At 37.3% G+C, this 72,089-nt stretch overlaps 2 long non-coding RNA genes across 2 annotated transcripts; both read left to right on the top strand.

The window, feature by feature from the left end:
* The first annotated feature begins 21,235 nt into the window (after positions 1-21,235).
* LOC131402375 (uncharacterized) lies at positions 21,236-41,132 on the top strand. The gene is made up of 4 exons (XR_009218604.1): positions 21,236-21,352; positions 30,557-30,620; positions 39,619-39,714; positions 40,952-41,132. It is a non-coding gene; the product is annotated as an uncharacterized LOC131402375 (long non-coding RNA).
* LOC131402383 (uncharacterized) lies at positions 41,131-45,195 on the top strand. Its single transcript, XR_009218613.1, has 3 exons — positions 41,131-41,149; positions 44,558-44,615; positions 45,179-45,195. It is a non-coding gene; the product is annotated as an uncharacterized LOC131402383 (long non-coding RNA).
* The last annotated feature ends 26,894 nt before the right edge of the window (positions 45,196-72,089 follow it).

The following is a 72,089-nucleotide window of genomic DNA, read 5'->3' as shown; positions in this document are numbered from 1 at the left end:
GATTTCTTACAGCATACAGGAATAGCCTCTTGGAATGGTCATTGTTTTCATGTTGAGTGGCTTGCCTGAGAATTTTTATATTCGGTTAGGCACCTGAAGTCGTATACTTCTCTTACTCACAAATAATATTTCAATATGTGGTCTAAAAGACTCCATCTTGTATCAACTTAGTAAACTGGAGCCAACTGAAAACAAGCAATTACTAAAAATAGCTTCCAGTTTCTTAACTAGAAAATCTTCCATTGAAATAAGGGCTGTCCTTTCACACACCTGGCTGATTTATAACTGAAGATGCTGTACCCACTTGAGATCTCCAGAAAGGGAGAGTGGACATCAGTGATGGCTCTGACATGTCGATAATCTGCTAACAAAGAAAACTTTGAATGTTTTCTTTATGTCCATATTTCTTACACATCACTGTTGCCCTAGGAAGCAACACCGCCTTCTCTGCCTGCTGTGCTCCATCACACTCCATCTCCCCGTCTCTGTCTGTCATCTTGGTATTTACCTTCCGTTCATACTTTCTGTTCTTTTATTCTTGCTTCCTCCTTTCCTGCTGTACTTTGGTTAACTAAGTATTTCTTTACATTGCATTTTATCTTCTCTATTGGTTTTTTTTGCTGTAACTCTTCATGTTATATTTTATTGTTACTATAGGGTTTATAAATACACATCCTTAATTTAATACAATCTACCTTGAATTAATATGACACCACTTTGTATATAATGTAAAATCCTTACAACAGTATAATTCCATTTAACTTCTCCTATCCTTTGTGCTTTGTAGGTTACGTATTTCGATTCAACGTATATTGTAGGTTCTACAGTGCATTATTATATTACTCTAAAGAATCAATTAACTTTTAAAGATTATTAGTTAAAAAAAATATTTTATACCTACTCACATTTTTACAATTTCTAACACTCTTATAAATACAAATTTCCATTTTCCTTTAGCCTGAAAGACTTTCTTTAGCAATTATGGTGTGAACCTGCTGGCAATACATTCTTTCAGCTTTTGATCATCTGAAAATATCTTTATTCTGCTTTCGCTTCTGAGAGATATTTTAATTGGACATAGAAGTCTAGATTGATGCTTTTCATCTTTATCACTTTAAAGAGGTAACCATTTCTTGAGGCCTACATTGTTTCTGATGGAACGGACTCATTCTTATCATTATTCCTCTCTATAAAATGTGTTTTTTAATCTGCTTGAAGAATTCCTTTTTTAAATAAACGTTTTATTTTAGAACAGTTTTAGATTTGCAGTAAAATTACAAGGATAATACAGGGAGTTCCCATAGCCCCCACACCCCAGGTTACCCTATTACTAACATTTTACTATAGGATATTCCATTTGTCACAACTAATGAACCAATATTGATATATCGTTATTAACTGAAGTCTGTATGTTATTCAGATTTTCCTGTTTTTTACCTAACATCCTAATTCAGTTCACGGATCCCATCCAGGACACAACATTACATGTAGCCATGTCTCCTCAGCCTCCTTTGGGCTACGGTAGTTTCTCAGACTTTCCCTGTTTTGGTGACCTTGACAGTTTGGAGGATTCCTGACAGATTGGTCAGGAATCTTGTAGAATGTGTCTCAGTTTGGATTTGTCTGTTGTTTTCCTAATGATGGGACTGGGGTTATGTGTTCTTGAGAGGAGAGACACAGAGGCAGGGTGCCTTTTCCATCACACTGTATCTAAGGTACATCTCAACATGGCTTATCACTGTTGATGTTGACCCCAATCACCTGGCTGAGGTGGGGTTGTCAAGTGTCTCCACTGTAAAGGGACTCTCATCCCCTTTCCATGCTGTGCTCTGTGGGAGGAATTTACTGTGTGCAGCCCACACCTAAGGAGTGAAGAGTTATGCTCCACCACTTACAGGGCAGAATATCTGCGTGAATTATTTGAAGTTCTGAACATGGGAGACATCCATTCTCCCCCATTTTTAATTCATTCTATCATTTGTTTATATAAGTACGGGCTCAAAGATATCTATTTATACTTTGAGTTATGACCAAATAACTCTATTTTGTTCCTCCAGTTGGTCCAGTTTTGGCCATTGGGAGCTCTTTAGGATGGCTCCTGTGTCCCTTTGACAGACTGCATCTTTGTGCATTTTAATAATTGCTTCCTTACTTCTGTCATTACAAGATGCACCAGCCTCATCTTGTATATTTCCTACTCCATGCCTAGAAACAGCCATCTCTCCAAGAAGCCTTTAGGATTTTCTTTTTATCTTTAACTTGATGGAATTGACCATGATGTGCCCAGGTTTGGGTTTCTTTGTGTTTCTCCTCTTGTTGTAACATTACATATTGTACATTTGTTTAATATACACATCACGCTTGCAGTGTCTGGCACATAACACGTGCTCAACACATATTAGCTATTACAATTATTAGTGTAAAAAGATCTCATTTGCATTACATCTGAGGTCCTAAGTGACCTGGGAACCAATCTCCTTTTTGACCAAAATTTCACTAACTTTATCTCTTTTATGTGGGTTCTTCTCACCCTAATCACATTTCATTTTTGCACACATAGCTGCTGTAGTAACATCTTCCCAGAAGGCATCGTGAGTCCTCCCAGAAGCCGTATTCTGCCATCCATGTGGCTCCATTATGGTGCTTTCTCCTGTTGACCAAATGTGCTTACAAGTCAGAAGGGTGGTCATCCAGGGTCTTCCTGTTCCCCCTTCCTCTTTGAGGGTGGCTTTCGGTGGAATATCAATAAAATCCTACCTAACTGTTTATGATATTTATTTTCTAATGCTTTTATTCCTCTACCTTTACCCACATTTCCAGCCTTAGGTTGTTATAAATACCTTTATAATGTCTTTGACGGCTCTTGAACCCGACGAAAATGCTAGTAATGTTGATTGGGGTAACAGTAAGATTATCTTACAATGGAATTTGTGAGTAGGCTTTTGAATTTCTGAATCCTGATTTAACTGAGCCACTTCTTCTCCTCTAAGAAGACTTAGAGGGAGTTAAAACAAACCAAGAGGGAAAATGAATCAAAATATCCCTTTATTTTTAATGGGGTTGGGCAAGAGATCCCAATGGCCTCAGAACCCAATGTTTAGTGAATGTGCTGGACCATGTAGAGGGCACTACTTTTTTTTTTCCTACTCCAGGAAGGTCTGAATATTCTCAATTCAAAGAAAGCACAAATATCACTCCTATATATTTCCCTTTAACGTCTAAGCCTTAGTGTCAGCCATCATCAATATAACTAGAAGAAAGACTGATTAAAAAGAATCCAGGGCTGCCAAAAGCCAGGACAGACACAGAGAGAAGCCTAGAGCTGTCTTAGTTCACCTTGGCCCGATTTCCTGGGGTCACCACTTTGCACCAAATCTTAGGGCCGCAGCCTTGGCCTTCTCCATTCTGTCCACTTCCACTGTGTCATCATGTGGAAGAAGAGAAAGAAAGAGCAAGTCAGAGTCTCAGAGGGCCGTCCTGTCCAGAGTGTATTTTTACAATTTTTGAAGGAAAGTGGTGGGGGGAGATCTTCTGTTTTATGTATACAAGAAAAACGTAAAAATTCTGGATTCCCAGGAAAGGTAATAAGACAATAGGGCATGGTCTTGTGCAGTCTCTTTTGTTGTTCTTCTCACATTGCGGGGTCAAGAAAAGAAGATGGTGATGGGCATGCATTATAGCTCCTGCTCCCACAGGTCCACAGCCAAGAACTCCACCCTATCCCACCTAACATTATAAATCATATCTGGGTGCGTTGCCCACAAAACTATCAAGACAGTGGTATAAACATACAAATCATAATTTAAAAAAAAAGATCAGTTACTTAAATACCCCAAATTCACGGCCACTTTATAAAATTTAGTAGGTATCTCTTTCCATTATGGAATTACTTATCTCCACAGATAAGTAAAAATTTCATCGAAGTGTATCTTCCCTTATTTTGTTACCCAGAGAAAATCCCACTATATGGCCCCTTCCCCACTTATTCTGCTCATCTCTGAGTCAAAAGCTGAAAGAACAGTCTTTATTTGGAGCCTAATTTGCTTAAGTTTCAACTGCAGCCTGTGGAATCATTCACGGGAGCTGACGCAGCCACCTCAGTACCCCCGGAGCCGGGTTTTCTCAAACCCAATGCTTTCACATTCCTCATCTTTGCATGGCTCTAAGAACAGTTAGTAGAGATAAGAATAGCACAGCAATGACCCTACACCCATAAAATTGAGAAAACATAAATAACAGAATGAAACGTGAAGACTGCAGCAACTTTAAATCTACGTACCAAGTCTAGACTGACACCGCTATCAGTACAGTCAGCAACCTCATCTGGACCCTCCCTTCTGCCTACCGTGTCATTACACTTTGTGAGTCGTCTCTTTCTCCTCCTCCGCCGTTTTATGTAACAGTTCTTTCAAGTATGCCCTAGCATCCTCAAACCTCCAGGGATTTCCATTTCTCAGACATCACAAAGAACACAGAAGTAAGAGACAAATTTCTCTTAAAATTTACCTTCAAGGCTACACATTTATCTGCATCTTTATATATCGTGTTTTCTGTGTTTCCTCCTTTCTGTAGGCTAATTTCCCTGTGTGTTCTCTGGATCTCATCTCCTCTTGCCTCCTCAGACTATTTGATTTATTCAGTTATTCTCTCTCGCTTCTCTCTCTCAACTTCTTTGTTTCCTAACATGTAAATCCATATCTGTATGTTAAAACACCTCCCCTGATCCCACATCCTTTTTTAATTATCACTCTTCTGCATGCCACATATTAAGCTTTTAAATGGGTTTCAATGCGTTAATTTTTTCCTCACTTTCCACTTTTTTGCTTGTTTTTGTTGTTGTTGTTTTTCATTGTAGTAAAATACACACATATAAGATTGACCATCTTAACTATTTTTAAGAGTACAGTTCAGTGGCATTAAGTACATTCACATTGTTGTGCAGCCATCACCACCATCCATCTCCAGAATACTTTTCACCTTGTAAAACTGAAGTTCTATACCCATTAAACAGTAACTCTCCACCTCCCTCCCCCAGCCCCTGGCAGCCTCCGTTCTACTTTCTGTCTCGGTGAATTTGACTATATAAGGTCTAGAGACCTTATATAACTGAATCATACGGTATTTATCCTTTTGTGACTGGCTTATTTCACTCAGCATAATGTTCTTAAGGTTTATCCATGTTGTAGCATGTGTCAGAATTTCCTTCCTTTTTAAGGCTGAATAATATTCCACTGTATGAATACGCCACATTCTGTTTATCCATTCATCTGTCAATGGAAGCTTGACTTGCTTCCACATTTTAGCTATTGTGAATAATGCTGCTATGGAAATGGGTGTACACATATCTCTTCAAGACCCCACTTTCAATTCCTTTGGATGTATACTCAGAAGTGAAATTGCTGGATCATATGTTATATTTTTAAATTTTTTGAGAAACCACCATACTGTTTTCCACAGAGATTGTACCATTTTATATTCCCACCAACAGTGCACAAGGGTTTCTTCCACTTTTTTAGCCACTATGATCTTGTTTTATACCAGCTATTTAATTGAAACTATTCTTGACAGGATCGCTACTTATTTCCCTACCACTAAATCCAATAGTTCTTATTCCATCTCTATTTATCATAATTTCTCACGAGTTTTCATTCATTACTAAATATTTATTGAGTGCTTACTCTGTGCCAGCCACTGTTGTACTTACTGGGGATGTGGTAACAAATGAGACAGATGAAAAACCCTGACCTTGTTAAGATGTGTTAAAAATAAAAAAGCAAATGGTAAGTGGCAAATGTAAAGCAAAGACAATATCTGGGAGTTATTGATGAAAAGGTATTGACAAGTTAAGTAACTGGTTAGAGAGAAATCACTGAGAAGATGACCTTTGTGTAAAGACAAAAAGGAAATGTATGCCGAATGGTACACTTAAATTGGGTGAATTTGTGCTTTGCAGTTAATATCTCAAAAAAGCTGTTAAAAAAAATAAGTGGTAGAGAAGTTTACAATTCGGTTATCAGCAGGAAAATAAAGAGAAGAAGAAAGAGAAAAACCAGTTTGAGAACAGGGGAAACTTTGCATTAATTAGACAAATTAGTTTTGAGGTTATGGCAAGGAGATTAAGTGTGAGGTGCGCAGTTGGGTGACAGAAATGAGAGATGAGGCCTCAGAAGAGATATCCAGATATAAGTGATACTGAGGGGCTGCGTGGAGCCAGTAGACGGTACCCAATATGTTCTCAGAGCATCACTTAATTGCTGCTCTACTCCTGATACTCAAGATGAAGTTAAACCTCTTTGAAAATCTTATTGACTCCTTAAAATCACCAGTTCTGGTTTTTCTATTCATATTTTACACTTGAGAGACTATAACATGTTATGAGATTACAATTGTGTAAACCTATTGCTAAATTTAATTTACTTTTTGTGAGACATATAGTCATAGTTACTCACTTAAATTAAATGCCATTTAGTAATGGTAGGATGCTGTTTTGAAACTAATGAGAATATTCTAAAACATAACACATTCAATATGTATAATTTATGTTGCTTATTGTGTTTTCAGTCTTTTTTACATTTAGTCAAATATAGAGTGCCAATTGTAGACTTAAATTCAATGCATTGATTTCAAGTTTCATTTCATTTCAACAAAATGGTAAGATTTGGTCCAAAAACAAAGATTTCCAAGGATTTCTGTCCATTAAACATTTCTTCTAAAGAGCTTTTTCAAAGAGTTAATGGTAACTTAATCAAATACACATGGTTTAACATTTCTTTGCAAATCCAGTGATTGAGGAGAAAAACAAATTTGTGCAAAATGTGTTTGCCAGAACCTTTCAAAAATAGGTTAAGATGTATTTTGTTGAAAATGAAAGGCTGCTGGTTTCTCCCATCTCTATCAGCAGATACCGTTGTTGAAAAAAGGAGAGCCAAACCCAAAAATGATGGGACACTAGAACCAGATGTGAGTTCTCACACAGGAAAGTGTTTCATGATGTTCCAGACAACTAACACTACCAGCTTTGGTTACCATCAAATGGAGGCTTTGCAGCTGACAGAGTTCCAGCCCTTTGGTAAGTGGTCTTGGGGTTGGCTCCAGAAGGATTGTCTCCTGCACCTGGTCTCCAAGCCTTTCTGTTATTCCTTTCTAGACTATAGCCTTCAATATTAGTCTAAATCTTTCATCCATGATAAAAACACATATTACCTTTTTTGAATTAAACAAAACTCCACTCTATTGCATAAACTTATTACATAAACTTATGTAAGCTTAGGTTTCATTAGTAAAATGGGGATAACGTTGCCTTCTTCCAATTCATTGAGACAATTGGAGGTGTTACATGCCCAGTTTAGAAGAGCGACCAGAATGAGGACTCCTCATTGTGAGTGGCCAGGACTCAAGGGTCTTTGCTCCCCAGACCCACTTCTCTCACTTCAGCACAGCTATATTTTGGAGTATTTCCCTGTGACACCACGCTTGAGTCTAATTTCTGTGGCACTGCATATTTTTTAGGTTGTAACAGAAATCCAATTTGAACTAAAGTAATGAAAATAGGATTTATTGGAAGAGTACAAAAGTAGAAGACAAAATTAGTGAAAAATGTAAAGGAAGTAAGGCATCTCCTAGCATCACTGTCAGCAATCTCTCTCCCAGTACCCACCCCTCTTCCTCTCTCTCTATCTCTCTTTCTTTCGATCTCTTTGTATTTTGTCTTTGCTTTTTGTTTTTCTTTCTGTCTCAGCTTCATGCTCTTGTATGTCTGATGGCTTTCTTCACACAGCTGAGCACACAGCTGCTGGGAGCTCAGGAGTCACATCCTTAAAGAGTTGGGAGAATGTGAAGGAGATTTGTTCCCCAGAGAGTTGGACAGGAAACTCCTGGAGGGTGCCGACTGGCCTGGAGAGTCAGGTGTGTCTTCCTGGACCAACCATTGTTCTGGGGGATGGAGTATGCTGACTCACCCAGGGTCAGGGCCCACCTGGAGCCAGAGAGTGTGGAGACTATGAGGGCAGCACTCCTCTTTTTCAAGAACCAGATGGTCAGACAGGAGATTTACCAAGGGAAGAAGGGTTACAGTTTCAGGCAAACTAATTTTTGTTTACTGTAGAAGTAGTAAAAAATACTAAGCTGCAATTAATAGCATTGTGCGTGTATGATTCAGATAGCCATTCCGGTCTTCAAATAGGCTTTCTAGACACATCAAAATATGAAAACAGTTGAACACAAGTTTCTCAAATTATTAAAGTATTTTAAGAAATTAGGATAAAAAATCCTTGCCCAAATGATGATGACAGTCTATTCACAGCTGTAAATGAGCCAAGAGAGAACCTAAGTCTGCATAGATTACTCAGAATTTTCTCCAATAAAGAGGTCAATCTGGAGTGCTCTTGTCCTCAACGCTAACCCTTGATTCTCCCCTTAGAGTGCTGAGAGCACTGGATTTCACTCCTCGCTCTCATATGTTAGAAATGAGATCTCCTCCTCCTTGCTCTATCCTCTGCTCTCCTTCACTTATGGATTAAAAGTATTTATTAAGCACACAGTAGGTGCCAGCAGGAGTCCAGGAACTGGTTTATAGTGAATAATATTACACATGGAGTTGATTCCTTATGCAGTGAGGCTAATGGAATGCCTTCTACATCCTGGACATTCTGACTAAATTGTGTTGTCCTACACACACTGTTAATACGTCCTTCATTATTTTTCTTTCAGGCATTTTTATACAAGAGTAGTGAATTGTTTGAACATTGTCTTCCGTTCTCAACATATTTTCAAAAGATTCTATTTCCTTTTAGATAAATATAGTTGTGTTCAATAGTGTTTGAATCGTGCACTTCATTGGATGCTGGGGGCAATCTCAGCCACCCTTCTCTGCTTCTTCTCCATAGCACTCTTCACTGTCAGATACACGATACAACTGACTATTTATTACACTGAATGTCCATCTGCTCCACGAGAAGGCAAGTGCCACGTGGTGGGGGTTTCTCTTCTCTGTTTGCTCCGCTATCCCAGTGCCAAGAAAAGTGTCTGGTGTCTAGCAGGCTCTCAAATTATATTTGTTAATTGGGCAAAAATAAGACACAATGTCTGTCTTTGAAGAGATTTCATCTAGTTGGGACAGCAGAAATCTAAACTGTGACAGCAGATGCAGACATGGCCAGTGGAGGGTTCTCCATTCAAACTGGAACAGGAGAGGTCAAGAGACAATCTTAGCTGTTTTCTACGTAAATCAATGGGAGTAAGATTGTAGATCTGGGTGCCTCATGTTGAAAGTTATGTTTTCCTAATAACCACACTGTCTTTGAAAAGTAAATTGTAAACTAGATTTTGTGATTTAACAGAAAGCTGTCTTTCAATATGAACTTAGAAGAAAATAATAGAAAAACAGCCAAATGGGATACTTAAAAAACTCAATCTGCATTGAACAAAAACTGCAAGGATTAATAATTAAAATGCCTTTTGCTCTGAGGAAGTCTTAGCCTTTTCCCCTCTGCAAGTACAGGAATTTAGGTCAGGCAGCTGAGGGTAATCGAGAAGGCCTCCCCATTTGAAAGAATACTGAGATTGGGCCCCCATGCTCGGGTCTGATAAGACAGACAGTTAGAATAACTTAGTAGGAACCTTCTCTAAAAGCTGCATCATCTGGTGGGCCATAGCGAGACTGAGAGCAGGGCTGTTTTCCAACAACCACCAGAAGATGCTAGGGGAGCCACATGAGGAATCTTAATCAGGTAAATATTAAGACTAAACTGAAAAATTGGAGGGCAAGAAGTTTACCTTACGCCCCATGACCAGCACTTGGAAAGTGGTCAAGGATGCTTTTCCCTTGAGTTGAGGTCACCTGCCAGCATCTACAGGTGTCCTGGCTGCTCAGTTTCTATGAACAAGTCTTATCTTTAAAAGTGTATCTTGGGATCAGTCTTTCTCACCCAGAGAGTTACTAAATTCATATTGTTTGACATTATTCTGCCCGCGTAGGAGAGAACATGGGGAAACTACAAACTAGATGGTGAGTTTGAAGATCTCAGGTATCTGTTGCTAGGAAAGTTACCATCACTTCCACTTAGTAGAAAACACCTAATTACTCACCAAATGTAATTCATAGAATCTCAAATGAAATAACCAATATTTAATAGTGGTTATCAAATGTGAATGTGCCAAAAGAATACAAAACAACATTTTAAAAATGCATGTTTTCAAGAATTGTTCTAAACATGCACAAATTAACATACATGCACACGTGTACACACATTAATTTACACTCACACACATACACATACATGCAAATACATACAAATGTACGCACACAGATATATACATGCATACATCTATAATTTGTTTTCCTAGGTTTAAAGTGGAAAGATTTACATTTTTATGAACATCCCGAGGCATCCACAAGTGGGCAGTCTTAGCAGGCCTGCACCATGAGAAATCCTGCTGTGGGAGGTGACCCCTGCCAATTCATTTGATTTCTGTGACTGCAAACACAGAAGAATGTAGCAAAATTATTGAATGCCTAGAGCAAGCCTGTGGCCACCTTGCTACAGGTCTATTTCTACTACCCCCAACCTAGTTTCCTCATTGTGGTGGGAGAAGGGAACTAGCAATGATATGTCAGATGCAGAGAAAGTGATTTTCGTGCACAGTCTCATGTAATTCACACAGTGACATTGACACTGGTCACATCATCTTTGTTGTACAGCCAGGAGAATGAAAGTTCAGAGTGATTAATAATATGCTGGAGGCCACACAGCCTGTTGGCGGTTGAGCCTGAGGCTCTGAGCACTTGTCTGTTGACTGCCCCACACTGTGTGCAGGGTCTGATCTCAGGAGTTGATTCTGAGACGTGGTGCCATCTGAAGACTAGTGGGGTTTTGGGAGGTTTGTACTCTAAGCCTGGTGGTCATTGGACAAGGACATGTGTTTATTTATCAAGCTGTGAATTTGAGATTTGTGTGTACTTTGCTGCATGTATGTATAGCTCAATTAACAGAACAACAAACATTTGTCCTTGGAATTAGACACGGGGGTTAGAACAAACCTGTTCATGCGTGACAACAAGGTTCCTGGACTTCAGCCCAGTTTTAGAGCAGTGGTGGCTGTGCAAGTGCTGTAGAAATGAATGCAGCCTGCAAAGACTTGATGACTTCACACTTTTGAAATGTTTAGAACATGTAAGCATAATATATCTTTATAAAAACTACATCAAAGTGATAACTTTGCCAGTTGATGGAGAAGACCATTGCTGGTGATGAATTAAAAATGAGATAAATTGAGGAACAGGTGTTATTGAACCAAGTGAGCTCGCCTCCTGGTGAGTTAAATAAGACTCGACACCAGTAGAAGTTGTCTCACAAAGTAAAGTGTATTTGCAGCAAATAGGAGGCCACGAGGAATCATTTCTGAAGTCATGGCGTCCCTGAACAAGGGGAAGCAGCAACTTTTATTTCCTTGGGTAATGAATATTCAAAAGGGAGAGGTGAGTATTGACTTGCACAGGCTCAGTTGGAGAACATGCTTCCACATAATGAGGCCTAAGCTCCTCCTGGAGAGATCTTTGCTTTAAAAATAAGGCAAAGGTCGTGGGCACAGCTCCTGTGGTGAGGCTTGGTCAGTTTCAGGATGGCTGGTGGTTACATCTCCCTTGAGTGCCTCATTTGGTCAGTTTCAGGATGGCTGGTGGTTACATCTCCTTAACATACAAAAGGAAAAGAAACAGCTTGGAAAAACAGTTAATTGTTTCCAAACCCACCTTGGAGTTTCTGAGGAACCTAGTCAGTGACACAGGCACACAGTACAAAATGAATTTTCAAAGAAAACTGACAAGAAATGAGAATTGATGGGGAAATGAAATTGGTGGGTTCTTTTAAAAGCACATAAAACATAGAGTCAAAAACTGCTGTTCAAAACATTTTTGAACCAAAACCTCACCCTATGTAATTCTGTGGTGATCACATAATCAGGGAATCCCATAGAATTGTGAGTTCATATTGTCTGAAGGGTGGATACCAGACAAGTTCTTAAGGGAGATGACATCGTGTTTTTTCCAAGTAGGATCGTCTGGATATACCAAAGTTTATTTATCCACTTACCTGCTGAAGGACATCTTGGTTGCTTCCATGTTTTGGCATTTGTGAATAAAGCTGATATAAACATCTGAATGCAGGTTTTTATGTGTACCTAAGTTTTCAACTCTTTTGGGTCCATAGCAAAGAGTGCAATTGCCAGATCGTTTGTTAAGAGTATGTTTAGTTTTGTAAGAAACCTCCAAACTATAGTCCAAAGTGTCTGTACCATTTTGCATACCCACCAGCAATATATGAGATTCCCTGTAGCTCCACATCCTTGCCAGCGTTTGGTCAATATTCCACATTTTGGGCATCCTGATAGGTGTGTAGTGGTATCTTAATGTTGTTTTAATTTGCATTTCTCTGATGCCATGACTTGGAGCATCCTTTGGCACGTGCTTATTTGTCATCTGTGTATCTTCTTTTGTTAGGTGTCTGTTAAGATCTTTGGCCCATTTTATAATTGGGTTGATTGTTTTCTTATTGAGTTTTAAAAGTTCTTTGTATATTTTGGATAACAGTGCTTTATCAGATGTATCTTTTGTGTAAATATTTTCTTCCAATCTGTGACTTGTTTTCTCATTCTCTTGACGTTGTCTTTTACAGAGCAGAAGTTTTTAATTTTATTGAAGTCCAGCTTATCAATTATTTCTTTCATGAATTGTCTCTTTGGTGTTGTATCTAAAAAGGCATCATCAAACCCAGGGTCATCTAGGTTTTCTCCTATGTTATCTTTTAGGAGTTTTATAGTTTTGCTTTTAGATTTAGGTCTATGATCCATTTTGAGTTAATTTTTAAAGGGTATAAGGTCTTTCTCTAGATTCATTTTTTTGTATGTGGATGTCCAGTTGTTCCAGCACCGTTTATTGCAGAGATTGTCTTTACTCCATTGTATTGCCTTTGCTCTTTTGTCAAAGATCCATTGACTATATTTATGGGGGTCTATTTCTGGGCTCTCTATTCTCTTCCATTGATTTGTCTGTCTGTCCTTTTGCCAATACCACACTGTCTTGATTAGCATAGCTTTATAGTAGTTGTTGAAGTTGGGTAGTGTGAGTCCTCCAACTTTGTTCTTTTTCTTCAATATTTAGTTGGCTATTCGAGTCTTTTGCCTCTCCATAAACACTTTAAAATCAGTTTGTAGATACCTATAAAATAACTCACTGGTATTTTGATTGGGATTGTATTGAATCTACAGATAAAGTTGGGAAGAATTGACATCTTGACAATATTGAGTCTGCCTATCCATGAACATGAAATATCTCTGCATTTATTTAGTTCTTCTTAGAGTTCATTCATCAGAGTTTTGTAGTTTTCCTTATATAGATCTTATATATATTTTGTTAGATTTATACCTAAGTATTTGATTTTGAGGGGTGCTGTTTTTAATTTCAAATTGTTCATTTTGGGTATATAGGAAAGTGAATGACTTTTGTATATTAAACATATATCGTGCAACTTGCTATATTCACTTATTAGTTCCAGTTATTTTGTAGATTTTTTTTGGATTTTCTATAGAGATGATCATGTAATCTGTGAACAAAAATAGTTTTATGTCTTCCTTCCCAATCTGTATACCTTTTATTTCTTTTTCTTGCCTTTTTTGATTAGCAAGGACTTCCAGTACCATGTTGAAAAGGAGTGGTGAGGGGGTCATGCTTGCCTTGTACCAACTTAGTGGGAAAGCATTGAATTTCTCACCATAAGTATGATTTTAGCTATAGGTTTTATGTAGATAGTCTTTTTCAAGTTGAGAAAGTTCCCCTCTATTCTTAGTTTACTGAGAGTTTTTATCATGAATAGGTGTTGGATTTTGTCAAATGCTTTTCTGCATCTGTTAATATCATCATGTGATTTTTCTTTTTTTTCTGTTGATCTGATGGATTACGTTAATTGATTTTCTAATGTTGAACTAGCCTTGCATGCCTGGGATCAGTTCCACTTAGTTGTGGTGTGTAATTCTTTTTATACTTTTTCAGATTCATTCTGCTAATATTTTGTTGAGGATTTTTTTTTTTTTTTTTTTGCTGAGGAAGATTCACCCTGAGCTAACATCTGTGCCAGTCTTCTTCCATTTTGTATGTGAGTTGCCGCCACAGCATGGCTGACGAGTGGTATAGGTCCACGCCCAGGAGCCAGACCTGTGAACCTGGGCTGCTGAAGCAGAAGGTGCCGAAATTAACCACTATGGCACGGGGCCAGCCCCTGTTGAGCATTTTTGCATCAATGTTCATGAGAGATATTGGTCTGTAGTTTTCTTTTCTTACAATGTCTTTGTCTGGTTTTGATATTAGGGTAATGCTGGCCTCGTAGAATGAGTTAAGAAATATTCCTTCTGCTTCTGTCCTCTGAAGGAGATTGTAGGGAATTGATATAATTTCTTCCTTAAATGTTTGTTAGAATTCACCAGTGAACCCATCTGGACCTGGTGTTTTCTGTTTTGGAATTTCATTAATTATCGATTCAATTTCTTTAATAGATACAGGTTTATTCAGATTGTCTGTTGGTTCTTGTGTGAGTTTTGGCAGATGGTGTCTTTCAAGGAATTGTTCCTTGAAATTGCTCCATTTTATCTAGCCTATCAAATCTGTGGGCATAGAGTTGTTCATTATATTTCTTTATTTACTTTTAATTTCCGTGGGATCTGTAGTGATGTTCTCTCTTTTATTTCTGGTATTAGTAATTTGTGTCCTCTTTTTTTTTTCCTTAGCCTGGCTAGAGGCTTATAAATTTTATTGATCTTTTCAAAGAACCAGCTTTTGGTTGCGTTGATTTTTCTCTATTGATTTTCTGTTTTCAATTTCATTGATTTCTGCTCTAATTCTTATTTCTTTTCTTCTATTTATTTTGGATTTAATTTGCTCTTCTTTTTGTAGTTGCCCAGGGTGGAAACTTAGATTGTTGATTTTAGATCTCTCTTCTTCTTTTTTTTTTTTTGGTGAGGAGATCAGCCCTGTGCTAACATCTGCCGGTCTTCCTCTTTTTTTTTTTTTGTTGCTCAGGAAGGCTGGCCCTGGGCTAACATCCATGCCCATCTTCCTCCACTTTATGTGGGACACCACCACAGCATGGCTTGACAAGTGGTGCGTCGGTGTGTGCCCGGGATCCGAACCGGTGAACCCCGGGCCACCGCAGCGGAGTGCGCGCACTTAACCGCTTGCACCACCGGGCCCACCCCTCTTCTTTTTTAATATATGCATTCAGTGCTATAAATTTCTTGCTATGCACTGCTTTTGCTGTATCTCACAAATTTTGAATAGTTGTATTTTCATTTATCTCAAAATATGTTTTTTTGTGTGTGAGGAAGACCAGCCCTGAGCTAACATCCGATGCCAGTCCTCCTCTTTTTTGCTGAGGAAGACTGGCCCTGGGCTAACATGCGTGCCCATCTTCCTCTACTTTATATGGGACGCTGCCACAGCATGGCCTAACAAGCGGTGCGTTGGTGCGCACCCGGGATCCAAACTGGCGAACCCTGGGCCGCTGCAGCAAACCACACGTACTTAACCGCTTGCGCTACTTGGCCGGCCCCTCAAAATATGTTCTAATTTCTCTTGAGGTTTTTTTTGTTTGACCCATGTGTTATTTAAAAGCATGTTGTTTAATCTCCACATATTTTGGGATTTTCCAGTTATCTTTCTTTTATTGATTTCTACTTTAATTCTATTGTGGTCTGAGAGCAGACATTGTATGATTTTTATTCTTTTAAATTCATTAAGGTATGTTTTATGGCCCAGAATGTGATCTGTCTTGGTGAATGTTTCATGTAAGCTTGAGAATAATGTGTATTCTGCTGTTGCTACGTGAAATCATCTGTAGAAGTCAGTAATATCCAGTTGATGGATGGTGTTGTTGAATTCAACTATGTTCTTACTGATTTCCTGCCTGCTGGATCTGCTTATTTTTGATGGAGGGGAGTTGAAGTCTCCAATCCTGATAGTATATTCATCTATTTCTCTTCCCAATTCTATTGGTTTTTGCCTCACTTAGTTTGATGCTCTGTTGTTAGTTTCATACACGTTAAGGATTGTTATGTCTTCTTGGAGAATTAACTCCTTTATCGTTATGTAATGCCCTTCTTTACCCCGGATAACTTTTCCTTACTTTGAATTCTTCTCTCTCCGAAATTAAATAGCTACTCCAGCTTTCTTTTGATTAGTGTCAGCATGGTGTGTTTTTCTCCATTCATTTACTTGTGATCTATGTATCTTTATATATAAAGTGGGTTTCTTATAGACAACATATAATTAGGCCATGTTTTTTGATAATCTTTATCTTTTACTTGGTACATTTAGACCATTGACATTCAAAGTGATTATTGATACAGGTGGATTACTATCTACTATATTTTTTACTGTTTTCTATTTGTTGCCCTTATTGTTTGTCTATTTTTGTCTTCCATTCTTTTTCTGCCTTTTGTCTTTTTAATTGAGTATTTTATATGATTTCATTTTCCCTTTTTTCTTAGCATATCAGTTACACTTCTTTTTTTTTTTTTAGCTTTTTTACTTGTTGCCCTGGAGTTTGCAATATACATTTATAACTAACCTAGTTCACTTTCAAATAACACTATACTGCTTCACATATAGTGTCAATACCTTATAATAACAAAATAACCCTAGTTCCTTCTTTCCTTCCCTTTTATCTTTGCTGTTATTCATTTCACGTATATATAAGCATACATAGGGTATATTCATAAACATAATCAATTACATTGTTGCTGTTCTTATTTTGAACAAACTGTTATATATTAGATCCACTAAGAATAAGAAAAATAGAGCCAGCCCTGATGACCTACAGTTAAAGTTTGGTGTGCTCTACTTTGGCGACCTGAGTTCAGTTCCAGGTGCAGAAACACACCACCTGTCTGTCAGTAGCCATATTATGGCGGCTCATGTAGAACTAGAAGGACTTAACAACCAGAATATACAGCTATGTACTAGGGCTTTAGGGAGAAATAAAAAAGAGAGAGAGGAAGATAGGCAACAGATGTTAGTTCAGAGCAAATCTTTCCCAGCAAAAAAAAAATAAGAAAAATAAATTTTTTATTTTACCTTCACTTATTTCTTCTTTGGTGCTCTTCATTTCTTTATGTAGATCTGAGTTTCTGTCTTATATTATTTTCCTTCCCTCTAAAGGACTTTTAGCATTTCTTGCAGGGCACGTCTACTGGCAACAAATTCTGTCAATTTTTATGGGCCTGAGAAAGTGTTTATTTCTCCTTCACTCTTATAGGATAATTTTACAGAGTACAGAATTCTAGGTTGATGGTTTTTTTTTTTTTTTTTTTGTGAGGAGATCAGCCCTGTGCTAACATCCGCCAATCCTCCTCTTTTTTTTTTTTTTTTTTTGCTGAGGAAGACGGCCCTGGGCTAACATCTGTGCCCATCTTCCTCCATTTTATATGGGACGCCGCCACAGCATGGCTTGCCAAGCAGTGCGTCGGTGCGCGCCCGGGATCCGAACCAGTGAACCCCGGGCCGCCGCAGCGGAGCGTGCGCACTTAACCGCTTGCGCCACCGGGCCGGCCCCGGTTGATGGTTTTTTTATCTCAACACTTTAAATATTTTACTCCACTCTCACTTGCATGGCTTCTGAGAAGTTGGAAGTTGGATGTAATTCTTATCTTTGTTCCTTTATAGGTAAGGTGTTTTTTTCCTCTGACTTCTTTCTGGTTTTTTTCTTTATGTTTGATTTTCTGTATTTTGAAAACGATATGCTGAGGTGTAGTTTTTTTGGCATTTATCATATGGTTTGGTGGTTTGGTGTGAGACATTAATTTGGGGAACTTCTCAGACGTCATTGTTTTAAATATTTCTTCTCTTTTCTTCCTTCCTTCCTCCCTCCCTCCCTCCCTTCTTTCCTTCCTTCCTTTCTTCCTCCCTCCCTCTCTCTGTCCCTCCATCTTCCCATTACATATATGTTTCACCTTCTTTAGTTGTCTCACAGTCCTTGAACATTCTGTTCTGTGTTTTTGTCTTCATTCTCTTTGCTTTTTAGTTTTCAAGGATTCTGTTGGCGTATCCTCTAGCTCAGAGATTCTTCAGTCTAGTCTACTAATAAGCCCATCAAAGCCATTTTAAATTTCTGTTACAATTTTTTGTCTCTAGCGTTTCTTTTGGTTCTTCCTTAGGATTTCCCTCTCTCTGATTACACTGGCCATGTGTTCTTACATGATGTCTACTTTACCCAGGAGAGTCCTTATCATATTAATCATAGTTTTTTAAAATTCAGTCTGATAATTCCAACATCCTGCCATGTACTTGCTTTGTTTCTTCAAATTGTGTTTTTTTGTCTTTTGGTATGCCTTGATAGCCAGACATGATGTGCCAACTAAAAGGATCTGCTGTAAGTAGGCCTTTAGTGTTCTGGTGGTGAGGTGTGAGGGGGAGGGAAGCAAAGCACTCTGTAGTCCTATGATTAGGTCTCAGTCTTTTAGTTGCCTTATGCTTCTGGACTGTGGACTTCACAAGTGTTTCTTAGTTTTTTCTCTCCCCTCAGAGAGGACAGAATGGCTATGGTGGGCTTCCTTTTGTGGAAGGCTAGAGCTGGCTGGAGGTGGGTATTCCCCTTCCCCAGGTGAGTTAGGCTCTGATAATAGCCCAGCAGGTCAAGCTCTGCTTGACTGGTTGCCCCACAATGGCAGGCCTTGTTAAGAAAAACTGAGTGCTTTGGTGTATCTCAAAATGGTTTCTTTTCCCCTCCCCCTGTTGGAAGCCAGAGGGGATTTTTCTCTGATATTTAGTATGGAAATCTAGTTGGACTCTTGGAGGTAAATCTCACAATATTGTGGGAACCCCCTTATGACTGGGTCCTCCTGGAGTTTTTAACTCTCAGTTTTTAACTGAGCAGTTTGTCAGTTACAGTTAAGGTTTTACTACCCCAGTGCTAGTTCCCAAGTTGGTTTCCCCCGTGAGTCTCTGCTCCAGGAAGCCGTGACTGCCTGTATTCACCTGTTGTCTTTCCAGTCATAGAGCAGCAGTTTGCTCTGTGTCCTCTTTTCTCTTATGGATCCAAGAAGAGTTGTGGATTTTTCAGTCTGTTCAGCTTTTTACTTGTTAAGACGGAGTGGAATGGCAGTTTCCAAACTGCTTACTTGCAGAACTGGAATGTAAGTGTTATTTTAGTTTTCCCCACAGGGCTTGTTAGCCAAAAATGCCTTTCTAGCCACCTGTTATACCAATTACACAGCCTGACCAGACTGCCTTACTTGGGCTTAACCCTGTTCCTAAAGTTCTTCTAAGAGGATTAAGAAAGAGGTATATGGACTATCACTTGAGAAGTTTATCGTGAAAGGAAGAAGGTTTGGATGGTTTCAAAGCTTTAAACATGGAGACCTGACAAAGTATAGCATATTTCCTGTATGTGTTATAGAATCTAAATAACTTGAAAGACCCTGGAAGAGGCAAAGACACCAGGTTTTGTGAAAATGGACCAGAGTTTTTATACGGGCAGGTTTTCCTTAGGGTATGTAGACACGGTAGCAAGAGGTTGGGAAAGCTAGGGAGACCCTCACCAATAATCAAAGTAAAAAAAAGTTTACTGTAGGTATGTACTGCTCCACTCTTGGGTAGAGAAGTTGTGAGATAGATGCATGTTTTGTGGAAACCCAGAATTATCTTATGTTCAGTTCTCTTTCTGTGAGGCCCCAACATCCTAGGTCCTTTTTGTCCACTGAAATGTGTGAGCTGTTCTTGGCCCTGAGGGCAAATATCTCTCTGTTGGGATGGAGAATGGAAAAGGCAGGTGTCAAGTGCCCCAGCTGTCTATCATTTGTAAGAGAATCTGGGTAGACTGCTCCCTGCTCAACTCTTGATCAATGTGTATGTTGACTCTGGCCTTAGAGACTTTCCAGAGACGCTAGATTACAATGAAGAACCATTTTGAGGGGCTATGGTTTCCTCTGCTCTGATTTCTTTTTTTTGTGTGTGAGGAAGATTAGCCCTGACCTAACATCTGTCGCCAATCCTCCTCTTTTGGCTGAGGAAGACTGGCCCTGGGCTAACATCTGTGCCCATCTTCCTCTACTTCACATGGGACGCCGCCACAGCATGGCTTGACAAGCGGTGCGTCGGTGCGCGCCTGGGATCCAAACCCGCAAACCCCAGGGCCGCCGCAGCGGAGCGCGCGCACTTAACCACTACGCCACCAGGCCGGCTCCTGTTCTGATTTCTTGATCAATTCCTTCCTACTGCTTTCTGTCTTCCTGTAATTTCTCAAAGTTTCTGGTCTACTGGTGGGACCTTACCTTGGTTTTCAGTGTTATTATTCTGTCATTCTGAAGGTATATACATTATATTAATTATGTGTGTGTAGGGTGGCAGTTGGGAATATATATTGCCACTTGAGAGGGATCTTGAGATGAAGGCTAGGCTCGATGCACATATTCAGTTTGTCTTATTGAACCAAACATGATGACTAAATTAAAAACCCTATAATCAGGACCATAGCCCACTTAAGATATTGCCTTTATTAAAATGACTAAAGTTTTATTAAATAAGAACTGACCGTAATCTTTGCTTTCCGTAGTTACTTCTGAGAGTGTAAACTTCATCAAATATTTGACATCCTTACATGGAAGCTGTGACTCCTGACCTGTTGGTTGGAGCCTACCTCCAAGTGCAAGCTTTGAGTTTATAAGAATGGGTACCTACAGCTGTCGAAAAGGCAGGAGGAAAATTAGATTCCAGGAGTAATAGACCCAAGACTCCTGGTTTATTCAACATGGGACTGGCTCGTTGCAGAACTGAGAAATACCTTTTTATCTCTCAAGTTTTAGGCTTATTTAACATTTCATATGGCTATTTTAGATTCCAAATATTATTATCTAGTATAAAAGAGTGCTTTATGTTTTTCTTAATTCTTAAGATGCACAGTAGTCATGAACAGTAATAAGTGTATCATTGAAGAATTATCGTTGGAGCATTGACAGGATTTAAATTCTGTATCTGTACGGTATAATATTAAGTTCTCATTTTAAGCTTTATATTTGAAAAGCCAGGTATAGCAGAATATTAATAGTAATGTAATAATCACAAGAGTTTCAACATGGTAATAAAGTGCTAGTAGGCAAGTATGTATTTGGTTTTCAAACGGTATCTAATTGTTCTTATCAGTATCGAAAGATCCTGTTACTGCATGTGTCCTTATGTTTTATTTCGTTTCTTTTAGGTCTCTTTTATTCAAAACCTTGTATTTTGTGTAGAAAGAGTTTACCGTGTGCCTGATTTTGGTGTCTGGGAAAGAGGAAGCAAATATAATAATGGCAGCACAGAGCTACATTCGAGGTAATTTGTTTATTTCTAAGGGTTTTTTTTTTTAAATTTAAATGTGTGGAATTTGAATATGAATAAAAATCAAAAGTATTAGATGGGAACTGTGGTTTCTATGTTAATTTCATCTCTTTTTTTTTTCCTATGTGATGCAGATGAAATTCACTTAAAATTAAACCAGAAGAGTCTGCTCTCAGTGCCCATAAACAGATGCAGGAAAGGAGCAGGGTGTCTTTCCCAGCCTCCCGTGGTGTTAGTACATGCATATCAGCCTCCAGTCCACGGCTTGGCCTTGCTGCTCAGCCAAGTCATTTTCTTTTTCCTCTTTACAATGACACTCTTTGAAAGATCAAGGAAATTAAAATTGCCAAACACCTATGTATATACATTGCATGTAAAATTCCCTTCCATGTTATAGAGCTGATTTTTGTCCTAATCAGAGATACTTATACCCTTCATATAAAACTTAACATTCATTGGTTTCTCTGAGAGGTGTGGTCACCATCTTGAGCTGTGGTTTAGGGGGTTTGAATAAACAAGAATAGTTGATAACTTATGTTAGTAGTTTATGAGTTTCCTTTACTCCTTAGGGTGAGGGAAATAGTTTTAATGACTGATTGCACCTTTCAGATGTTGTAAATTTTTGCCCAGGAGGTCATCTTTTAACTAAAAAGTGTAGCTCAGTGAGTCCTATCCATTTCACACTAAAAGATTTAAGAATTTAAAGGTGATTAACTATAGGTCAGTTTAGATCATTGAAACTTGAAGTAGAGAAACAGTTTAAGAAACACTGGTTAAGAGGAATCCACAGCTGTATACTTTTTTGGGTAGAAGAACTAATCACACAGAAAACTAAGCCAATATAAGATATAAACTAAGATGTAGAAACTGGCTCCAGATCTCTAGCTGTGTATCATCTCCATGCCTCAGTTTCTTCATCTATAAAATGAAGATAATAATAGTTTCTACTTTATAAAGTTGTTATAATGATTGAGTTAATATATATGTAAAGCATTTGAATACCTGGCATAAGTGAGCACTAGAATACAAGTGTACTCACACATTTAAGAATATTTTAATAACAAAGATTGAAACAAAAAGGACTTCAGTTAACTCTGGTTAACTAAAATACAAACATTTTTCTGTAAGTTTTATGATTCATATGAGGCATTTTTATAGTACACAGCAGAATAGTAACAATCAGTGAAGAAGTCAGTGAAGTGGAGAAATAATTTGTGGGAAAGTTCAGTTCAGACATTAAACAAATTCTGGCAAATATTAAAAATAGGAAGATAATGTTATATTTCAGCCATAATCCAAATGAAGTTCTCAACATTTTCCAGATTATCAAATTACAAGAAAGAAAGTGGATTTGATTAGAAAAGGTGATTTTTAAAAATTTACCTTTCTAGCATTTATGATTTATCAGACCTTTTATCTGCGTTTTAATAACCGTTTGATACATGCCAATGTTATCCCACTGACATTATTTTCAGTATAAAATATTTGGAGTAGGGTTTTTTCTGTTTATAAAAAGTGTAGTAAACTCAGAAAGAACCTTGGGTGAAAGATACCATCCTAGAAAGTGAAGGTGTTGGAAGGTTTCTAGTGAAAAAACAGGCTCCAACTTGTTTTCTTGTAACTAAGGTGCTAATCTTTAATTGAACCATTAAGGATTGTATTTCAAGGCTTGGAAGATCATTATATGATGTTCTTTGCTACCTTTTGCATGCAAAATTAATCTTAATTGTAGCAGGCCAATTATATTCAAATGGATGGGTAATGAAGTTTGCCATTAGGTTTGGATGATGGGTTTTATACATTTAACATTGATCTTTTAATTTTCTATGGTATACTACTTTACAATTCTCCATAAGAATTTTAAACATTTTTTTCAAATGTGTCTGACCTCAGATCTCCACAAGCCTTCTTGGATGTGTCACCTCTGGTGCCAAAAGGGTCTATTTTGACACTGCAGGCGGACTTGGCGCTGATGGACGCATTGATAGCGGTAGTGGTGGGAGACCAGTATCTTTCTGTGCTCAGGCCTGGGTAGTGGAATGTGGAGCTGCTGCTTAGCCTGTTGCTGCTGTAAGACATCCCAGAACTGTCTGTGCCTGGTTGGATCTGATCTTTACTGCTTAGTGCAATACCCTGTTATATCCTTAAGCTGTCCTCCTCATTTCAGACAGCCTGAAGTAGTATACAGTAACTCTTGCTGTAAGTACCCATACCACCCTTTTTGCCTTCTGGCTTTCTTTGCCTCTAGCTGTGTACTATACGGTCCTCCTTAGCAGGAGTCAGAGAAGAGACAGAGCACAATCTGACTGTTGCCTTGGTGCTCACTAGGGCCTTGGCCAAAGCGACTGGCTTGGTGAATGTTCCTTTCTTCCCTTATCACACTGGGCACATCCCTTCTAAGCTGCAACTTGATCAAAGAAGGTTACCACCCCTAGGCCCCCAAAAGGCACACATAGTATTCTGAGGTCAGAGGCTCCCTTTTCAGCATCCATTCTCAGTGGTCCTTTAATAATTGCAATCTGTGGCACTGTACAGTTACAGAATATATTTTATTTAGGTCGGGCAGGGAACATTATTGCCTTTTCTACGGGAAGAAACTAAAGTTTAGAAGGTTTAGCGATCTCCCCCCGACCCTGCCTTTAAATGATACAACCCAGTAGGTAGTAGAACCAGAACTGGATTCCAGGTGATTGGCCTCCAAGTCCAAAGTTGTTTCTGCTCTTTCACGTTGTATTTTCAAGTCTTAAAAAGTTTTTCTAAAGTTTGAAAGAACAGTAGAGTATATGCTCTTGGTGAAACTGTTATAAGTTTCAAGTATATCTTTGTTTAGTAATCAGTACAGCTTGATTCAGCTTAATGCTTTGATCAGACCCTTCCTGATCTGCCCTTTTCAGCCCCAGGTTTGCTGGTATCCCTTTTAGTCCAAGTTTTTGAATTATTTAGTATTTCTTAGATAAACCCTAGAATTTTTTTCTGAAAGGTGATCTCTTTACATTTATTTGAACCCCATTCTAGCAGCTGCCTCACCCTTTTCAGGGCTTTAGGAAAAGGATCCATTGCTCTAGGCTCACTATGATTTTCTTGAAATGTTTCCTAAGCAAGTGTTCCCTGCTTTCCTGGTTTTTCTGTTGACTTGACTTTCCTCAAGTGACATGCTCCTTTCAGTTTCTCCCAGGGTGTCTGGAACTGTGTCAGCTAATTCTCCTCTTTTCTCTTGTTCAGTCTCTAAGTCTTTAACAAATGCCTGTGTATTTTAAAATCCTATATTATTTGATTTAATTACATTTTCCTCCATATATCTTTTTGGTACCTATTTATTGTAGCACTAATTCTTAACCCCCAGAATTACGTATCCAAGTAGTCTTCTCAGCTGCTCCAAGTTGAATTAAAGTATTTTAATCTTTATATTGCCCCTTCCTCATTTATGTGAGGATATTCCTACACCTTGGGACTACCTTTAAACCAAAATTCTTTGTTTTGGAGAAGAGATGAGTCATCTATAAGATGTGAATTGAATCTTCACCAAGACTAACTTTGAATTTTTTGGCTGTTGGAAAGAAAAAGGAAAATTGTGCTTAATAACTTAGTAATGTGGATATCTGCCCAAATAGAAAGAAAAGTTTTTGAAACATTAACTCCTAAATAGAACTTTCTATTTAATAGCATAATTTCCTTTTTTACTTTGTTAAATCTTATATTTGCGGTACAAATAAGACTGTAGAAGCAAAGAGAATTTAGAAATTTAGATCTGATTTTTCAGTTTTTTTTTTTTCATGGTTTTATGTTCTATTCGCTTGGCTTTTCTAATAAAGAAAGCCATCACTAAAATATCAGATAAGTAACCATCATATCACCACTTTACTCAGTTTAAGATGCTTTTAGTGACCATTTTATTCCACACAGTGCTTGTTATTTAAAGTAACTACTTGATCTTCTTAAATCATTTTTGATGTTCCAGTCATTGAACTATGATAGAAGCAACTATCCCTCCGTTCTGCTTCATTTTATATATTTTTGCTGTACTGAACAATTCATCAGCACTCATTAAAACTATAGTCCTGTCAAGTCCTTGCTGTTTCAGGGGATATGATTGGGTGGCTCAGGGAGCTAAAGCATAGTGTTAATGAGCAGGAGGATGTGAATTTAGTTCTCATGCTTGTCAATGAATTTTTTGGATTCTGTGGTGGGTTATCAATCACTGAGTCCAAACCCATCATCTTTTCTAGAAAAGCTTTGAAATATGCAACAAATCACTTTTATTACAAACTATCTCCCAAGTGAACATCACTTCATTTTAGCCCTGTTAAATGAATGTTGAGGTAACACTTTTCAAGAATCAGATTGGTGAATGTTCTACTGGTAGTATTCACCTAATATTAATATGTTCAGTAACTAATTATAGAATAATTTAATTTTCTGAGAATGTCTTGTGCTAGTAAAATATTTTTAACTCTTACAACAGTATGTATTATATTTGCCAGTAAAATGTAAGATCACATTAGGAGTATGTTTGCGTTTCTAAATAGCTTGCTGTAGCCAGAGATTTAAATAACTAGTGGATAATAAAGTAACATATTTGTGAATTTCAGTTAAGTCCAATTATTTAACCAATTGCATTGGGAAAGAAAGTTAAAAGAGAAAGAGTTCCACATTTACTCTAGTCCAGGTACAGTATTTGTTTGTTTTTGTAATGCTTTATTTAGAAGACAATTTCCAAATTCATCCTTTAGCTGTCTTGTTAAAGACAAAACTTTGAGTTAGCTACATTGTGCATCTCCTCCAGTGCAGTATTTCTTTTGGATATTTGCCTTTTGAATAATTTATTTATTCTCGCTTCTCAAAATACTACAAACAGTCTTCATAACACATGTACCTCACACTGTAAGTGGAGGTTTTCTGGTATTACTCAGTTAAATGCATGTAAATGTTTGTGCGTTGGGGGCTATAAGGGAACTCCTAGGACATCAGGAACACATTCTTAAGCAAGAACACCAGTTGACGATGGATGTTTTGGCATGAACTGTCAGAATAGATGACCCTTAGGGGCTCTCCTAACCCTTAGGTTCCAGGAGTCTAGAATTCTTATGCAGGTACTATTTGGTTTCCATTTGGAGCATGCAAGGCTGAGTGTGATGGGCCTACTTATTCTGGGTACGTGATAGAATTAGGAACCTGACTTAGGTTCTTTTCTAGTTACCTATTGTTGCCAATAAACTACCCCAAATTAGAGGCATAAAACAACAACAATATTTTATTAGTATTAACTCTCATAGTTCTGAGGGTTGCTGAGCTAAGCTAGGTGGTTCCTGCTCAGGGTCTTTTATGCATTTTCCATCAGTTGTGGGTGGGGTTGGAGTCAGCTTGATGGCTTCCTCACTCAGGTATCGGAATGTTGACTGGAACCTTGGCAGGAGCTGTCTGCCACAAGACTTATATGAAGTTTTTTCATATAGACTTCCTCACAACATGGTGGCTGGGTTCCAAGGTCCAGCGTCACAAAAGAGAGGGCCAGGTGGGGGCTGTATTGCCTTTTATGACCTAGCTTTAGAGGTCATGCAGTATAACTTCCACCACATTCTATTTGTTAGAGTCAGTAAGACCAGGCCATATTCTAGTGAGGGGAATAAGAGTCCACCTCTTGATGGGAAGACTGTCAAAGAATTTGCAGACATGTTTTAAACTGGCACATATTTTTCGCTTGGACTTTATTCCTTCAGGTTCTAGGCCTTGTCATTTCTCTGTTTTCTTTTTCCTACCTTCCTGTGGGTTCTTCAGCATTTTTTAGAATTGCGTATTGATTTATCTGTAATGATTTTGAAGGTATCTTTTTGTATAGCTTTTTAGCGATTGCTCTAGGTATTACATTATATATATAAACTGAGCGTACCGCGGTCATTATTTCACCCACTGGAGGCAAATGTAGAAGTCTTACCTCCATTTATGTCTTGTTACCCTCCCCCATTTATATTATAGTTATCATAAATATTTTTCCCACATGCATGTAGAACCCACAGTGTTACAACTGTTGCTGTAATTGTCAAACATAATTTATAAAACTCAAGAGGAGAAGAAAAGCCTACCATGTGTACCCATATTTTTGCTTACTATATTTTTTCTTCCTTTTTGATTGTTCCAAGGTTGATTGGTTGGTTGGTTGCTTGCAATCATTTTGTTTTGAGAACTTACTTTAGTCATACTTTTAGGGTAGATCTACTGGTGACAGATTTCTTATTTTTCTTTCATCTGGGAATGTCTTGTGTAAATAAATAAACAAATAGGATATATTTACTGGTATAAGATTCTGGGTTGACAGTTCTTCTGTTTCAATGCTTGAAAACACTTGCGCCACATCCTTTTAGCCTTCGTGGTTTTTGGTAAGCAATTCATTGTCATTCCATTGTTTTTCCCCTATAGGTAAAATGTTGTCCGTGGCTACTTTAAAGATTTTTTCTTTGTCTTTAGTTTTCAAAAGTTTTGATGTGCCTAGCATGGATATATTTATTTTATTCTGATTGAGTTTCACTCGGCTGCTTGAATCTGTAGCTTTTTGTTTCTTGCAAATTGGGAAGTTGTCTGCCATTATTTCAAGTACTTTTTTGTTTAGCTCTGCCCTTTTTCTTCTCTCCTTGAGGGAGTCCAATGACATGAATGTTAGATCTTTTGTTATAGCCCCAAAGGTCCCTGAAGCTCTCTTTGCTTTTTTTTTCTAGTCAATTTTTTTCTCTTTTGTTCTGATTGGATAATTTCTATTGTTTTATCTTCCAATTTGGTTATTGTTTCCTCTTTCTCCCCCATTCTGCCATTGATCCTGTCCACTGAGCTTTTAATTTTTATTATTGTAATTTTTCACTTGTAAAAACTTTGTTTACACTTTTCTGTTTCTTAGCTGAGGCTTTCTATCTTTTCACTTGTTTCAATCATATTTATAATTGCTCATTGAAGAATTTTTATTATGGTTGTTTTAAAATCTTTGTTAGATAATTTTAACATTGCTTTCGTCTCAGTGTTAGCATCTATTGATTGTCCTTTTTCATTCAGTTTGGCTGGGTCTGGTTCTAGACGTGATCAGTGATTTTTGATTGAAATGTGGACATTTTGAGTATTATGTTGTAACACCCTGAATCTTATTTTAACTTTCTATTTTAGCTATATTTTTTTGGCACCACTCTGCCAGGGGAAGGGGGCAGGGTCATCACCTCATTACTACTGGGTAGGAATGTAAGTCTAGGTTTTTCTTTGATATCCAAGATGGAGACTCTTCATTGTTGCTGGGTCTAGTTGGGATGCCTAGTTCCCCAGTAGGCCTCCACTGATACCTCCTTGGCTAGGAAGGATAGGAGTGCCTCATTACTCATTCCCAGTTGGCCTCTACTTATGGAACAGGGAGAGGATATGGCCTCTTTGCAGCTGGGCATTAGTGAAAGTACTGACTCTCCATTGGACATCCTCTGATGCCATCCCAGCAGGAAGGGTAGGTTCACCTCATTACTGGCAAGCAGGTGTGGAAGTCTAGGCTTTCCGTGTGTTCTCCACTGACGCTGAAGTGTGAGGGGGGAGACTTCTTAACACTCATTGGTAATGAAAGTCTTGGCTTCCTTCTTGGACTTCTCTGACACCACATGGCAGCTGAGAGGGTTGCAGGCTGGGTGCAGTTCCTTATTATAGACTCAATGTAGAAGTCTAGGTTCCCCACTAGCCTTTACAGGAGTGAGTGGGGGTAGGGCCACAGTTTTCTTTTCTTGAGTGGTTCTTCTCTAAATTTTAAACTGTCTAAATTTTGAGTGGTTGTTGTCTATTGTGTTTTGCTAGGCTATCCTTTTCCTGGTCCTTTGGCTAGAGAGAGCAGGCTTTTGTTGGGGCTTTGTTTAATGCACCTACAGGCATTTCCTGGTTTTTGGCTTCTTTAGCTCTAAGTCTGGTATATTGGAGGCAAAAAGGAAACTCAGGGAACTTACCAAGTGTTGTTCCTAGAATCCTAAGGCTCCTAGCCAGTCTGCCTTTCCATCTTTCTGAGGCTTTTTATTTTTGTTATGTGATGTCCAGGGTTTTTCGTTGTACTTAGTGAGAGAAATAGGGAAACTTATGTCTACTCCACTTCCCCATCCATGTATTTTAAAAGGTTTCCCACCTATTTACTATCCTGTATTAAAAGTAATGTATACTTGAGAACATTTCATGTAAACAACCCATTGAAAATGTAGATAATGATGATTCGAATAGCTTAGAACAGTGGTTCTCAAATTTAAAGTGCATTTAACCCCCTGGGGGGCTTTTTAACACTGATTGTTGGGCCCCACTCCTGGAGAGGGGTGAGAATTGGCATTTCTAACAAGTTCCCAGATAATGCTACTGCTCTGGGGACCACACTTTGATAATCACTCCTTTAGAGAAATGCTGAAATGATGACAGATCATTAATTTTAAATGATATTAATAGCATATGCATTTGCTTTTAATAAAAACAGAAAAAATGCAATAAGTAAAATAAACTGGATATTAGATCTAAAATATTTAAATGTTATTTATAAGATGACAGTCATATTTTTAATGAAATTTGGGTCTTCCCATTTTCCAGCACTATTGTATGTGGCATTTGAGAGGGCAAAGGAGTACGTATTTTATTATAAACAGAACAATATAGCAAAAAATGAGAGGTATGATGATCAGTTGTTTTGTGAGCATAAAGTAATGCCTATTTTATTGGACTCTAAGCAAAGAGTATTTGAATGGGTATATTAAACCCCACTCTGTGGTAAGTGTATGATGTGCAAGAACTTTTTTTAAGGCTCAGAGTTGATATCAGAAAAGCTCTTTTACATTGATCTGAGCTAATGATGCGCAACCTTGTTATTACTGTGCACATATCATTATAATATACCTTCCTCTAAAGTTCATCTTTTTTTTTCTTGAGTTAGTGAATATAAATGATACTGGAATTAAAACTACTGCCATCAATAGTATGACCATTTGCCTAGATCAAGGTGAACTTAGAAATATTTTTCCCAGAAGATCACTAACTATAAAAAAGAGAAATTAAAATAGTGAAATGTCAGACTGCGATCTCTTAGACATTATTCTTCCTACAGAAGTTGTTCTAAGTTTTAATAAAGAAACTTACTTGTGAATATTCATCAGATAATGGTTCTTATTTTGTAGCCAGATATATTAGAGTTATAAAGTATTTCCTTTTCTCTTTTAGCTCTGTTGGCTTAGCAAAAGCAGCTCTAGAAGCAATTAATGGATTCAACCTCTTTGGCAACCAGGTAAAAAAAACAGCAATAGTAACAGTAAGCTGTGATTGTTTTTTTTTGAATTATGTTTTTAATTAATTTGGCCATTCATTAACCAAGTTGTTCCTTATGATCAGAGAATGTCTGAAATTTATGTGGCAGACCATGGTTGAACAGACTTTCCTTTGAATATGATTTGCCGGTTAAATTTTAGTTTTCTAACTAAAAAACATTGCTTAATTAGAAAGAAAAAAATCTCATAAAGAATTCTCATTGTCTTTGTTCGCTAGCTTTTTCCTCAGGTCTCTTGTTGAGCCTTCACAGTTTTAGATATTCCTAGCCTTATATATCATATATTTTCCATATTAGTTCTCATGTTGGTTTCAACTTAATGTAAATCTTACGTAGAGGGGAATTTGTGTAATATGTGCAGCCAAAGAATTGGAAATTTTAATCCTAGTTTAACCCTCAACTGGCTGTAATTATATGTCTAAATCTCATTTTCTTCGGGATAAAAGAGAAATCCTAAGGGTTGCCTTAAATTTTCTTAAAACAAGATCTTTAACAAGTTTCTGCACCCAATCAAGTGACCGTGGATTGAGTTGTCAATGAAAGGGAATAAAATGTAGGAATACAGGTTATTACTCTGGATCAAGAAGTAGGCTAATTGTCTTTAGCAATTTTTGTAAAGATTCTTAAGATGGGAGGGCAAAGGCAGTTTCCAGCTGATACTATAATTAACCCTAAGCTATTAAAATGCTTGGTGGTCTAGTGGTTAAGATTCAGCACTCTCGTTGCTGTGGCCTGAGTTCGTTTCCTGGTCAGGGAACCTCACCACCCATCTGTTGGTTGTTATACTGTGGCAGCCATGTGTTGCTGTGATGCTGAAAGCTATGCCACTGGTATGTCAAATACCAGCAGGGTCACCCGTGGTGGACAGGTTTCAGGGAAGCTTCCAGACCAAGGCAGACTAGGAAGAAGGACATGACCACACATTTCTGAAAAAATTGGCCGTGAAAACCCTATGAATAGCATTGGAGCATTATCTGATACACCACCAGAAGGTGAGAGGATGGAGCAAAAAGACCAGGCGGGGTTCTGCTCTTCGGTACACAGGGTCACTAGGGGTCGGAACGGACTTGATGGCACTAAAAACAACAACCAATTAAAATGCCGAGTCAGTAAAAATACATTTTAGAAAGTTATGCAGATATGCAAAAGGTAACATGGTTTTTGTTATGGCAATTGTAATACTATGTACCCGAAGTCTTGAATTTAAGAAAGTTTTAAGTTGGAGTGTTATAGTACAACTGCCTCTCTTTCACTCCCTACATCCACAAACTCACTTCTGTTCTCACTCTAACTTCCTCTTGGAGGATGGACTCTGCTTACATCCAGGACATGAAGAATGAAGAATGAACATAGACATGAACGGATTGGGAAGAGGGGAGCAGCACCTTATTTTGGGTGCCCAAGACTAAATCGCCCACTTCCCACACTCTTCCTCCTCTCTCAAGACCTCTGGCTGGAGAAATGGAGAGATCAGAGCTCATGGGGGTTTGAGGGGTGTGAGCCTATCGAAATCATGATTATTAATATTATGCCTCTCCTGGAGATTCTTGGTGCCTCTGGCACTGATCTCTTGGCTTATGTCAACATTTCTTTCTCACTGGAAGAGTCAACATACTCATGGAAGTCCCACATGTATCCTTCAGTACTTCTCATTTCCTTTTCACCCTTGCCTCACTCTCAGTACATTCATTTAAATTAGTGTGTACGTGTGTATGTATGAATTTGTGTGTGTATATGTGTGTGTGTATGTCTGTGTTTGTGTTTGTGTATGTATATAGGTATATTAGATAGATAGGTAGGTGGGAAGGAAGGAAGGAGTATGGCATAAAGGTATAAAGGCATAAACATGGCATAAATGTATGGCATTGTAGCATTATTTACGATGGCCAAGATATGGAAACAACCTAAGTGTCCATCGATGGATGAATGGATAAAAAAAATGTGGTAAATATATATACAATCATGCGTCGCATTGCGATGTTTTGGTCAACAATGGACTGCATATATGATGGTGGTCCCATAAGATTAGTACCATGTAGCATAGGTGTGTAGTAGGCTATACAATCTAGGTTTGTGTAAGTACACTCTGTGATAGTCACACAATGATGAACAGCATACAGTGTGCCTAACAGCACATTTCTCAGAACATATCCCCATCATCAAGTGATGCATGACTATACAATGGAACATTATTTAGCTATGAAAAAGAATGAAATCTTGACATTTGTGACAACATAGATGAACCTTGAGGGCGTTATGCTAAGTGAACTAAGTCAGACAGAGAAAGACAAATAGCATATGATCTCACTTATATGTGGAATCTAAAACAACAAAACACCAAGCACATATATACAGAGAACAGATTGGTGGATGCCAGAGGTCGGGGGTGGAGGGTGGGTGAAATAGGAGAAGGGGGTCAAAAGGCACAAACTTCCAGTTATAACATAAGTCATGAGGATGTAATATGTATCATGGTGACTATAGTTAATAATACTGTATTGCATATTCGAAAATTGCTAAGAGTAGATCTTAAAAGTTCTCTTCACAAGAGAGAAAATTTTTGTAACTATGTACGGTGATGGATGTTAACTAGACTTATTGTGGTGATCATATTGCAGTATATACAAATATTGAGTCATTATGTTGTACACCTGAATCTAATATAATGTTATACGTCAATTATACCTCAATTAAAAAAAAAGAATGGCATTGTATTTGGAGTCAGGAGACTCACTGTACGCTCTGTACTCCCACCAGTGAGTTCTGTGACATTGGCTAGTTGTTTGCCTGTCTCGGCTTCCTCATCTAAAAAAATAGGGATAATGATACTAGGACCTAACTCAGAAGGTTTTCATGCAAATAAAAAGCTTAGTATAGTGCTTGGCAAAGATCAAACCCTCAATAAATATTATCTCTTGTTATTGTTAATGAAGTCCTGGTAATGTTAAAGAACGGAAATGAAGAGATTGGACTGAAAAGCCTCTAGAGAGTATCTCAAGGAGACTTAGAGGAGTCATGGACTAAATCAATAGTGTTACAGCAGCAGTCTGGAAAGATACAGGTCTTGCTCTTCTGCCTTCCATGGCATACCAAGTAGTGTGCTGAATGGAGTTTTGTGTCTATTTTGTGTCTACATTATAAGGTATTGGTCAGCTCTTTTTTGCAATCGTGCCATCTCCTTTGATGTCCCTGAGTCTTAGTGTATGTTGCTTATGTGTCTGGTATATATACTACATATATGCCTCCACCTACATAGAAGCCCACACGTATACATGCTACCTTTCCTAACTACCCATCTTTCAGGGCTCTGTCTTCAGCCTACTTTTCCCAGGAAGCTTTCATAGATCTCTTAGCCATAACTCTAAAAGCACTGAATTGCTCTACTATACTTTCTGATTCTGAGTTATAAATATACTGCTAGAATTGTTCCTCAGCCATAATGTCTCAGTCTTGGCTGCACAGTGGAATTATTTGCAATACTGATTGCTGGGCTCTACCCCTGGAGATTCTGATTTAATTGGTCTAGGGGGAGACCTTGGCCTTGAGATGTTTCCAACTGCCCAGGAATTGTAATGTTCAGCCAAGGATGAGAACGACTGCTCTAAGCAGAGTTAATATTGACCTTGGTTAGCTCATGTCCATTCCCAGCGGAGCTGTGTGCCAAATGTTTGCCGAGTTGACTATTCGTTGAGTATTTTGGATGGAAATATAGACAAATAATGTCTTATTCCTTTAGCCACATAGATGTCACATGTTGCAAGTGGAGCTCTCCATGTTCCTTTTTTTTGGATAATATCAAACAGTATCCTAGTTTTACCAATTCCCTTTCATTTTTGTTTCTGATGTGGAGAATTACAGAAACCTGACTTTGTTAATGTTAAAATTCCCACCTCTACAGCAAAGTTAAAAATATACCTGCTAAATAGTAGCACATTTAAGAGTGCATATGATCTTTTCAGTGTTTAATCATTTTATCATATTGCTCCATGTACTTCAATGGGCTGTGGTCTAATTAGAAGTCAGTGGCTGGGAAAAGAACTGATGTAACAAAGAAATGTAACAAAGAAATGTTTTTATTCAAATGAAAACCTATAGAAACCTCCTCAAGATTTGAGGGATTTCAGATCAGATGAATATTCTCAGCTATTTCCAAAAACTGTTGATGTAGTGTTTTAGAAGACCTGATCATGTGTCTTTAACTAAATTAATTTAGAGCTTTGAAAAAGTACACCTATTGATCGCAACTCAGACAATCTTAGATCTTTGGAGCTGGAAGGGCCCTTCTCTCAAAATGAGTGGTCACAGAGTTGAGGTGGCTTTTCACTGGTCATGCAACAAAGAGGCAGAACAGGAATTAAACCAAAGCCACTTGGGAATGAATCTGGAATATCAACTATTAGTACAGGAAATCTTAAATCTTGAATGCTTTCTACCTTTAGAGGTGAGAACTGTGCATTTGCTTTTGAAAACTTTTAAGCCATTTTCTTCTTTTTTAAAAAATTTAATTTTTTTATTGAGGTGTAATCGACATATTAGTTTCAGGTGTACAACATAGTGATTCAGTATTTGTATATATTATGAAATGATCACCATAATAAGTCTAGTTAACATCCAAACCCACACGTAGTTACAAATTTATTTTTCTTGTGGTGAGAACTTTTAAGATCGACTCTCCTAGCAACTTTCAAATATGCGGTACAGTATTGTTAACTGTAGTCACCATGCTGTATATCACGTCCCCATGACTTATTTATTTTATAACTGGAAGTTTTTTACCTTTTGACCACATTATTTTCTTCTTAATTGTTGAACTTCTGAATGAGACATCCACTTGGCAAACAGCGTGAAAGGCTTGCCTTTTGCCCTTTTTGTGCTTCAGTGTATGAGATAAGACAAATGTTAATTTTTATTTTTATGGAAAATTGTTGGGTGGAATAAGCTTTTAGCTTTGATAATGGTTATTATATGTTCTTACACTTCCTTTCTTCTTTTTTTTAAAATGTCAGACTTGTCTTATTATTCAAGGAAAAAACCTTATCATTTAAATCTTCCCTTTGAAAGCAAGTTATTTTTCTTTGGCAGAAAATATCTAAGAAGAAAATGTGATAAAATGGCCTAATGTCTTTAGTGATAAGTTTATAATAAAGGCTAATTTGGAGCATTTAGAAACATACTCATCAATATGAGAATCACATATTTCATCATACTTTCAAATATGTTCTCTATAAATATAGTGACATATAATATTTAAGTGATATTTGACAATATTTAAATAATAATTTTTAAATAAATTATAATTCACACTCAGCAAATGTCATAGACATGCTAAGCAACAGTTTTGTGGTTCCTGGGTCTGAGTCTCAGCTCTCCCCTTTCTGAAACCCTAAGAATTACTACTCAGGTTCACCTCGCTCTGTAGTTGGAAAGTTCTTTTAACGCATGTGAGTAGAATCTTCTGTAGAAAAGAGAAGCATGGCTTGTGAGAGGGGCTGCTGGAAGCTACTGTTGGGCCAGTAAGTAAAAGTTGACTATTTACATGCCCATTGCCACCACAGCCATGATGCAGAGGGGTAATTCCCATCAGTAAATATCCTTTCTGTAAGAATCCTGCTCTCCAGGCTCTGCCACGGAGCTCAAGAACAGCTTAATGCTGAACTAGGGAAGAAAGTCTCCTGATGGTAGTTCTGTGGTATGATTTTGCGTTCAGAAGAACAGAAATCATGTGTAGTAGATACACTGAGTGGGTTCATCTTGTTTTATGCTTTGATGCTATGTGGCAGCAAGCCTATTAGCTCAGGTTCAGAGAAGTGATTGATGGGGTAAAGAAAGGCCCAGACAATCCTTCAAATCATTTCCCTTTGAATTGAGACTAAAGAGATCAGCAGTGTCTTATGGTCATAGATGTCACCCTTGGCTTTAGGTACCATCTCAAAAGTGTTTGTTGCAGTCATGGAGTCTGGGGTAGATGGTTCAGTGCAGCTCTTCCCCACCATTGGAACTCAAGTTCCCATGACAGTGGTTAGGTTGAATCATCTTCTAGTGTATTTACTAGAAAGTAGTCATGGAAACTCAGTTTGGGAATACAGTTTGAGCTATCAGTCTTAAAATATGCTCTGTAGATGGAGTCAGGATATGATGGTAGAGTTGTGATAATTTCAGGAAATGGAAGATGAAAATAAAATATACAGTGTTAATCAGATACTTTGGAGTGACATATACATATAAAACATCCTTTCATATTCCTGGTTTTGATTGGAGAAATCACAATACTGACAAATGAGCTGAGGCCAGAATCTAAAAGGTAATGACTAGAGAAATTGCTCATGTTATGCAGAGCATTCAAAGCAATGCAGACATATCAAACTTCCTTTGAAATTTGCAGGCATAAAATTAATGTGTCTGATGATTTAAAGTTGGTGATAATTGATTCCATAAGTAGGGTCTCCTTGATGACTTTCTTAAAAATTTGCTTCTGAACAGGAATAGGTGCCCATGGTCTTAGGTGAATTTTATGGTGAATTTTATCTTCCTGTGAATCTTGGCCCTATGCCTAAGCATGGTATATTTTTTAAGAGGACAGCCACACAATATAGTTAACTAGCATTTGCTCTCACTGTTAAAATCCAGTAATATTATGAAATTATTTTTCCCTTTGTGCATATTTCTTAGAGGCTGGCAGAGGAAGAAACCTGAACAAATACTTTGATGAATTTAGATAAATAAACCATTTATTCGTGGCCAGAAAATAGAAATTGGCTTGTTTATATTAATCAGATAATGGCAAGAATTGCCAAATTTGCTATTTCACTTCATTATTTATAAATTACACTAGTTAGATTTTATCTTTTAAAAATTCAGTTCAAGGCAGACTGATTTGGCATGAAATTAACTTTATTAATTATGAGCCTAAGGATAAATTATAAGTCCTGTTATTTTGTGTATTCACAGGCTCCCAACATCTCATACCTATTCATTTCTCTGCTGTTTGTTCTAACTACTCTGCCTGCTCCCCTTCCCACAAAAATTCAGATCCTAGCTTTGGTCCTTGCCTTCTCCATGAAGTATCCCAGGTTCCCTATTTTGTTTTTTTTATGTTACCTTTAGAGATTTATTATCATTATTATTCTCTCATCTAAGCCACTCACTTGGTACATAGGCCCATATCTTGGTACATGGTCATGTATTGCCTTCCATGTGCAGTCTTTTTGTTTTGTTTAATATTCATCTGGATAGGACTGAATATCACCTGGGTCAGCTCCTTGAGAGCAGAGGTCAAGTTCTATCTTGTTTTCCTCAAAGCAGAGAACACATCACTCTGATAGTGGCAGATACCGCATGAAGCTTTGTTGAATTCAATTTTGTCAGTGGATATGAAAACTAGGGAATTTCAAATAATAGAAAGGACAGTTTAGCGTTAATATGGTTGTAGAATGACAGCCTCACTCATTTCTTCTTCATTTATTAATTTACTCGTCGGAGTTAAAACAGATTTAAGAAATGATATTATGAATGAGAAATCATTCTATTTTTTTTTTTTTGGTGAGGAAGATCAGCCCTGTGCTAACATCTGCCAATCCTCCTCTTTTTTTGCTGAGGAAGACTGGCCCTGGGTTAACATCTGTGCCCGTCTTCCTCCACTTTATATGGGACGCCGCCACAACATGGCTTGCCAAGCGGTGTGTTGGTGCGCGCCCAGGATCCGAACCGACGAACCCCATGCTGCCGCAGCGGAGCGTGCGCGCTTAACCACTTGCACCACCGGGCCGGCCTGAGAAATCATTCTATTTTATGAGCTAATACTCATGTATGTACATGGGTTAACAGGAAAAATGTACATATAGTGAGTCTGATATTTGGAGGTAGGGCCTAGTACCACTAGACATTGAGTTTCAGTCTAGGTGATTGATTTGAGGTATTTTAGTTTCAGAGTGAATGCGTCTTTGAAGTTGGTGAGAATTAGAATGATAGTTCTCTTCTTCCCTTCCCCATGTGTTTTTCTGAGTATTCTCTTATAATGGAAGCTGTATTTGTATTCCAGTTTCATTCTCTGTGTTTTCAAAATGTTTAGCTCCCCAGTAAAAGAACAAAGCTATGTTTACTTATGGCTATGCTCGTAAATATGGAAAGCACTAATGGCTAAATATTAAATTTTTTTTAACTTGGTTAGCAGACCAATTGACATTTTTTGTTACACCTGTCTTTTTGTTCAAGTTTTTTGGCTCTTACTTGAAAGATATTTTTTATTGTGGGAAATTGTATAACTTAGTGGTTAAGGTGTGGGCTTCTGTGTTAGAGACTTGATTTTGAACCCGTGCTCTGTTAAACTAAGATTTAGCATCTTTTTCAGTAAAATGGGGATAATAATCCTCTATATATGGGGATTAAATGAGATAACCCATGTGAAGCATAAAGCACAGTGCCTGACACACAGTGAATATTAGCTTTTATTTGCATTTTTATTATTTGAGATTCTCCTGTCTCTATATTTTAATCAAGTAGTTTTTATATCTATAATTCTAGATTGTATCTAAATTTGCTTGGTTTGATCATATAATCAACATTCTTTATTAGGACTGTACAATTCAGATTTTGTGAACTCAAATTGGTTCTTCTTTTATTCCTTGTCAAAAATGTGAGTAAACTATTTGTATTTTTATTAACATAAATATCCTTAATTGATTAGGTATCTTATAATCAATACATTTTGATTTATAAGAAGACTGAGGAGAAATAGGGAAATGTAAAAATAACATTTTTTATGATTATAAAATGAATGTTTATTGCAAGAAATTTGGGAAATGCTGAAAGTATAAAAAAAGAAAATTAAAATCTTCTGTAATGCCACTCTCAATGCAACCAATGTTAGTGTTTTTGTGAAATTTCTTACAGTCAAAATGCCCAATGTTCTACAAGTCGTTTTTTCTTAATTTAGGAAATGTTTTTCTCTTTCTCGTTCCAGGGCTGTTCTTGGTCGGTTATATTTGTGGATCTCGATGCTCACAATCGCAATAGGCAAACTTTGTGCTCACTCTTACCCAGAGAATCAAGATCTCATGTGAGATATTTTTATAATAAATTAATATGAGCTATCGTTTATGATTGTTATGTAATTTTGTTTACTTTTCTAAGAATGTGTTCCAGAATGTTAGAGGTTGCCAGCAGAGAAGAGAAGAGAGAATAGATGTTGCCTCTCACTTGCCTGGTCTGTGGAGGTCTTGTTCAGGAAGTGAGCAGAGCTGTGGACACAGCTGCTTTGTCTTTCGAGTCTTTTGTAGAACAGGAGAAAAGTAGACCTTTTATTTTTTCAGGAGGGAGTAGCAACATTATACCAAAATGAATTTTTTTGTCACAGAATATTAGAAAAATATTTTTCATAATTTATATTCCTTTTGAATAAAATTATTTTTCATGCGTCTTTTCTCTCATTCGAGTCACAATTTTTTTTGTCTGATAAACTTTTATATGCCTATAGTACGCAATTGCGGATTTTTATAGGGGTTATTTATGGCTCTATTCTTAGAAAACACTCAAAATGGAATAATTTAATTATTTAAAAATAACTGTTTTATAGAAGTAATGCAGGATTATGATAAAAGAAAAACAAAACCCACAAATAAGCAAATAATAATAATATAATATCCACTCGTTATTCCACCACTCAGTTATAATCTTAGGGTGACAACATTTGTGTTTATATGTTTTTATATATTTTTATATACATATATACTTTTCATTTTATAATACTGGGAGAATATTGTTCATAATATTTGATAATCTGGTTCTATGAATGGACATGTTTCCAGATCAATAAATGTTTCTACAATATAAACTTTAATGGCTGCTAATTTACTTATCTAATTGTTGGACATTTAGATTGTTTTGTGTTTTGCACTGATACCAAAAAATTGTTATGAGAAACTAAGTTTTAATGATTAGTTATTGGTGTTAAATTTTTACACACTGCCTTAATTAATATCTTAAAGTTTGAGTCCAGTGTTGAACCTTGAAAATACTCTTTATTGGTGAATAAAGTTTTATCTCCTCTGTAAGCTTCACTAAACCATACCATATAAGCGTCTGTGTGTCCCTTGCAGCACAGCAATCTCACTGTCAGTTAAAGACTTTTATTGACTTATTTATTGACTTATTTCTTATTTGTTTACCTTTTATTATCTATTCCTTATTTATTGACTTATTTTTATCGGCTTTTCATCTCCATGATTCTCCTTGGGCTGTGTTGATCATATCACTGCAGGCACTTACAGTCCCTTCTTTTTTTTTATTGCTGCCAGAACACAGATGCTGCCCTGCTCCCCTGCATCACTTATCCTGCATTTGCCCTGGATGATGAAGTTCTGTATAGCCAGACACTTGATAAAGTGGTTAGAAAATTAAAAGGAAAATATGGATTTAAACGTTTCTTGAGAGATGGATATAGAACATCACTGGAAGATCCCAACAGACGCTGCTACAAACCAGCTGAAATGAAGGTATCAAAAACTATTCCATATCAGGGCATAACAGAGTGGTCAAAAGCACCGATTGAGGAGTCAGACTTCTTGGGTTTGACTTCTGGGTCTGCTACTTACTAGCTGTCTGGCCTTGGGCATGTTAATTAACCTCTCTGTGTTAATATTCTTCATTGGTAATATAATAGTACCTACTATTATTGGTCCTATTATTGAGGTTCTTGTGAGGATTAAATGAGTTAGTATATATAAAAATGCTTAGATTGGTGCTTCGCACATCGTAAGCACTTGATAAGTGTTAGCTCTTACCACCAGTGAAGCCCATTTGCTCATATGGAGCCATATTGATTCATCGGGTGAATAATTCTTCTTTCACACTTTCAGAACTCTGCCTGCCTGTTTCATACCATTTGTCTCATGTAATAGAAAATATCTATTTGTGATCCAATTTTCAATCTGTTAAGCAAATGCTCTTTTTTTTTGTTTCACTTAGACACTTCCCTTTGAAATATAGTCCTCTAAATAATTAGTTTTAAAATATTTTCTATTTCAAATATACATATGTACCACTATATCTAGATTTATACTAGGTGTTTTTAAGCTGTCCAGAAAACTATAACACCCCCCAAAAAGGTAAGCGTGCCTCCACATTGCTGAATACAATTAGTGGGGTAGATTGAAAATTACTTTTGTAAGCATTGTCATAATTTTGACTCATTCACTGAAGATAGGGAAAATCCCATGAATCTGTATATAAAAAATGTCCAGGCAGCATGGTACCTTGTAATTTGTTTGACAATTAAATACTCTTTTAAAATTTAGTATACATTTAGTTTTGCAGAACAGCGAGACACAGTATTTATCATTTTATTTAATTTCACAACTGACTATCATTTGGGAGCATTAGGAGCCATTGTATTGTGTACATCTTTGAAACCTTACAGCAGTCTGTTAGATTAAGCCAAAAGATCCGTTTATCTCTTAAACACCTTGAGATGTTTCTTTTCTATTTAATACCTTTCCTGTGCTGATTTACAGCACTTACATTTGAACTGGACCCCCTGTAACTACCACCCTGCATACTTTCAAGTTTGGATCAGTCCAGCAGGCTCTCTCTATTTCCCACCTATTGCTGAGCACCACTGAGAAAGGCCACAGCAGTGTGGATAGATGCCACCCCGGATTTAGGACATCCATCTTGCTTCAGTTCTCATCATTGCTTTCACTGCTTGTTAGTTCTGCTATGTGACCCTGCCAGGGACTCCTCTTATAAGCTTTTCAAAATTTTTTCCATTTGTACTCAAGTTCCCAGACTTGACTTCTCACTTTCTACTTGTTAGCCTTACATTTCTGTTTGGCCTCCTCCACTGCATCTATCCTTCATCCATACTTACCTCCATCTCTCTTGTCTCCCAGAAGTTGCTGTCTGTTCTTCATTCTAAGGCTAACCCTCCATATGTACACCTCATCCTGTTCTCTTTTAGTTCCTAGGATTCTTGGTGTATCATTTGTCTTCTTCCCTGATAGATAGGTGTCTGTTTTTATCTCTTTCTTTTTGTCTCCTCATCTTCCCTACTTCTTCCTTCCCGCTGTTTTGCTTCCCCAACTCAAATCAGCTTCTTTTTCTTCACATAAACACAATGAAGTTCATAATTAAAAAAACAAACAGAAAACTCTCCCTCACCACTCACCCCTGTCTGCCTCCCATCGCCTCTCTCTTTGTGGCTACACTTCTGAAAAGCATGGTCCATTCTAGGTGTAGTGCCTCGTTTGCCTCTACTCACTCCTTCACCTTATAACCCTGCTCCTCTTCCCAGTACTTCCGGGAGCTGTGCTGGCTTCAGTCAGTTTAGGTCACTGGGTCATAGTGGATGCTTTTCTGGCCTTATTTCACTTATTTCCTTGGCATTTGGGTGTCTTAACTGAGTTCTCTTACTTGGAACGTTTTCTGTGACCCCATTCTCTTCCTGACTCTGCTTACTTCTCTCACTGTCTTTGTTAGTCTCCTCTGCAGGTTCCTCTTCTTCCACCTCTTAAATATTACTCTTCTCCTGGGTTCCATCCTTACTCTTCTGCTATTCATGCAATCATAGCTATCACTGTTAACTTTAGTGTCTCTATCCCTAACTCATACTTCTCCCCAGGAGTGCCCTACCATGTATCCACCTGCCTTCTGGACGTCCTCCCTTGGATGCCCTGCAGTCTGCTTATGTGCGTCTCCCCCTCTTCTGCCCAGGTCGCAAACCTGAGAGTCATCCTAGGCACTTCATTCTCACTCACCGCTTGTTGTCACTCACCAAGGCTGACAGATTTAACCTTCCTCTCTATTAACTCCTTGGTTTAGGCTAGTGGTTCATAACAAAGAACAGTTTTGCTCTCCCGGGGGCCTTTGACAATATCTGCAGACATTTTTTCATTGTCACCACTTGGTGGGTGCTACTGGCATCTGGAGGTAGAGGCCAGGGATTCTACCAACATCCTGCAATGCACAGGATAGCCCCTACAACCAAGAATTATTTTGCCCAAAATGTCAATAAATGCTGAAGTGGAAAAACCTTGGTTTAGGCTATCATCTTTTCTCTTTGGATTATTCCCAGCAGCCTTCCAATTGGTCTCATTTCTTGCCCTAAAACTCTCTTCAACACTGCCTGCTGTCCATCTAGCAAGTAAATCTAATGAATAAATCTGATCCTGCTCAGTATTCAACAGTGGTTCTGTGTCGCTTCCAGATCAAAGTCTTAGTCTCTTAGCGTGACCCGCCAGGCTCTTCTTGGTCTGGCTGGCCTGGCCCCCGTGTTGGGCTTCAGCTTTCCCTCTTTCTTCCCTGCTTCTTCCAGAAATACTGAATTGCTGGTAGTTTCTTTAAGAAACTTTGTGCTTCCATGCATCTGTAGTTTATACTTTTGTTTCTCTGTGTGGAGTTCCCTTAGCTCATCTCCCTGGAGAAATCCATCAAGCATTAGCTGAAGCATCTCTTTTCCTATACACCCTTCCCTGACCCCTTAGGCAGACTTGGGTCTTTCATTCCCTGTGTTTCTGGTATATCACGTATATAGATTTCATCGGGTGCTACAGTTGTTCGTTTACATGCCTGCCTGTCCCCTAGGCTGTGAGCTCTTGAGGGCAGCTTCTCTGTCTTTTTGTCTTCACAGCCCTCTGTCTAGTTGGTGCCAGGCATTGCTGAGTACTTCACAAACGCTTATTGAATGAATGACTACTGTGTGTGATGGATTAAATGAATGAGTGTTTGAATAATAAGAGTTCTGAGAAAAATTTTTAAAAAAGAACAATGAAACTACTTATAAATCAGTCCAATTTTGTTATTACTATAAATGAATCTTTTATGTACATCCTAACTATAATTATTCTAATTAATATAATTTTCTAGTTAATTTAGTGAAATTTTTAATATTTTATTTTCTGTTTTAGCTATTTGATGGCATTGAATGTGAATTTCCCATATTTTTCCTTTACATGATGATTGATGGTAAGTGAACTTTCCTCCTGAAATTTAAGCTATAGGACATAAGTGGTTTAAAGAAGAGAAAAATGAAATATGACTCCTTTCAGCTAGGAAAATAGACCGCACCCAGTGATGTTAACTGCTCTGCATTTTTGTATGCTACTCTTCTGCTTTCTGAGTGAATATTAAATCATTTTCTGTAAAAGAATTTAAAGAATTAAAGAAATACTTTATTTAAAAAATGATGCAAACATATTTTCATATTTGCAAAGAAGTTTTTTTATGAATAGAAAGCACGAATACCATAATTCGTAACATTGTGAATATCTATAATATTTACACATATAAATAGAGATATTTCAATTAAAATTCTGTTTTCGATTCTAAATGCTAACATGACCTTCTAAAATCAATTTCCTGAAAAAAATATCACACACGTTTGCATTACCTTTTTCAATTTTATTTTTATCATTTATGTAGAAAATTACCAAAATAATTATAACTGGGCTAATAGATTTTCCTAAGGTAAAATTTCTGTGGTGCTTATTGAGCTCAGATACTGCTGGATTTTATATTTTACATTTTAGGAGTTTTTAGAGGCAAAATCCCAGCCAAGTAAAGGAATATCAGGACCTTCTGACTCCAGTACTTCGTCAGACCACAGACGGTATAGTTGGCTTGTTTTTCAAGAAATTCTTCCTACTGATATTTCCTTCACATTCTTTTGAAATACCTAAATGATTGCTTTTTAAACAGAACAGTTTATTTAAATTGAAAAAAATGAATGAGATCTTGAATGAATTAGAAAGAATAATTTATTAATTTGCTATAATAAATTTGTTTTTATAAAAGGAGTTCATTAGGCAATACAAGGATGGAGACGAATTTAGGTCGTCATGGCTGTAGTAATTGGAAAATAGTTCATTGGCTAGGCCCAGGTTCTTCATCTGTTATCTACTGTGTAACTCCACTCTGTGTAGTGCGGCAATAATATAAAATGACTGATTTGTATTCAGGTCACCAGAAATGGTATGTTCAGGTGACTGCTGCCCCCTCCAGAGGGCCAGCTAGAGGCTCTGTCCTAGCCTAAAGGTACTACCATTGTCAAGAACATTCTGGCCTCCTCTTTGGAGTTGCTTCTAGGGCTTTTAGCATGTTATTTTGAATGTCTGCTGTGATGCTAAAATGTCATCCTTTGAGGATGGGTTTAATATTTTAGAAATGGTCAAAAGGCCCCATCTTATGAGTAGTATGTTGGTTGCAGTTAAACACTGTCAGGGCCCATAAAAGAACATAACTGATTTTTCTGTATGACTAGAAAACTAGTTATCAAAGGAATTCCAAAGGAGAAGTTCCAAATATCTTTGGGGTTTGGAAGTATTAATAAAATGAGAATATGTTCTCATAAGTGAACAGCTTTGAAAACATATTTATCTGGAAGTTAAAAATTATGATTTGTTGGGGCTGGCCCAGCGGCGCAAGCAGTTAAGTGTGCGCGCTCCACTGCAGCGGCCGGAGGCTCACCGGTTCGGATCCCAGGCGTGCACCGACACACTGCTTCTCAAGCCATGCTGTGGCAGTGTCCCATATAAAGTGGAGGAAGATGGGCACGGATGGTAGCCCAGGGCCAGTCTTCCTCGGCAAAAAAAAGAGGAGAATTGGCAGATGTTAGCTCAGGGCCGATCTTCCTCACACAAAAAAATATATATATATGATTTGTTGGTAAAAAATGGATGGTTTATGGGCACAATGCATGAACTGGCGGTTACAGCACTGAGCCCTGTTCCTATCTCACATGAAGTTTGTGATATTCTTTAGGGTTTTCCACAAGTACCCTAAATACTTCACAGTATGTGCTCACCCTTTAAAATACTTGTAATGTTAAAGTAGTGAAATGTTTATGGATAAACATTGAATTTGAAATAAAAATTAATTAATTTATTTATGTCTTTATGTTCCAAATAATTACTTGTGCAATGTGAGAAATAATGTAATGCGTGTGGTAATGCATATGATATTTAAAATCCCTTGAATGAGATCTTTTAGTACTCAGTGGTAAATCATTGATGCCTTGAGATGGTGGTTTAGTGTACCACACTTTAGGCTTCATCATATTCAGAGAGTGGTGTTCAAACTACTCCCTGTGAATCATAGACCTTTTTACTAGTTTTAGACACAAATATCGTGATTGATTGATGCATGAAGAAGGAAGCAAATTTTAGGGAAATTAAGTTTACTATGGGCTGATATTGCAAAAAGTCTTCTGTAGCACTCTACTGGAATTGGGTTTTTTTCCCCCTTTACATCATCCACGGAGATTCTAGTCTTTAAATAATAATTTTTAGTTTCTACCAAGGAATATTTTTAAACAGTTTGCTCACAGGGTAAGATGGATTTTTTCTCTTCAGTGATATTGAATGGTAGATAATGGGTTTAATGATTAAAATGAGGATTTCTTCCCTCTAAGCAATGGCTCAGGGTTATAATTCTTCATTTAAGATTATACAGTATCTCATTTGTAAAACTTCCATAGACTAATGCTATTAAAAATAGCTTCTTCAGTGGCTCTAAATATTTGCGTACTGTATATTTGTTGATTCATTTAAAGGTGTTAAAATTAAATGTTGTTAAAGGAGATATGTTAACATTGTTGGCTAAAGCATAACATATGCTGTCAAATTAGTGTTTTAAAGTCAAGAAGCTTTTTCCGCATTGTGCACTTGCAATTTCTGAAAGGAGCCAAAATATCCAATTTTCTGTAGTCTATCAAATCTGTTACCTCCTCTACAACCTTTCTCTCTCCCTTCTAGTTATTGCAATTTCTTGAAGAGAAAATTTAGGAAGGACACTGATTTGTTATATTTTAAATATTTATTTTTAAACTCCATAGGTGATCCTGTTGTACCAAAGCACTACTATGTGCCAGCTGATTTTGTAGAATCTGAAAAAAGAAACCCTGGTAGTCAGAAGCGATTTCCTAGCAACTGTGGCCGTGATGGAAAACTGTTTCTTTGGGGACAAGGCCTTTATATCATTGCAAAACTCCTGGGTAAGTGGAGAAGGTTGGGAACAATTTTATCTCTTGTTATCAAGTCGTTAGAAATAAGTATGTCAGGGGCTGGCCCAGTGTATTAGTGGTTAAGTTCACACACTCCTCTTCGGTGGCCTGGGGTTTGCAGGTTTGGATCCCAGGTGTGGACCTACTCACTGCTCATCAAGCCATGCTGTGACAGGCATCCCACATATAAAGTAGAGGAAGATGGGCACGGATGTTAGCCCAGGGCCAATCTTCCTCAGCAAAACGAGGAGGATTGGCAACAGATGTTAGCTCAGAGCTAATCTTCCTCACCAAAAAAAAAAAAAAGAAGAAGTAGGTCTTTGCAGACATTTTTCTTGTGTTTGCCTGGCGTTTCATGCTGCTAAGAGGTTTTGGGGGAGTTTCTTAGTATGTAAAGGTATATTAATATGTTTGTTTCACTGAATGATGATGGACGGTTTCTGGGAAGAAAGTCAGATAGTGTGGGTACCATTATCATTTAGAGGGCTGCATTCAGCTTAGTGGATAGGTTTCTAACAGAAGCCTATGGGAACTTTGAGTTACTTTTATATAAGGTAATAAAATTCTGATTTAATATAGCAATCATGTTTGGTCATAGCTTTAGTAAACCACTTGCCAAAAGGAATTGGTTATCCCAGAGTTTTCTTCTTTCCGGTAAATACACATTAGCAATTTACTCAGTTTGCTAGAGGCTTAACGGGAACATTATTCATAATTCTTTGAAGAAATATTCTTTAGCTTTTCCTAAAACTTCAGCTGAATAAAAGTACTCTTTGGACACGTTGAAATGAAGGCTAATTTAACGAACACAAAGAACTATTATGCCTCTTCCTGTGCGATTCCTTGCTAAAATTTAAAATATTATTAGCATTTCCATCAAAAAGCCTATCTTATTAGAGGCAGAATTCCTTTATGGCAAAAAGATTATGAAACAGGCTGATTGTGAATACTGTACCTGCACTAAAAGAACTGCTTGCTATGTGAAATACTGTTGTTGTCTTTGTTGTCCCCAGTACTACTGCATAAATGCTAAATTTGTGCTGTAGGAGTTATTGTCTTTGGTTTCTTTTTTTTCCATTCCATTAGGGAAGAATGTTTCAAAGTCCAGATTTCCAATTCAAGCTTTACACAGATGATATATAAGGGCAAATAGAAGCTAACCAAAGAAGAGAAAATTAACTTAATGCTGTTTCCAGTTTGTTCTTTTCCTAACTGTATTTTCTGGGTCTCCATATAAACTTAATCCTAATTTTAAAACCTGTAGAAAAATTTTCTTCCTTTAAAAGGACAGCTTTTTAATAAGGAGTTGATATTATTTATACAGGTTTTGCATTTAGATTTTCCAACAGACAAATATATATAGATGAAGTAGTGTTCTTAGAATCAAGCCTAGTTGGTAAGGTTATCTCTGGGTAGAATGTTATTTCCTTCTCACTAACATGAATATGAAGAAGCCTTGTTGATACTCACAGCTAAATAAAACATATTATAGTAGAGGAGTAGCTAACCTACCTAAGGACAAGAATTTTAACATCAGAATCCTAAGTACTATACTTGGAAATTACAAACGAGCATAACGAAGTTTTCCTGTGATTCAGAGGCTGAAAACTGGTGCCTGGGATATGGGATTTGAGATCTAAACCTTCTTCATTCTGCTTCTTGCTGTATATTCAGCCTGAGGTTGATACAGTGAGAAAAAGTGCTATTTGAGCAAAGCCTGTGGATAAAATTGAGAAGCCTAGTGAATTGGGAATGCAGAATTGACTATACTCTACATAAGCAAATTGAGCTTTAAAAAAAAAGAAAAAAATTGAAAACAATATCAATCAGTAAAAAAGCATTGGACCTTCTTTACTCCAAAATTAATGTATTCAGTGTAGACAGATTTTGAGTGTAGATACCATTTTCTTATCTTAAGACCAGAGTGAACAGAAATAGTGTAGGTCATGCCTTGATCTGTTTCACGATCAAAAAGAAGAAAGAGCCTTCAAAGAAAGAGTCAGTTTCTCTTCTTCCCTGCTGAGCTTCTACAAAGGCGGTAGAGAACATGCAGAAGGTGTGTTGCAAACTAGGAAACAACATGCTTGTCTTCCCTGAGAAAGAGATGCTGCATATTCTTTAGCACTCTTACCTAGCTGTGTGTCTTCTGGTTGACAACTCACTCTTAACTATTGTATACTTGCTCCAAGAACCAACACACTTCTGTGGACGTTAATCAGCATTCTAGACGCCACATTTACCAACAAAGGCTTATTTATTCATTAAAGAAGCCTCAGTTGGATATCTGCTTGGCAACATTTTATGGACAGTTAATTGATTGGAGTTATGTAAAAATAATAGAACAGTAAATCTTTAAAAATATTCTGGAATATATGACTTTTACTAATTCAGGCCAGTTTGTATCCAGTGAAATCCACTAAGAATATTTTGTTCTGTGTATGCCTTAGTGAATAATTATACAACAAAACTATGTGACTTGTATTCCACTGTTAGAGCAAAAAGACTCAATATGGTGTTTCCTGGCCAAAGGCTTGACCTACCCACTGTGTTCTTAGAAAATAGTTAATTATTACAGTATTTCTTTTTTTTTCTTTAGAAAATTTAGACTTTTAGAACATCAGTGTTTGCTATAAAATGGGTAAATAAATTGTAAACATGTTTATTTTAAACCAGAGACATATTTTAAGATACATTTGTCTTGTCTTAGAATAAAGTGATCATTTGTTATACCTACAATTGTTATTTAAATTTGGAAGTTTAGAAACTATCCATGTAAGAGATGATCAGTCTGTAGAAAGCAGTGTACTTTTTGAGTTCTTTGCAAAAATAACTGTAAAAGTATTTATCACATAAAAGTTCTTTGGATTGCATTTCTTTTTTGAGGTTAAGAAAAGTAGGGAAATATAAGATAACATAAGGTTAATGATAACTTTACTCTAAAACTTTCCCAAAGCCATTACTTAACTTTAATATGTTTTCTTAGTATTTTCTAAAAAGAGAAACTAACATATCAGTTGTTTAGCTTTAAAAAATATCTGACTTCTAGATTTTATCTTGTCTTTTCAATATACATGCAACTGACTTTCCTTTCTCTGTACGTAGGACATTGACAGTGATGACCTTCATGTAGGTCCTACTGTAAGATCCCAAATCGTTAAAGATTAGAGCTTTATATACTGTATAACTTAAGACAGGCGAATAGAAGGATTTTTTTAGAATGGATACTTTGAAAACATTATTAGTAAACATCAGGAGTTAAAGTCAGTCATGTTCTTTGATTAAGCTTGAATTATTGAGTAATTTTAATAAGTACACCTTTCTCTCCAATATACACAAACTCCCAAAATATTCAGGTGAATGAAATTTTTCTTGAGTTTTGTGAAGACTTTTTGTCTTTTTGGCATGAATGTTATTTAATTTCCTGGGAGTTTTATTCAGAGACTTTTAAAGTGATAAAATGGATATAAAAGTACTTTAAAATATCCAAAGTGTTATGTACATATAAAGTTCCCAACTTAATTTCTTGGGTACCTAAAGTTCTTTGGTAAGTCATTGTTTCAAACTCAATTTATTTTCCACTAGACTATATTTTAAATGAGTATTAATACCTAGCAAACTTGTAGCCATGTGATATAGATTATTTCTCTGACATTATCGTCTTTTTCCTCCACTTCCTTCTCCCCTAGTTTCTCTTCTTTTTTTCCTTTTCTTCATGTTTTTCTTTGACTGTAGTGGAAAGATCAAGAGTTTTGGGGTCCTAAACTTAGGACCTAGGCAGTTCACGGTTTGAATATAAGTTCTACTACTTACTATTTATATGACTTGAAGAATTTTCTTACCTTCTGTGATCATCAGTTTCTTTATTTTTATGTCAGAAAGATTAACTGATGAGGAAATATATATAAAGCATTGACTGTGGGACAACTACATACTTAAATGGTTCTTCTACTTCCTGCCCTTCTACCCTCCCTCCCTCTCTCAGCCACTATTTAAGATATAGTTTTGTGAAAATATGTTGCATAGTTCTTGTTAACCAGGCAACGCAGGATGCTCCTGGGCCCTCCTTGCTAGTACTCTCATTGCCACAAAACATCACAGGAAGAGAATGCTTGCCTAGTTGCTCCATAACCATTCATCTGCTTGATGATTCAGCTCCTATTTGTAGAGGCCTGCTCTGTGCTAGTCACTGTGATATCCAGTAGCTCTACAGCAAGAAAGGAATGTGACAATCTAGGAAATATTTCTGTCCTCTGAGGGCAGCCTAGTTATTCTGATATACTGCTTCCTAATTCCAGTGTTTGTAACTAAGATAAGTCCATTTGCATTTGATTTCATTCATGATATTTCTTGCCCAATTGACCTCAAATATAAAAGCCACTTATTAAGCCTGGAAATTTAATGCTTTTAAAAGTTAAAGTAAATCAGTGATCACACCCCTAGTGTGCATGAGGTCATACGAAACTGAGGTCTTGATTTTCATTGGTCCGTTGACTTCAAATGCAGTTGACTTAATTTTATTGCTCAGTATAGCACGTGTTTTGTTACTGATCAGTAAAGGTAAAATGAATAGATAAGAGTACAGATATATTTATAAATTGTGGTTGCTGAAAGATTTCCCATCTGTTATATTTCAGGAAACTTCAAGCAGAAAGACATCAATTTCTGAGCACTTTTGTTATCCTTTTCATGGTATCCTTGTGATTGATAGTGACCTATAATGGAATTTCTGTGCAGTGGGCATTATAAACATCTTGAGAGCACATGTAATACAGTATTACTTGAAAAGCTTCACGTAGGAAGATTTTCTTCTTTTAGCTTATTGTATAAATGACTAGCTTTCTTGAAACTGAAATTTTTAGTTGAATTGCTACTAGGTCTAGAAAACTTGTATAAAAAATTTATGATCCCACCCTCAAATATCTTAGTGACATTGAATATGAAAGCAGTGATGCCTAGAGTTCGAGAAGACTGCATACATATTGTCAAACTATTTCCCAGAAATGCTAATAATAATACCTGCCTTAAAATGTGTCAGATTCTGTACTCTACCCTTTACAAATAATGTCCTAAGTAATCCTCCTAACTCCTCTATGAGATGGGTACTCTGTGTCATAACTGAAACTCCGAAGAGCTCAGCACCTCACCCGAGGTCACCCAGCCCGGGACTGACAGAGACTTGATTGATTTATTCAGGAGTCTTCGAGGTGCTTGCGTCACCTGTAACCTTTGTGGCAGTAAATATGCTTATTAAAAATAAAAACTTTGGTAACCTAATAAGAATTAATTTGTATTCTGTTTTCATTTACATGCTGATTGTTAAAAACATATTTCTTAGTCATTTCTGTATCCTCTGTGAATTGTCTGGATATCTGCTTTGCGCATTTAACCTTGGTTTTACGATTTTTCTTATCAGTCTACATAAATGTTTCATATGTTAGGTATACTAAACCTCTCTGACGTTTTCCTAGTTTGCCTCTAAACTTTGCTTGTTCTGTTTTTTGATGAATGAAATTTAAAGTCTTTATATATTCAGGTGTTTCATTGTTTTTCTATTTAACTTTTTGCCATAGAATTTAACATTTAATCTTTGAAAGTTCATCACTGTTAATCAATTGAGTTAAAAACATATATTATACATTTGAAATTTTTTGGTACAATGTATTTGGTTGAAGATCTACATTTTCTTTTTCTTCATAGCTCATTTCTTAATACATGTGTTACTAATATGTGTCCCTGCCCCTGAGAATCAACCAGGTTTTGCAGCACAGAATTTTACCCCATAAATTAGCTGCTGAGCCTGTTTTAGTGTGTCCTATGTAATTTTGGTGTCATGATAAAAAATTACTCTGTTAAATTTCCTTTAAATTGTCATTTCATTAAAGAAACAAAAATTCTCCTTAATATTTTCTTTTTACCCTCAATAATTATTGTTAGAGGTAAACCCAGGTTATGTTTTATAAGCCTTTCTATGCATAAAAAAGTGCAAATATTAATGAACCTAATCTGTCTTCTAAGGATTTAAAGACAGCTATTCCTATTTACAGAAATGCTTGATTTTCTGTGAGCTTTGGTACTGTATTGTGAAATGTAGGAAGCCAATTGCTCTTTTCTCCTGTTGTCTCATTTTCCCTTTAACAATTCTGTAGTTGGTTGGGTGTAAGTTCTTTCAGGCTTCTCACACTTCACCAGAAAGCTGGTGTCACGGAATTCGCACAATGAGGAGCTCCGTTTTTGCCTCCTGAGTGATAAAAATCAGTGCAGTGAAAAAAATGTATGTCTGTTAACTTGACCTTTTAAAATACCTGTCGCTTTTACCTCTATGGAAATTAAAGTAATGATTATGGCAATTAATGTTTCCAAATTTGTTAACTCACCAATTTATTATTTTGGTTAATAAGTCTCTTGAGTACCTACTGTATGCCAGATGCTGTGCTAGGTAGTGGGGTACAGCTATGAGTGAGAAGCATACAGCCCGTGGAGACATAGACAAGCACGTGGTATAAGTGGGGGAACATCAAGCTAGATACGCAGGTGCAGTACAAAGAGAGAAATAAGAAGGAAGTACAAAGAAATAAACTTTCAAAAGACTTGGTTAACTATTTGATTCATGTCAATTTTTATACGTTAGCATTTATGCTTTCCAAGGATATAAAGATTTCTTAATTTATCTGTCATCATTTATAAATAACAAAATAATAAAGATAGAATTTCATTTCTATAGAATGACAGTGAAACATCAATTATGTAAAATGCTTGTTGGTAGTGGAAATTTTTCCACATCTCAATGATCAGACAAATGAAATAGGGAAATAATTTGCTGCTATTTAGACTATCATGGTCAACCTTGCATCATGAGCTAAAATGATAATAAATTGGAATTATATGTTGATATTTGCCATAATTAAGCCTGTATTGGTTTGTTTTAAATTTTGCAAAAGTATATTTTTTTTCAGAGAGAAGAATGTTCTGTAATATGCTCCCTGATTTGGGTAGGAAAGTATAACATATCAAGGTCTAAATTGTTTGTTTATTGTTTCTTCCTCCTGGTGTCTCTTCCATCTGTATTGTATAGAATGTCAGTGTTCTCAAAGGACAGAATTGTATGTGGTTTAGAACCCCGACTCCAGAGAGAGACTGCCTGTGTTGGAATCTAAGCTCTGTCATTTACCAGCCGTGTGGAAGTTGCTTAACCACTCAGTACCTCCATTTCATCATCTGTAAAATGATAAAGTTGTTGTGACGATTAATGAATTAATACATGTGACATACTGCCAGGGATGTAGTCAGTTCTGTGTGAGTGTTGCTAGGGCTGCTGTTGCAGAGGCAGCAGTGGCTTCTGTGGCTGCTCCTCCTTTTTTTGTTATTCTATTTTTAATATCACTTTTATTATTATTAAAAACATCTTCCAAGTGTTACTATAAACACCTTTGGTGATTTTGCCTGTTGGATAACATTGCACATGTGCCCTGAGGTTACCCTCAAATAGAAATATAATGAGAAACATTCCCAAAACTGCAAAGAAATTTATAAGCATTTTTGTGGTTAACTCCCTGTTCTGTTTTTTAGAATTATTCACTGTCTAAAAGCAGTACCTAAAAAGCTATGGAAAATGAGGTGTAATTTTTTTCTTTTTTTTAGTAAATATTATACGTGGGTGAATTTATACAAAACTCAGCATGGTGTCGTTTTTATGTGATCAATATAGAATTGAAGATCAAGAGTGAAATGAGCACATTTTCATAACTTAAGTGCGGTAAAAATAAAAAAGTGTGCTGACTCACTTTAGAATAGTTGCATTCCTTTTTCGATGTTATTATTTAATGATGTTTCACATGTCTGAGCATAACAAGATAACTTGATAGATGTGCAAATGCTGGGTCAGAGTATGCTTGCTGTAAATTTGGGTAATACTGCCAACTTGTCCTCTGACGAGATTATGCAGAATTATATTTGAGTTGTGGTTTCCCACCACCGACTCTCTCCTCCCCAGCTTAGTTTCTTCCAGGCCCAGGGAGAATCCCTGCCTCAGTGAGTCTCAGGTGCTGATGGGCCTCTCAGGTGTGTTAGAGCAGAAGACAGCAAAGAACCACTGACTTAGTACCTTCTTCTCAACCTCCCCTCCCAAAAATCTAAGTGGCGTTCCTTGTTGTATCCTTGGATTTTATCAAAAGTTGCCACAAGGGACTACCACATGAAAAGAGCTTCCGTGTTTACAGTATAGCAGCGGTTGGAGACATTACCGTCATGCTGGTCAGTGCCCCAGAAAAAACGCCCCATCTCAGAAGACTATTGTAGAATTTAGCATCAGCAGACACTTTGACTCCCCTTAGTGAAATGATTTCCTTCCTTGAGAATGCAAATGCATTATTTTTAGAACAGCTTTATTGAGGTATAATTTACACACCATACATTTCACTTATTTAAAGTTTACAATTCAGTGGTTTTTAGTATATTCACAGAGAATTGTGCAACTGTCACTACAAACAGTTAATTAATTTAATTTTCATCATCCCCCAAAAAACCTCATACCCTTTAGCAGTCACCCCCCACTTCCCCCCAATCACTTCACCCTTCCCCCGTTCCCCCCAGCATCCTGGCTATATCAGACAATGTTCTGCTGCTATTCATGGTGTTTTCGTGGCCAGATTTTTTGGAAGTGGGTGGCCGGGTTCTCCTTCCTAGTCTGTCTTAGCCTGGAAGCTCTGCTGAAACCTCTTCACCGTGGGCGACCCTGCTGATATTTGAAATACCAATGGCATAACTTTCAGCATCACAGCAACACCCAGCCGCCACAGTGTCACAACTGTGACATGGGTCGTGTGGTTCCTGATCAGGAAACGAACCTGGGCGACCGTGGAAGAGCACCTGATCTTAACCACTAGACCACCAAGGCTGACTCCCCACCCCAGCACTAGACAGTCATTAATCTACTTTCTATTTTCTATAGATTTTCCTTTTCTGGACATTTCATGTACCTTGACTCATAATGTGGGGCCTTTTGTGACTGTCTATTTTCACTTTTTTCACTGTTTGCAAGGTTCATCCATGTATCAATCAACACCTCATTACTTTTTGTGGTGGAATAACATTCCATTGTATGTATATACCACATCTGATTTGTTTATCCATTCCTCAGGAGATAGACATTTGGGTTGTTTCCACGTTTTTGCTGTTATGAGTAATACTGCTATGAACTTGCATGTACAAATTATTGTTTGACATTGTTTCCTTCATAAAATGACATGTTTTTAGCTTTCTTGGATATACCTAGGGGTGGAAAACCACTGAATTGTAAACTTTAAATAGGTGAAATGTATGGTCTATACCTAGGGGTGAGTCATATTGTAACTCTGTGTTTAACATTTTGAGCAATTCCAGACTGTTTTCCAAAGTGGCTAAACGATTTTGCATTCCAACCAGCAATGTATGAGGGTTCCAATTTCTCTACATTCTCTCCAACCCTTCTTCTTGTCTGTTTTGATTATAGCCATCCTAATGGATGTGAAGTGGTATTTCATTGTGGTTTTGATAAGCATTTCGCAAATGACTAATGTTGAGCATCTTTTCATGTGCTTATTGGTAATTTGTAAATCTTTGGAGAAATGTCTATTCAGATATGTCTATTCAGGTACTGTGGCCATTTTTAAATTAGGTTGTATTTTTATTATTGAGTTTTAAGAGTTCTTTACATATTCAAGGTACAAGTTCCTTACAAGATATATGATTTGCGAATACTCTCTTCCATTCTGTGGGCTAACACTCTGCTTTCTTGATGGTGTCCTTTGAGGCACAAAAGGTTATAATTTGGACAAAATCCAATTTATCTCATTTTTTCTGTCATTTATGGTTTGATGTCGTAGTTTTGTCTAATTCAAAGTCACAAAGATTTATGCATATTTTCTTCTAACAGTTTTATAATTTTAGCTCTTAGGTTGAACTTTTTGATCTATTTTCCGTTTATTTTTGTAGATGGTGTGAGGAATGAAGGTCCAACTTCATTCTTTTGCATTTGGATGTCCAGTTGTCCCAGCACAATTTGTGGGGGAAAAAAACTTATTCTTTTCCCTCTTGAATTGTTTTGGCACCCTTGTCAAAAATCAATTGACTGTAAATGTAAGGGTTTATTTCTAGACTCTCGATTCTATTCTGTTGATCTGTGTGTCTTATCTTCATGCCAGTACCACATTGTCTTAATTACTGTAACTTCTTCTTTTCAATCTGGATGCCTTTTATTACTTTTTCTTGCCTAATTTCTCTGGCTAGAACCTCCATTACAATGTTGAATAGAAGTGACAAGAGCGAACATCATTGTCTTGTTCCTAATCTTTGGGACATTCACTCTTTGATCATGAGTATGATATTAGCCATCAGTTTTTCATAGATGCCCTTTATCAGGTTGAGGAAGTTCCCTTCTATCCCTAGTTTGTTGAATGCTTTTTATTAAGAAAGGATGTTGAATTTTGTCAAATGTGTTTTCTGTGTCTACTGAGATGATCATGTAGTTTTTTGTCCTTTATTCTATTGAAATGGTGTATTGCAAGTATTGATTTGGGATGTTAAGCTATCCTTGCATTTGTGGGATAAATCTCACTTGGTCATGGTGTGTAATCCTAAAATGTTACTGGCTTTGGTTTGCTAGTATTTTCATTGAGGATTTTTGTGTCTATATTCAGAAGAGATTTGGGTTTGTAATTTTCTTTTCTTGTGGTGTCTTTGGTTTTGGTATTTGGGTAATACCAGCCTCTTAGAATGAGTTGGAAAGTGTTCTCCCTACTATTTTTTGGAAAAGTTGGTGAAAGGTTGCTTTTAGTTCTTCTTTAACTGTTTGATAGACTTCAGCAGTGAAGCCATATGTTCTGAGCTTTTTTTTGGTGGGAAGTTTCAGTCACTTGTTACAAATCTGTTCAGATTTTCTGTTTTTTCTTGAGTCAGTTTTGGTAATATGTGTATTTCTAGGAATTTGTCTATATCGTCTGGGTTATCTAAATTCTGGGTGTACATCTGTTCATAGTATTCTCTTATAATCCTTAAAGGTGGTAGTAATGTTCCTTCTTTCATTCCTGATTTAGTAATTTGTCTTCTTTCTTTTTTTCTTGGTCAGTCTAGCTAAGGGTTTGTCAACTTTTGAGCTTTTCAAGAATCTTCTTTTGGTTTAATTTATATTCTTTATTGTTTTTCTATACTCTATTTCATTAATTTGCACTCTAATCTTTATTATTTCCTTGCTTCTGCTTGATTTTGACTTAGTTTGCTCTTTTTCATCTGCTTTCTTAACGTGGAAGAATAGGTTATTGGTTTGAGGCTTTTCTTCTGTTTTAATATAAGCATTTACAGATACAAATTTCCCTCTGAGCATTGCTTTACCTATATCCCATAAGTTATGTTATGTCTTCATTATTTTAATCATCTCATCAGAAAGTACATTAGAAAGTATTTTCTAATTTCCCTTTTGGTTCTTCTTTGACCCATTGGTTATTTAGGATTACGTTGTTTAATTTCTACGTATTTGTGAATTTCTAAAACTTCTTCCTGTTATTGATTTCTAATTTCATTCTAGTGTGGTCAGAGAACATACTTTGTATGATTTTAGTCCTTTTAAATTTATTGAAACTTGTTCTATGGCCTAGCATATGGAAGACGTTCCATTTGCATTGAGAAGGATATATATTCTGCTCTTATTGAATGGAATGTTCTATAGATATATATTAGGTCTGGTTGGTTTATGGTGTTGTACAGATGCGTTTCTGATAATGTCATTTCCCTTCTTTTTTTTTCAGCTGATGAATTAATCAGTCCTAAAGACATTGATCCTGTTCAGTGCTATATCCCACTACAGAATCAACGTAACGTGAGCGTGAGGTTTTCCAATCAGGTAAAGAGAGATTTTATTTCTTGATTTAGACTCATTCAAAGACATTTAAAGCTTAATTGAAGAAGAAATTTTATTCTGAAGGGGTTTTTATTGCTTTTTCCGAGGGCGAAGATTCTCCGTCTCTGGTTAGTTGAGATTTACTTGTGGTAAAGGGCTCTTTTTTAGTGAGGGAGTATGAGCCAGATATGTCTAACAAGATGTTTTCCAGGTAAACATTTTCCTCTTCAAAGTGGGTAAGCTTAAGGTGTCAAATGTCTTTGAGAAGATGCAGTACCTATGGGAGGCAGGGAGATAGATGAGACGGCACCATATTGAAGGGAATGGGGTCTGGTGAAAGGCCCTATGCTTGACGTCTCTCCAGCGCTGTGTCTCCGTGACGGGACAAGTGACTGACAGAGTTGTTCTTAGTACTTGGTGATGTGTCGGGTGAAGGAATAGTTCTCAGTTTTTTACATTTAGTAGCTATGGATTCAGATTGTGTTGTGTCAACAACATAAGTGTTTGCAGGATCAGCAAGATTGATGTAGACTTGAACAAACTCTCAAGTATTAAATGATACCAGTAATGAGGACTGTTAAAATGAAAATGCTGTGGATTATGGAAACTGCCTGAGGAGAAAGGGAATGAACTTGAGTCTGTGCTTGGGATTCCAAGCAGTTAACATTTATTTAATAAGAACAGCATCAGAACTTATAGAAGACATGTCTACAAAATTGAAATGCTCCTTTTATTTTAAAAAACATACATATACAAACACACACACACACAGAAATAAATGTTTGTTTTAATGAGAGAAAGGAGAGCCAACCAGCTCCATTACATTCTATCACGCTATTTCTGAGTCTTTTGCTGGTCTTCAACAAAACATGTTAAGTACTCCTTGTGGTTTATAGATGGGAAGCTATTTGGGAGACTTGTAAATAAATGTTAAGATTTTCTCAAGAACATAAAATCCCTATGTTAATATGTGATAGAAATTTTTCACGGGCCTGTTAGCTCCTACACAAGGTGGGGATTTAGCCTTTATCTTAGTTACCACTCGGGTCAGTGCAGTACAAGTGTACATTCTGTACAGATTTGAGACATACAGTTTATCATTGAAGAAATGATAAAATAGGGAATACATTTAACTTCATATTACCCAGTGCTGTGACTCGGAGCCATTTTAAGACTAGTGTTTATCATTTACATAGCATTTCACATGTGTGACCCACTTCTCTAGGGCAATGAAATCTCAAATCCTTTTCTTAGAAAATAAAGTAATAGGTCACAGATTTGAGGTGTGGGGGCAGGAACCGGAGAACATCAAAGCACATGGCTAGCAAAATCAACAATATAAACAATTTTTATGCTTGTTACTTATAAGGAAGGCTGTGGGTTATTTTTATTTTTTGACATCCAATATGCTTGCAGCTCTTTCTCTCTCACTCAAGAAAGCACATCAGAGTGAGTGAGAGTGACTTTTATAGAGAATTTGCTTTACGTGTATTTTTTAACGTTGAAATCATTTTCTGATGTTGCTATTAAATTGTCTGTGGCATGCCTCCCTGGTGGAGCCACATCGCAGCTAAGAGACTTGCTCTAGGGTAAGGACAAAGGCTCGTCTCCTGCAGCCATGTGGTAGATTACGTCTGTGCAGAGTTGTGTATGGTTTCTGAGAGGGAGATGATGCGGAGGATTGGCAGCAGAAAATTGCTGGGAGCTGTCATGCCCCACCCTACTGGCAGCTTTGTTGTGGTAGGATATAAAATGGTGAGGTGCCCTTGTCACTTTCTCAGCCATTTAAGTGGTAGCCAAGACTGGCATGCCCATGTCCATTGCTGGCTTGGGTGACATGGACTGGCGAAATATAGAGGTCAGATGTAGTCCTCTGCTTGAAATGGTGTCAGTGGCCTCTTGGTCATGATTGACCAGGTCAGACTTTGCAATTAGCTGATGTGTGGGGGTTGACCAGGTGCTTTAAAGTCTGCCAAGTGTTGGAAAAAGTAAATAGAGAGGAGTAAATTTCAGACAATTCCTGAAAACGAGAGAAATCCCAGACTTTGAAGGAAGATGTATCGGGGTCCCCATGACCACCCTTAGCCTCAGAGATTCACTAGAAGGACTCACGGGACTCGGAAGCTGTTGTACTTACACTTGGAGTGTATTACAGTGAAAGGGTACAGGGTAAAATCAGCAGAGGCACGTGGGGCAAGTCTGGGGACACCAGGCACAAGCCGCCCAGTGTGCTCTCCCAGTGGAGCCGTGCGAGACGCAGTTACGCAGCAGCCACGTGTGACAGCGTGCAGAGCGTTTCCAAGCAGGGAAGCTTTCTCAAGCTGGAGTGTCCAGGCTTTTCACTGGGGGTCAGTCTTGTGGGCGTACAGCACCCGCATGACTGACCTCGGTCATTCAAGCTCTAGCCCCTTAGAGAAAAAGCAGATGTTCCCCATAAACCACAATGTTAGGGGAAACCCTCTGGACAAACTAGTACGCTGTGGCCCAAGGCCTCAGGCATGCAAAACACTCTTATCTGACAGAACATTCCAAGAAGCCGGCCAAGGGCCCATCCTGAAAACATGCCTTTCTTGGGAATGTTCAGGGCTTGAACAACCCAGACCTGCCGAATCAACTCATTCCTTCACAGAAGGGTTATGGCAGAAGGAAGTTTCCAGAATCCAGAAAACAGGGAGTGTGCTAGAACTGTAGAAAGGTCCATTCCTTCAAGTTTGCATAGGGCTATTGGCACATTGCAAACCCAAAACATTGAGGACTAAATTGAGAACTGTTGATTTTCTTAACAATACCCGTAGCAAATTCATTTCAGGAAAAGGGAATACTTTTGTACCTGGGGGTAAGACTGAGGTTGGAGAAGTGTGGTATCATCTAGGGTAACCCTTCTCACTACTCACTCTTTAGTCAGAAATTGCTGTTTCCTCTTGATGTTAGTTAGAGAACAAAACAAATCCCATTTTGTAAGTAAAGTTTAGAGAAGTAGAAAGCAAAGCATTGTAAGCAATAGCAGATATACTTGAACATATTATGAGATTCTGACCAAAAAAAAAAAAAACCTTTTGGAGGTCTTCGAATGTAAACTCCTAGAGATAAGAAACTACGTTTTATTCATTTTTGTAGCTTCAGGACCTGTCCTAGTACCACAACACCTGTTATGTAGGAGGTACTCAGTGTTTAACTTGAAGGCTTGAGGATGCTTGAAGGGATGTGTGGGGGGAAGGTCTGTCATGGGAAATAGTGGACTTCTCATGCAAATATCTCTAAATCTGTTCTCTAATTGTGATTCTTTCCTAATATTTAAACTTGAATTTCCAACTACCTGGTGATCATCTCTCCACAGATCTAGTATTTAAAACCCGATGTTTCTGGTTGTATACTTATTTCTAACCCATCAAGTTGTATACATTAAATATGCACAGCTTTTTGTATGTGCATATTTCTCAATACAGTGGTTTAAAAAATTTAAAAAGAAGTAAAACCCAACATTTCTAATGCCAAATTTGTTGTCTTCTCTTTTCAAACCTGCCCCTCTTTCCACAGTCCCTATCTTGGATAAGAAAGGACTGCAGTAGTCTCTTCTCACACCAGTAGCTTCTGTATTCAGTTGATTGTCATATTGGCTTTGCCTTCGCTGTAACATCCACATTTGTCTCTTCATATTCATCCGCACTGCCATGTACCACTCAGACTTTATTACTGCTCAATGGGATGATTACTATAATCTCTTTGTCTCCAGTCTCTCCTCCCGTTTATCATCTGTGCTTGAGAACACATGATCTTATAAAGCGTGGGTGCATTCATGTTATTTTCTGCTTAAAACCTTCCCTGACTCTCTGCTGCCTACAGGATAGATTCTAAACTCCATATCCCGACATTCGAGGCCCCACACGGTCACCTCAGTTCCTTGTTTTTCACCTATGTCCTGCAATTTCTCCAAATTTCTCCCTGCTCTTCCTTCGCTAGAGTCTCAGCAGAATTGTTGATCTAATATCACACCCTGCCCTCAACCACTCCCAGACCTCCACACTTAGTGCAACCTTCATCCTGAAACCCTGGCCTCTTTTTGAGTCAGACTCCTAAAAATCCAAGCCCCATGCAGTGCCTTTTTCTTTGACTACATACAAAAGTTATATAAATGCAGGGGCCGGCCTGGTGGCATAGTAGTTAAGTTTGCACGCTCCGCTTTGGTGGCCTGGGTTCACAGGTTCAGCTCCTGGGCACAGACCTACACCACACATCAAGCCATGCTGTGGCAGTGACCCACATACAAAATAGAGGAAGATGGGCACAGATGTTAGCTCAGGGCCATGCTTCCTCAAGCAATAAGAGGAAGATTGGCAAGAGGTGTTAGCTCAGGGCCAATCTTCCTCACCAAAAAAAAAAGTTACATAAATGCATATTGTAAAACGTGAAATAATACAGATGAGATTACAGTGCAATTGCATTACAATCCATTGGGAGTATTAACCATTCCACCATTTCTCCATCTCTAGAAAAGCCTTTTTTAAATCTATATCTGTTTTCACCTCTGTCTCCAAATTTCTGAATAATGTAGACGTAACTCCTGTGCTTGATGTTTTACCTTTACACAGTATCTGTTGTTTCTTTGTTTTGGAAAGATCACTTGTATACCCCAACCTCCCTTCCATCTTAATCTCCCAATATTTAGTAGTTATTTTTAGTTCTTTTATTTATCACCTTTATAACTTTAAACGATGTAATAAAACTACATTTTTGGGGTCATCTCCTTTTGGGAACTTGTCCTTATTTTTGATGTCCTAAAATTTCATGGGAACCTGTTTTTGTACGAATCTTATTTTCATTTATTTTGCTTGGCATTTGGTTGCCCCTTTCATTTTGTGACTTTCTTCAGTTGTGGGAAATTTTCTTAAATTATATCTTTGATAATTTCCTTTTCTTTATTTTCTCTATTCTTTCTATTAGTGCTCTTATTAGTGAGATCTTAGACCTAAAGGAGTGATCCTCTGAATCTCTTCTTTTTTTTCATATGGTTTCTATTTCTTTGTGTTTTTTTTGCTCTACATTCAGGGAATCTTCCTTAACTTTTTGTTCCAGCTCTTCTGTTGAATTTTTTTTCAAAGTCACATTTTAATATCTAATAGCTCATTCTTGTTCTCATTTTCATAGCTTTCTAATTTTTATTTAAAATTATTGTCACAATTACTACAAATTTGGAGAGTCAAAAATTTTTGAGGTATTAATTGAATAAAAACTTTTTTTAACTTTTTATTTTGAAATAAATACAGATCCACAAGAAATTGCAAAGAAATGTTCAGGGAGGGCCTGTGAATCCTTCACTCAGCCTCCACAATGTTAATGCCTTATATTACATAGTACAACAGAAAACCAGAAAATTGACAGTGGTACAGTCTATAAAGCGTATTCAGATTTAACCAGTTATACATACACTCGTGTGTGTGTGTGTGTGTGTGTGTGTGTGTATGTGTGTGTGTGTAGAGCTCTGACCATTTTAATCACATGTGTAGCTTTCTGTAACCTCCATCATAGTCAAGATACTTAATTGTACTATCACCATATCATAATAAGGCTTCCTTGTGTTACCCCTTTTTAACCACACCCACTCCCTCACCCCCAGTTTTAACCCCAGACAACCACTAATCTGTTCTCCATTTTATAATTTTGTCATGTCAGGAATGTTATATAAATGGAACTATATGATATATAACCTTTTGGAATTGGTTTTTTTCACTCAGCATAATTCCCATGAGACTGATACAAATTGTTGCGTGTTATGAAGTTTGTTCCTTTTTATTTCTTAGTAGTATTTCATGGTATGACTATACCATCGTTTCACCATTCACCCACTGAAGGATATCTTGTGGCTTATTTGACATTTCTTAGAATTCCATTATGATTTATTTATAATGTTTTTTAGTGTATTGCTTTCTTAAATTTTCTTAGTAGTTGCTCTAGGAATTACCATATACATACTTAGATTATCAAAAATCTACTGTATCAACATTTTACCACTTTAAGTGAAGTGTAGAAACTTTACTTCCATTTAGTTTTCTTTCCCTTTTTCACTTTTTAAGCATAATTTTCTTAAGTATTTCCTCTGCATTAATTGAGCAGCACATCAGGTTGTGTGAAAATTTTTGCTTCAACCATAAAATTTGATTAAAGAAACTCATGAGGTAAAGGAGAGTCTGTTCTGCTTATCTCAACTTTTACCATTCCATTATTCTTTCCTTTCTGAATGTCTCAGCTTTCTGGAAAAATAGTTTCATATAATATGTGGTATTTTGTGACTGGCTTTTTTCACTTGCATAATGTTTTCAAAATTCATCAATCTGGTAGCATATATTAGTACTTCATTCCTTTTTACAGCCAAATAACATTCCATTGTATGTATATACCACATTTTATCATTTTCTTTCTGTTTAGATAGCTTTCTCTGGATATTATTTATAAGTAGGTCTGCTAACAAACTTATTAGTTTTCCATTGTCTGATAGTGTCTTTATTTCCCCTTCATTCCTGAAGGATACTTTTGTTATATACAGGACTCCTGATTGGCAGTTGTTTTCTTTCAGCGCTAAAAATTATTGTACCACTTCCTCTGGCCTCTGTAGTTTCAGATGAAAAACCCCTTGTCGATTCAAATTTGTGTTCTTCTATAGGTAATACGCCATTTCTCTCTGGCCTGACACCAGCCTGAGCTGGTGTGGGTGGATCGGCCCACTCACTGGTTCCCAGGTATGGCACTGGGGCTGGGTAGGCTTGTCACTGCTGTGGAGCTGCTGCTGCTGGCGGATCAGACTGCCTGCTGGTGCCCTGGTTCTGAAGTAGGGGTTGAGCTGGCTCTTGGAACTTTACTGCTGCTCCTGCAGGTGAATTGGACTGCCTACTGAAGCCTGGTTTGCCAAACAGGGATCTGGACAGCTCACTGGGGCTTCTTTGCTGATGCTACAGTTGTATTGGCCCACCAGTGCCCTGGTTGTGAAGCAGAGGTTGGGTGGGCCCATTAGGGCTTTGCAGTTGCTGCTAAAGGCAAATTGGCCAACAAGTACCTCAGTTGAGGAACTAGGGTTGGGGTCCCCACTTGGTCTCTGTTGTGCTTCCTGTTTCCCAGTCCTTTCGCCAGAGAGAACAGACTTTTATTGTTTTTGTGTTTGTTTATTTTTTTTGTCTATGCCTGTTGGTTGTGTCAGGCTGCAGGCTTCACTGGTGCTCAGCCCAGCATATGTGGGATCTCAGGAATCGCACTGTATTGCCATTCTTCAAGTCCTGAGGTTCTTAGCCAGTCCAGTCTACCTTCTTCTTTCCAGCTTTCAGAGTCCTTTAATTGTTATCCATTGATTATTTCCAGGGTAAAAAATTGTAATTAGAGCAGGAGGGAAAACTGAGTCTATGCATCTTGTTCCCATTTCCCTTTTTTCAATAGATACTTTATCTCTGTAAGTCTTTCTGTAAGTAAAATTTGGAGTTAAGATTTCTTCTGTTCTTGAAGCATCTTTTTTCTCCAGAGTAATTGTATGAAACAATAACAGCTATCATTTATTGAACTTTTTTTAATAAAAGCTTTATTGAAATATAATTTACATCCTATACAAGTCACTAATTTAAGGTGTACAATTCAATAATTTTTAGTATATTCATCACAATCAATTTTAGAACATTTTCATCACCCCCAAAAGAAACCCTGTACCCTTTAACAGTCACTCTCCACTTTCCTCAACCTTTCTCTCTCTCCCTACCCTAGCCCGAGGCAACTACTAATCTACTTTGTGTCTGTGTGGGTTTTCCTATTCTGGACATAGCATATAAATGGTTTCATATATGTGATATTTTGTGACTGGCTTTTTTTACTCCCATAATGTTTTCAAAATTCATCAGTGTTGTAGCATGTATCAGTACTTCATTCCTTTTTAGGGCAAAGTAACATTCCATTGTATGTGTACACCATATTTTATTTATCCATTCATCAGGTGATGGACATTTGGGTGGTTTCCACTTTTGGCCATTATGAATATTGCTGCTATGAAATTTTGTGTACAAGTTTTTGGACATTATGGAATTGCTGAGTCATATGCTAACTCTATGTTTAACATTTTGAGGAACTGCCAGTCTGTTTTCCAAAGTGACTGCATTATTTTGCATTCCTACCAGCAAAGTACGAGGGTTCCGATTTCTCTACATTCTTGTCCATACTTGTGATTATCTGTCTTTTTGATTATAGCCATTCTAATGGGTGAGAAGTGGTATATCATTGTGGGGTTTTTTTTTTTTTTTGCCTTCCCTGGTTAGTAATGTTGTTGAGCATCTTTTCATGTGTTTATTGGCAATTTGTATTTATATTCTTTGGAGAAATGTCTGTTAAGATACAGTGTCATTTTTTAATTGGGTTATTTGTCTTTTTATTATTGTATTGTAAGAGTTCTTTATGTATTCTGAATATGAGTTCCTTATATGATCTGCAAATTTTTTATGCCATTTGGTAGACTGTCATTTCACTTTCTTGATGGTGTCATTTGAAGCACAGAAGTTTTCCATTTTGATGAAGTCTAATTTATCTATTTTTTCTTTGGTTGCTTGTGTTTTTCTGTCATATCTAAGAAACCATTGCCTAATCCAGGGTGATGAAGATTTATGCTGATATTTTCTTCTAAGAATTTTATAGGTTTAGCTCTTATGTTTAGGTCTCTGATCCATTTTGAGTTAATTTATGTATATGGTGTGAGGTAGGGACCCAACTTGGTTCTTTGCATGTGAATATCCATTTGTCAAAGTGCCATTTGTTAAATCTCTAGAGTAATTTTTTTTCTTTTTTTTTATTGTGGCAAAATATACATAACATAATATTTACCATTTTAACCATTCATAAGTGTACAGTTCGTTGGCATTAAATGCATTTACAATGTTGTGTAACCATCACCACTGTCTATACCCAAAACCTTTTCGTCATTCCCAAAAAAAACTCTCTACCCCTTAAACAATGACTCCCCCTTCTCCCCACCCTCCAGCTCTTGATAACCTCTATTCTGTCTTCTGTCTCTATGAATTTGCCCATTTTAGGTACCTCATATAAGTGAAATTATACAATATTCACCTTTCTGTGTCTAGCTTATTTCACTAAATGTAATATCCAAGGTAATTTTTGTGTTTCATTAATGTGATGTTTCTCTTTCTTCTTGCTGGTTATTTTGTCACCTACCTGATGATCTTCATTTATCCAGTCATATTAATGTGATGGATGATCTGATTGTATCTTACGTGGTCTCACTTAAGTGTCTCAGTGTCTTAAGTGGTCTGCCCCCACACCACCTCAACAAGAGGTGAGGGAGATGTGATTAGGAGTTTTGTCTCTCAGGGATCAGACCCTCATCATTCTTGCCAAATGCCAGAATGTGAAGGGGAAACTTTGAGGAGGCTCTTGCCTACACTGGAAGCATTAACTTGCGCCAGTCAGTTTGTTCAGTATATTAAGAGAAAAACTTGGTTTTATTGCTGACTGTAGTTCTCTGTGTGGGGCATGAGGCTGGCCACTGTGGCCTTTCATCAGTTCTGTGTCACACCCCACCTCTCCCATCTGCCCTTCATTGTGCATGCAAACCAGGTGCCCCTCTGGGGTCCCTCTATTTGGTGGATCAACTCCCACACCTGTGGCAGCATTTTGGTGATATTCTAAGTGGTATAGTTTGGGATATATGGGCTTCCTCTGCTCTGCTTTATGCATTAGTGCACTTCCATTTGCCGTCTCTTATACTAGAAATGTGCTGAAATATCTTATTTGATGTTTTCTCTTCATTGCTGTGGCTTTAGTTTTTTTTATTTATTATTAACATCTTTATGGTCATTTCTGTGGGGTCTGAGGAGGAATGAGAATTGAGTGCATGTGCTCACTTTGCTCTCTGGAACTAGAAACCTAAGCCTTACCTCCTTTGCTTGAGTCTTATCTCATTGTTTCTGTGAGTGTTTTGCTCTCCAGCTACCCTCTATGCTCCACAGATCTGGGTTGATAAACCTAACACTGGGATTTAAGCAGAGTAAATGTTCATTAAACAGTTGTGATGACCCCAAGTAGATGCAAACCAAGTAAATTAAATGCCAAAATTATTCATATTATCTGATAAAGAAATATTTGAAAGAAAATAATTAACCCCAACCTGTTAATTAGTCTGTCCTTTATTCTTATAAATAGGGTCACAATGCCTGCTCTTCTTGCTCCCACTTTCCTATGTCACATTTGATTTAGAGAAGATAAATTATACAAAAGACCATATTATCCAATCATCCTATAAACAACTCCCTGGAAACAAGTCATGTGGGTTTGGCAGCTGTGCCACTAAGCCTGCTTTCCTATAGCTCTTTACGCACTCCATGTTACAACACTTGTCACACTGTCGTAGTTGTGGCCTGGCAAGGCTCCTCACGGTAGAGAATGTGTCTTGTTCTTCTTTGTGTTCTATCAGCCTAGTCTGGTATTTGTCAGGGCAAGAGAAAGGAAATGAGAGAAATAAGAATAGCCACTATTGATTGTGCTCCTACGGTATGGGTATATTATATGTATTGTATGTATTATATCTGATTTTAACACTTTTCTGAAATATATATTATTATACCCATTTTGCAAATAGCTAATGTGAGTCTCAGAAGGGTTAAGTAATTTTTCCAAGGTCACACAGTTGTCAAGTGGCATAACCAATATGAAGGTGTTACCTGAAGAAGGAAAGGGGGAGGGGATGTCAAGCATTTGGAAGCAATGATTTTTGTAATGGTGTGAAGGAATTAACAAAGGAAATAGCTTATTAACTGAACAGGCTGGCTCAATATTACATCACAGAAAAATAGTTGCACCTGTGCCTTAGCACACTGAGAGGGCTGTGGAAATGATCTGAAGAATTAGATGCAGAGATGTCACCTCATGGGGTTGATCATGTTAAAAGGGTCTAACTGTTAGCTTCTTTCTTCTTCCCTGTTAGCACTAGGATGAGACCAAGTCCACAGTCTAATAATTAGTAATTTTATTAGGGATTTTTTTCTTCCTTGTCCAAAGGAAAACACTTTCAGGAGGCTAGCAAGCTTCTTTGAGTGTTTACTCTCCCTCTCCTTTCACCCTAACTTGTTGTCGGTAGATGTTCATCGTTTTCTGTTGCCTCAGTAATTCTGGTGCTGACTACCTACTGATTATCTGTCGATGAGACTTTCGTTGTTCGCACTGCAGTGACTCTGCCATGTTAACATCAGATAATGGTTTCTTGAAGGCTGTGTTTGTTTCCAGCCTTTGCTGCTCATTCATATCTGGAAGAGATTTGACTGGTGCAGAAAGTGTAAGCAGCAGACCATGTACATTTCACTGATTCTTTGTATTCTACATTGCAGTTGTCCACTGGGGATAAGGTGACCTTACAGAGGACATCCATTTATAGCAACCAGGGGTAGGTTTCTGGAGTTGTAGAGCAAATGGACTTTCTTTTGAAATGTGTATTATACTAATCAAAATACAGAGGATTAGTGGTTAAATAGGAAAACACACTTCATACCTTTTTAAATGTTTGCAGGATTCTGTCTGAAACTAACATATTTAACAGGCAGTAGCATAAGACCAGCCAGGAATTGGGTTTCTTTTCTTCATTTTTAAACCAACTTGAGAAAATTTGATGTTGTTTCTTGAAATTGATGTTGAATGCAACAGAATTTTTACATAAATAAGCCATTCTAACATCAAAGGACGAGTCACAGAAAAAAAAACACTATGATATGAAAATGCTGTGTTAATATTCAAGAATATAAATAGGAGAGATTTCATATTGCTAGACCTTCTGCCTAGCAAAACAGTGTAGAGCACAGCCTCTGGAGGCACAGTATAGGGGTTTGAATCCAAGTTTGGGCAAGTTGGTTAACCTCTGTTATGCCTTAGTTTCCTCGCATGTAAAATCAGAATAATACTCAAGAGTTGTGAGGATTAAATGAGTTAATACAGGTAAAGAGCTTAAAACAGCTCCTAGTTTGTAGTTAAGCACTCAACAAATGTTAGCTATTATTAATATTTGCATTTTGATAGTTCCAATGCAGACGTGGTAGTTAATCGAGGTGCCCAGTAGTTAATGAAAAGAAAAGGTACAAGGTTGTGTTGCTATTGAACATGGCTTATGGTAGAATTTGAAATGATGAGCAGAAAGTTCTTGGGAGGCCAGGGTTGAGGCTTAGTTCTTTGCCAGGGTGTGGGTAATGCAGATGATGGAGTAAAGGGATGTTCAAGGAGGGCAGGACAAAGGAGTCTAGTGAGAAGGTAAAACAGTGTCAGTGGATGTGAAAGTGTGGAGAATTTTGACTTTGAGTTGGTGGTTCAAGAAGGCTTTTGACTACCTTGTTGGCCGGGAGGAACAGCACAGCACTGGCAGAAATTCAGGTGCTGGTCTTCAGACCTCGCACGATTCACCCGCAGTGTAATCTGGGGAAGGTCTCCTAATGTATCTGGAGTGTAGTTCTCTAATCCATAAAATTATTTGGCTGGGTTTGATTCGTAAATCTCTTTCTAGCACTTCTGTTGCTGGCTTCCATGATCCAGGTTATTGGTGACCTTTGAGTGA

The sequence above is a fragment of the Diceros bicornis genome, unplaced genomic scaffold, assembly GCF_020826845.1.
Source record: "Diceros bicornis minor isolate mBicDic1 unplaced genomic scaffold, mDicBic1.mat.cur d_74_multi, whole genome shotgun sequence".
Lineage (NCBI taxonomy): Eukaryota > Metazoa > Chordata > Mammalia > Perissodactyla > Rhinocerotidae > Diceros > Diceros bicornis.
Note: the sequence above shows the minus strand (reverse complement) of the source record. Positions and strands in the feature narration are given on the sequence as shown.